This window comes from Myzus persicae, unplaced genomic scaffold, assembly GCF_001856785.1.
Source record: "Myzus persicae strain clone G006 unplaced genomic scaffold, MPER_G0061.0, whole genome shotgun sequence".
NCBI lineage: Eukaryota > Metazoa > Arthropoda > Insecta > Hemiptera > Aphididae > Myzus > Myzus persicae.
This window is the reverse complement of record NW_019100593.1, coordinates 264,353-336,441: the sequence shown is the minus strand read 5'-3', so window position 1 is coordinate 336,441 and position 72,089 is coordinate 264,353. Positions and strand designations below refer to the sequence as shown.

The window sequence follows — 72,089 nt, the reverse complement described above, 5'->3', positions numbered from 1 at the left end:
ACTCATTTAGACGACACGCACAACACCGAGTACCTACCGCAAAGGCGTTATTATTATTATTATTATTATATCGTCACGATTAATCATAATATATATATAATACGGTTAAATCAACTACCCACCCCTATTTTTAACCCCTTAGGTAAACATAATATAATACTATAGCATCAACCGCGTCTGCATGACTGTATCATGTATGTAATACAATATTGCAAGGCATTGGCTATAGCTCTCTCACCATCACATTTAAATGCTTATCAATTAAAAACTATAATAACATAGCTATTATTGTCTAATATTTTTAGCAAAATCCTACGGTATGTATTCTGTTTCAGATTATGAATTTAAAAATACTATTTTGTGATTTAAGAATTACCATCAGTGAGGCGACGTAATATAAGAATTGCATGCATGTAACTACATTTAAAAAAATCATTGAAAAATGTAATAATTTTTGAAATGGTAAGTACCAAATTATGGTTCCGCAGTGTTGGAATAAATAAGCAAAATATTAATTATTATAAAATATACATACATACATATATATATATACCGTGTGAGTATGAACGTTCATACAACAATTAAAATAAAAAAAAATACAATTTATTGTTCGAAATTAAGTTAAAGAGACAAACATTGAAATCGCATCGATTAAAATACAGTAAACTTAAGCTTGTTACTATATTTAAGCCCGTCTAACTTAAGTCGTACACTCTTGTCAGGTGATTAGATCTACACCATATTTTTGTATATCTACCACTGTAGTCCCTTTAGCAACTAAAGAACTACAATTAAAGTCTAATAAATGCAAACCACTTCAAATTTAATTAAAAATATTCATTTTTTCTTAAGCAATTATTTTAATAGGCACTTGATTATAATAAAATAAATAATAGTAAAATAATAAGTAAAAATGATTTGATTTCAAACAAATTGATAAATCGAAAAAAATTTCGTTACTTTATGATGATTATAGCCAGCGAAAGACGTCTCGCTAAGAGTCTATTGAATTTTTTTCCCTGTAGATTTTCTATTCAAAGAAAAGATTTCCACGTAGGTAGGTACACGAGTCTAGCACGAATCGCGTTGGTATGGAACAGAACACGGAACCGACAATGAGATATGTCATAATATGATATGATTGGAATTTGCGATGATATTATGCGATTTTGTGTGGCCTCTCAAAAGAAGACCGACAGCCAGTGGCTCATGCTGAACAAGGATCGCTAACATGTTTGCGCGGTTTGAATCTGCTCACTTTACCGTCCACACAAAAATTCATCGTAAACAATTTAATGTGAGCATGTATGCTCACCCTGAATACGCTTAGGTGTGGACGCACCTTTAAAATATGCATGCATTTATGCCCTAAAGAATCAATAAATATACTATTAAAATATGCATTAAAAAAATTTAATTCTTTTACAAAATCGTCAAGCCGATCATAGGGTTTTGGTTTAGGTCTAGGCTATTATTAATTATTTTATTATTTGTTCACTCGAAAGAAAAAACACGGCAAGAAAACAAAATACGAAGAACGCACAACACCAACTGTCAACTTTTACTATCACGGGACCGTCGGGACCGTCTGGCCTCTATCTACAACTAGTCATGGTCTATAAAATGTTTTTTTGGTAACATTATCGGCTTATCGCCTATCTGGAATCACGCGTGTGGTGTACTGATAAGTAACAATACAATTATAGTGATAGGCAAGTAAAACGCAAACATTAATTTTTAAATATTTATATCCGGCCGAGGAAAAATCTATTAAAAATTAACTTTTTTTTATAAAGCTAAAAAACTTACTCCTTATATAAATAAATGTCAAATATGCACTAATAAAATGAAAAATGGTCAACTATGCACTTATAAATGTAATACGGTCAAATATGCAAAATATGCAACTATACATTTTTAATTTAAACTAGTATTGCTCTGAAACAAATTTCTATGTTACTTAGCTATGTTTTTAATGATGCAAACTCCTAGAAGTCCCGAGCCCAAGTTATATTACCATAATGAACACAAGAGAATGTTCTCTTAATGTTCATGGTTATTACTCATTAGTCATTACCGATAGTCAATAGATAATATTATTGAATTCTGTATTATCTATACTTATTAGTTATGATAGTTATTACTCAATGTAATAGCGATAGGGATAAGATATTGCAGGACAATAGCTAACATCATTATAAATAATATTTTATTAATCACTGTTTGTGATGCGTACTTCGGACTGTCACTATCGCCCGACGTACCGATCGATCAATTAAAAGTGCCGAACTGTTTATCAATTTTCTACTAAAGAATGGTTACATATTATTTTGTACTGTTATTTCTGTCGTTTTAGTACTCTTCGTTGTATACGTCTCCATATGCGTAACTAGACCTTTAAGTTAGGGGGGCTTCAGCCCTAACATATTTAATGTAAATAATAAATGTGGGGGGTTTTGCCCTCACACCCACCCTACTCGTTCCTCAAATAAAATTCATTATACAATTATAATATTATTTTATTATTAAACACTACATAATTATATCGCTTTTTTTCGACATGACTAAGTAGGTTACCACCACCAAACAAGGAAAACAACAAGCGCGTAAAATGTAAATCCGTGATTAACAAAATTAATTATTTAAAATTTTAAACTAAACGATGATTTTGATAAAAAATAATAACGACGTTTATCGAGTGGATAATATAAAATCTGATTCTATCTTTAGCAAAAAGTCTCTGTATTACGCAGCTGGCAGGCACAGCGATTGTCGTCCGGTCGTCGTTACTCGTTAATCGTTATCACTAAATTTTATCAATAATAATTAATGAATAATTGTAGGTCCTAACCTAACGTCTTTAACGACTATTTTTGTGTTTAGTATGTTGACAACTTAGTGAACTTCTAAGTAGTATTTATGTAGTAAAAACTAAACGACATGATACGTATTACGTCTTACACAGGGTCATGAGTCATTACATAATATAGTTTGATAACCAAAGAAAATATTTTTCCAAGATATTAATAAAAAGAAAAAAAACAATATTTAAAATTAAAGTTTAAAAATGTAGGCACTGTTGGTGGGACTAGGAATTATGACAGAGTTGGCAAAATGCCAACATTTAATGTTGGAGGCTTAGCCCCCCCCCCTAAGTCCCTCCTAGTTTCGTCTATGTAAGTCTCTATAATCGTCTCGTCCTGGAGACGTATCATAATATTTTAACAACTAACAATTTTCGACAGTGATATCACACGCCCGATTTCTATCACTGCAAATTGCATTCCCGCGATGTACCCGGCCAGTGGTATACTGGTACGTTACGGCTTGTACAAGCACATTTGGGTACAAACACGACGTTTATAACAATATTATGAGTTGTCAAATAATATGCTATAGAATATTAGCATGACAAGCGGATCACAATAATATGACATTTATGACCCACTCCTCGCTCTAACCATATGCTTTGAAAAAAACTCTCACTATCCAACCAGTATTGCAAGAAATAAACTTATAAACTATAAAATTAGTAGTTATACTCAAGCGAGTTATGTGCTTATGTGTAGGTATAATTCCAGACGTACAAACAGTTTGAAAAGTCGTGAAAATTTGACAATAGGAGAATTCACTCTAGTACTTAACATATTATTACAAAGCTATAAATGGATTATTCAGAACGTACACAATTTGGTATGATATGCGCTTCTAAATAGGAGACAACGCATGCGGATGTAGTTTTGCTGCGAAGGTCAAACATCGGTTAAATAATGCTGTTACTCCAATTCAATTTGCGCCACTGTAGCCGAGAGGACGTTTATTTTTAATAGAAATAATAATATTATTATTATTATTATTATTATTATTATTATTATTATTACTATATTTTAACGCAGAAAATACACGAGACCCTCTGCGCGCAGGATATACCGCCACCGATTGTTCGCATCGCCTTTTGAACACCGCACAACAATGAGCATAGAACGTGATAAATGATAAAATATATACATCTTTCCATTATATTATTATTTTCGTGTGCAGCTCATCGTCTAGACTCGTTTCGGCGTAGACACTAGGCAGTCCAACGTCCGGCTCGCCGCAGACCCGTGTCATCGGAGTGTGGGTATTATTATATTATAATATAAAATAATAAATTATTATTGTCGATACCTGCCCGGCGGATAAGAAGGCGATTGTCGCGCGTGTACCAGATTATATCCGCACAATATCGTTGTACGTCGTACACGTTATGTACAGTTATTTACAACTGTTTTGCCGTTCCAATAATAACAATAATAGTAATATAATAAACGCGTACGACAATAATATCACTTAGATATATATATTATATAACATCATCTTGTCCGACGACTGAAACCGAGAAAAATAAACACAAGTAACGTGTGTCACCCCGCGGCGGCGGCTAAACCCTAGGCGTATTGCCCGGGGTGTCGGCGTATTGTGCGTTGGATATTGTCGTCCGAAATCGGTGTACGTTTTTCAAACATTAATAATTTATTGTCATTGAATTTTATTTCTTGACTTCCCTCGCTCGTCGGCTGCGGTGAATTAGGCTAGTACAAAACGATGATATTATATAGGTCTTTAAAAATAAATAGAATAATGGCATACCGTCTCTTTCGCCCCGAACAAACGCCGCCGCCCATACGACACTGCAGTTTCGAATTCGAGGAAAATATTTTTCATTATATCGGTTTCCGACGGTAAGTACGAATTATTTTTGTCGCAGAGCTGGAGCACACGAGCACAAGTGAGTAGGTACACATTTAATACATGGTCTGCATGGTCAAGCAAATCAGATAACGGGAATAACAAATTATTTTTGCACCGAACAAAAATGTAAAACATTGCGGTGTGTATAGGTATATTATCATTTATTATAAACAGTCATACACATACACACACACCTTTTGTAAGCAAATTGAAAAAAATATTACAGGTATACCTAGTCAAACTATGTACTAATTTTGTCGATATTAAATATTATGCTTATAGCCTATTGTCCATAGCTATAAAAGAAAATTGTGGATGGACTGTAGACAGCATATACTTAACAAACAAATGTCACGTAATTAACTCATGCTTAACGAATGACTAGTACCTACCTAAAATTGAAAGGGTTAAAACTAGTTTTAAGTAAAAATTACAGTTTTTCCCTAGTTTTTAAGAAAAGTTCTAGGAGTTTTTCACTATTGAATCCATCCTCCCCTCCTACAAAGTACCACATTCACTGTATGATATCAGAAAATGAATCGCGGAAAAAACGGGCGGGACCATTTTCCTCCAAAAACGAGATACCGTTTTCCTCCACTGTCCATTTTCCGCCAAAAACAAAAAAGGTTGGTTTCCATTTTCCTCCACATTATTTTTGACTAAAATTATGTCTATTTTCCTCCAATATTTTAGTCAGTGTTTTTATTATAAAAATAGAGTATGGCTAGGATCACATTTTGCGCGTATCTGTTGATTAAATTCTAGTCGCGTTCTTATCGGCTAGGGAAAAACGCTAGTCCAAGTGTCTGACAGCACACGCGGTTTATAACAGTCGATTGTAACTTGAAAAAGTAAATCGACAAATAGTAAATAATGCATGTAAGCGAAAAGCAATTGACGATTTATTCTCACGACCGAAAAAGGTGATACTTAAGGAATTAGGACAAAGTTCTGCCGACTGTTCAAATTTTGATGAAACCGATATTCATAAAATCAGGAAAAATATTTATGCAGCCCGTCAATCTTTGCTGTCGAACCTGCCGAAAAATATTGAAGAGGTACATTTAGCAATCAACAATATGGATATTAAAACTACTTCCGAAGAACAATTTTTACTTGTTAATGATGATAATAAAAATGTGTTAATATTTTCTTGTTACCAAAACTTGAAATTTTTATGTGAATCTGAAAATATTTATTGCGATGGTACATTTACATACAGTGCTAAACATTTTAACCAAATGTTTACAATACATGGCTTTAAAAACGGACATTATATACCAGTTGTGTTTTGTCTTCTAGTTAATAAATCTACTGATACATATGTTAATACATTTAATCATATTTTACTTAAATGTATTGAATTAAAATTGACAATAAATCCAAAATCAATCACTATTGATTTCGAGCAAGCTATTCATGATGCTGTTTCTATAGTATGGCCTGATACACAAATAGTTGGCTGTAGGTTTCGGAAAATCCAAAATCTCGGTTTAGTTCAATACTATAAAGAAAAAAATTCTGAAATTGGGTCTTGGATAAGAAACACGTTTGGACTCACATTTCTTATTCCACAATACGTTTCCAAATGTTTTATTGAAGACTTTATGAGTATTATACCAAACGATCGAAGAGTGAGTCAGTACGCTGATTATTTAACCGATACGTATATTTCGGAAAATTCTATATTTCCACCAGTTATTTGGGCAGAATCGTCTTCTTCGTTATCAAGAACCACTAATGCATGCGAGTCTTTCCACTCTCATTTCAAAGAAAACTTTTATAAAGAAAAGCCTAATATATTTATGTGGCTTAATATCATTAAGCAAACTCAAACTAATATTTATTGTAAAATAAGAAGTATACATGTTCCAAAAAAATCAAAGGATTACCGAGCAAACAAGCGTCGTGGAGCAATCGACGATGCTATTATTAAATTACAAAACGGAGAAATGTCTAGGTATGTACCTAATTACAAAAAGTGAAATAATTATTCATATTATATCTAATTTTTATTTTCTTCCAACAGGTATTCATTTGTTGCCGAGATGTCTTATAATTATAAAAAAATCTAATATTATTTACTGCAGTGATTTTACTATATTTTATATCTTTTATTTTACATAGTATATTATTAACTAATTTATTATTTTATTAATAGATTCATGCATTTTTATCGACGTGCATACTTTTTTATTATTTTCATTATCTTTTTACTATATTTTATATTTTACATATTATCTGGTTGCGTTATCATCAATCCCTTTTTATTGTTTTATTTATTGGAGGAAAATGGAAAGTGGAGGAAAATGGTCAAAAATTATTTTTTTTTTTTTTGGAGGAAAATGGATAGTGGAGGAAAACGGTATCCCGTTTTTGGAGGAAAATGGCTACGGCCGAAAAAACTCCCCCCCCCCCCAAAAAAAATTAAATATAAATGTGAACATAAGTATACCTTACTCCTAATTAGTATTTAGTAATTACCGTGTGGAGTGTACCTATAACAAAATATAATATATTATTATGATGAAAATAATGTCATAAATTATTATCATGTGTAATTTGTATATAAATGTAGTATGTATTTACCTAAGATGTTATACTTAACCCCTTATGTTTTTTTACTTATAACATATAACACTGTATATTATGTATTGATGAGGTCATATTTATATTTAAATATTTTTTACTATCACAAATTGTTCTTTATATAAAATTAATAATGCAGCATGAACCATATTCAGACATAAAATTATTTATATTTATACATTTTCATTGAATAAATAGGCAAAACAAAATGTATTTTATTAATTGATCCGCAAATAAAATTGCCTATATTGGCTATAATAATTTATGAATCATTAATTAGTATTCCTACAATTAGTGATTCATAAATTTTAATAAAAGAAGGAATTTTTAGAAAAATTCCTTCTTTTATTAAAATTTATGAATCATTAATTACTAATTAGGAGTAGAGTATAGGCGCATGTGTTCACATTAATATTTCATTTTTTTTCCGCGGACTTTTTTTCCGCTTACCTAGAAAAGATATTGAAGTTGAAGACTAGAGTCAACTTTTATTGCTCAAAAATAAAGTGAATTATGAATTATGATAATATATACGAGCAATACATCTCATAATTGTACACCCAAACTCAATACACATTAATATGCAATGCTATAAATAATTTCGTATAATCTAAGTTACTGAATGCAGGTGCAATACGTGTTTTATACATCTTAACTGTTAAAAGTCATTGAAATTAACGATTATACAACATGAAAAATAATAGTATATCTTACTTAAATTACGATAAGCAAAATTACCTATTTTAATGTCATTTCTGATGTGTTACGTTATCTTTATGTGTGCCCGTAATATTTGTTCACATATGATAATACAATATGTATAGGTAATTAACATTAATTAATCAAGTTTTGGATTAATAAAAAAATGTATAATGCATGTTATAATAAATAAAATGCAAGTAACAGTAAAAAAAAGGTATTTAAAGAGTGTCAGTCGAAACTATCAAGTTGCCACTATCGAGTTACATTACCTATCAAAGCGTACGACATCAAAAAAATCAGGTATGACGTCCTTACATATATATATATTATTTAAATTCACTTATTATAGTTTTTATTATTATCCATTTACCCACTTTTTTAATCTTGAAATACCAACTAGATTCACATTTATATCAGAAAAGATATTGAAGTTAGAAATTGATGTACATTTTTCTTCTATAAAATGTCTTAACAGTTAACATACAAAAATACGCATCATTTTAAAATCAACATATTCATTGCTGCAATGAAAATCTAAAATAAAAATTGTATCATTAAGTGTATACAAAATAAATATTCTGTTTCTTCATAAACTCATTAATATACCATGGGTTGATGGAAGTTTGACCAATAAAAGTTAGGTGATAAAACTGTTTTCATACAAAGCGATATACATTTTCTATTAACGAAAAATACTATTAAACTTTTTAGGTTAATTTTGGGTAGGAATGAAAAACATTTGAATAAGATGTAAGAAAAATTACGTTGCTGTAACTTATTTTTATTCAAAATAAAAAGTTTTGAACTTGTTACAATATAGTTGAGCAATAACTACTATTTATTTGATTATTTTGATTGTATGTATCAACATTTTTTATAGACCAACATGTCACCGGTGCAAGTATGGGTCTTATTTTCAATGCTAGTTATTTTAAACCAGGCTTTAACATTTGTCCCCAAAATATCTCCAAGGAAAGATGATGATGGGCTGCAAATCGGCGTAAATAATACTAGTCCAAAAGCTAAGAATCAAGAAAGCTTATTCAAAATCAAAAATAGACCGCAAATCGGCGTAGATATTTTTCGTATTCGTGATAGCAACAATTTTAATAATCTATCAGGCAAATACAGAAACAAATACGACTGGACTCGCATAGCCGTAAAAGTAAAAGGACACCAACACCACCAGCTCAATCACACCAACGAAGACAAAAAACTACAAGGACACAAACAAAAAAATAGACCACAAATCGATATACAAATTTTTCGTATTCGTGAACGCAAAAATGTTAATAAACCATCAGGCAAATACGAAAACAAATACGACCAGACTCGCATAGCCGTAAAAGTAAACGTAAAAGGACACAATCACAAGCACACTCACACAAGCACAAGCACACCAACAAAGACAAAAAACTACAAGCACACGAGCACAAGCACACCAATGAAGACAAAAGACTATACGGACACAATCACAAACTCATTCACAGAGACATAAAACCACAGAATCATACATGGATCCAACGGACGGGGCAAAATACAGTTCAAAGTTTAAAGTAATATTCTCTATTCACATTCATTAACTTAATGGCGCTGATCGGAGACTTCTCTTCCCCCTAAGGTGCCCCATTTTTTGGTGGTGTGGAGGAATAACCGAAGAAATGCTTACCACAGTATCAATAATTTTGTACCAATAGACGTTAAATAATTAATATTTTACTTTTTATGTTATGTACTATTAAAACTTTTTAAATTGAAATTGTTTTACGATAATAATACATTGTGCTAGGTGAATTCAGTTGTACTGCTCAATACTTTGATTTTAAACTCGTTTACATACATACGAAAAATATTCTCAAGGTTTAAAAAAAGAAAAATTAAAGTTTCATTTTTTATCGATATTTGAAACGAAATTTGTGTTTGGAAATCAATGTTTTGAGACTTTCAGGGCGAAAAACGTGTAAAACGGCACTGATATACACAAACGAGTAAAAGGTGTTCTTAGATGATCGAAGTATCCATTGTAAAAACATAGATACAAACAATTTCCGAATTAATTTCAAATATAATGCATTAAGTTAAAATCATGTTATCGGTTATCACAATATAACCGTCATTAAAAATATTCAACTCGTGTGCAGTAACAACAAACTATTTATAGTAAGAACTGTAAGATACATTTTCAACAATATGTTTAGTTATTATTTAAACAATTTGAAAGTTGGACGGTTACTATGTATGACCCTCCATTCTTCGACCCGCAGTTAGGTGGTAAGTAATCATAAAATAAATTAATCTACTTATTTTCAACCGAGTTAAGTTAATATTTTTCTCATTATAACTGTCTTTTAAACTATATTAGCTTATTATAAGCCAATGCACTTGGCCAACTCAAGTAAATTGTTTTATAAAATTTCTTAACCTTCATAAATGCGTATAAGTCTTGTACCTGGCTATATACCGCTATAGCGCGTGCGCTGATAAGTCCGTTACAGAAAATTTATCGTCGAATCATTTAATCATTTTTGTGGTTATGGCCCCGCGGTTGATATCGATTTTTATTTTTTTCTTCCTTGCCATTTTATCGGTCTCGTGTAACTACTGTATTATATACGTATAAAAAATAGATATAGGTACCTAACCTACATGCACTTATTTATATATATATATATATATATCAACGTAATATTTTCATATGTTATTCGAGTTTTATTACCGGAAAGAATCTCTTCCGTGAAACATTAATCTGGTATCTCTTTCGGGATATGCGCCCTACATAAATATAGATGGAAAAATATAAAATACTAATAGGAGACGGAGCGGAGATAGAAAAGGAAAAAAACAAATAATAATAATAATACCGCAGCGGCGTTTTTATTGCCGTCCGTCGGCAATATTTTCCCCATATAAATATATATTATATCCCTCGGTGTGTACTTTATTTCAAGACCGTTTTCTATTAAATAATAATAATAATAATAATAATAATAATAGTGTTATTGTATATACACAGGATTATTCAAAATGAATTATCCGATGCTTTGCCCCTGGCTTCCAAGTTCACAATATCTAAAGCCACGTGATGACTACTTTTTTTGCGAATATGCTTCCGATACCGCAGTACGGATATCTATTTTCATTAGCATAGAATTAATTTGAGTTTCGACCAGATGTCGTCCGTTTGACGAAGGGAATAGGCACCATTAATTATAAATTTGAAATATTATTATTTTATTTTATCTATCGTAATATTACTCCAACCTTAAGAACTAAAATTGATATGCCTAGGTTTAAGCATTTTAAATCGGATGAATCATTTTCAATAATCCTATATTAAGCATAGGTACACTCAAAGTATTTGTCCTATATGACGGAAGTGTTATTTGAGGGGCGGTGGTCGGGAGTAGAACTGAAGTGGTTGGTGGGCACTTTGGCGAGATATATTATGGTACGCTGTAGTGGAAATATTATAATATAGGTTAGCTAACAATTTTCTTTTTACTTACGCATTTTCATTGATCCATCGGGGTATATTATAATATAATAATGAAGCAAGAGATGAGAATAACTGCGGCAGTTTGGCTCGCCCGCGAACGTCTCGCGAATCGTTTGCCCGCCCACAGCTGCACCCCCTTACACGCTGCAGCCGCCTACACTGCGGCTATACGCTGTATATATATATATATATGTATAACACGTTATAATTAATAATATTACGCGAAACTAAAGTTATTCCGTTCAAAAGTCGCCCCGTAAAATAGCGCCGGCACCGAACGCCGGGCGATTAATTTAACTCGACTGCCTATATATATATATATATATATATATGTATATACATAGAGCACGAGTGTATATATATTATTATAATATATATACATCCTCCCTCCCGGCCGGGGCGGTTGCAGTCGTGGAGGGGCGGAAAAGGGGTCTTAAAACGCCGAAACTTTACTCTAAACGACCGCCGCCGCCGCCACCACCGGCCATTATATTATATAACCCTCTCCTCTTTCGTCTTCTCGACCCGCCCCCCAACCTACCCATTTAATATTATTCGTGCTCGGCGACGGCAGCGTGTGCGTTCTTATGCAATGACGTTTGTTGTATATATATATATATATATATATATGTATATATATAATTCGCAGCGGAGCAGCGGATGCCGTGCTCCGGTCGAAGAGCGTAGCTGTCGGTGGGCGGGAGGGTGGCACGCGGGACGAATAATTACCCAGTAATTCATTCGGGTAATTAAAATAACCAGCATCAATACGGTATGGCTGCTGCCGCTGCCGCTGCGGAGAGAGATGAGGTGTTTTCGAGTATCATAATTTATATATATATATACATAGGAATAATACATTATTATGCAGTGGGTAGTATAATATAGTGTGCGGGTAACGACCGTAATTTATTCACTCGATCGAGTTATTTATAAACGGTTTTTCGTATTATCGGCGGTGGTTCGCGTTAAATAATATATATATATATATATACACACATTATAATATATACTCTCCTCTCCGCTCCGCACATTTATAACACACATTTATATACAGCAGCCTTATAGGATACTCGGATACCGGAGGAGTTATAAAATTTCTACGCGTTTTTCTCCGCCTCGCCCATCGTGATTACCGCGCGGTATATTATTTAACCACGCGGTACCGGCGAACATGTAATGCGTATAATATGTACCTGCCTATATTTTACCATTATGCCTACCTCGCATATCATCTAGTTCGAACTTTTAAACATTGTTATCGTGGTGTTGTTCGACCAGTGCACCCAAGTCCGATATCGTTCGAAAAAAAGACACTACCTATAAGACAGTAGTCAATTCGGTCAGAAATTGGTTTTTTTATAATTAGTCGACAATATTGTAAGTACTAAGATTGATTTGTACATCATACATTGCTCAGGTTCTATTACTGTAGATACTGATCGGTGCTTTTTAACAAAGAGATGCAAAAAGTGGTTAAAAATAACACAATTTTTAAGAGACATGTGTTTTATTACGAGGGATGAATTCTTGGTGTATGTTAAGAGGGCGATACACCCGCAAGAATTGTCTCCGTCTTACAAACGAATGACATAGGTAGCAAATGTACACGGTCTGAATAATCCATTTAACTCTATGTTTAATATCAGAGTGAATTGCCATATCATACGATTTTCAAGCAAGAATATAATATTATCTAGTAAAACTAATTTATTTTTATTTATTATATTTTGATTTTAAATTTATTCTCATTTTTGAAAATGCACCAGTAATTTAACATTTTTAAATGGTCTTCCCGCTTTAAAATTAAAATCCAAAAAAAACCTATGAGATTCACTAGACATATGTTCAGTGTTAAATATTACTTGAAAATTTGATAATATGACAATTTACTAAAATATATTACACATAACAGAGTTAAATGTATTACTCAGAACGTACATTTTGCTATAAATAAAATAAAATATAATACTGATATAAAATTCGATGAAATATTAATTATACATTTCAAACCAGAATGACCTATTAGACTCCACTGGCGGACTCTTCATTCGATAGTGTATTGGCTTACGTCAAGTCTTACCTACTGAGACGGCGACTGAATCGCAAATGATGACGACTTCAACTCAAAGGGGAAACGCCGTTATATTTTCACGGGGTTTTGTTATTGATGAGTGTATGTGCCCTACTGCCCTGCAGACCTCTACGAGAAGTTCGATGCGATTGGCAGTATTCGGACTAATTAGGCGCCCCATGCAATATTGAAGAAACGCGTTCCCCTCTTGCACCTTGTCTGGTCTGCGCGGCACGACGTCGAAGGTCGAAGGTGCGATGTGTTGCTCTAAGCACCCGGGAAAAAAAAGAAATTGGAAAAAAATTCACCCCCGATACGACATGGCCGAACATCGATTTCCTCCCGACGACTGTTCGATACTGTGTACATAGCTTTCCGTTGAATAAATTGTCGCGGTGTACCTACCAATAATCGACTAAAAAAAACAACATATATATACGAGAAACCGGACGGGACACCCAGTAGACCGGTTGTCTCGCGCTTCAATCACCTCGGATAGTGCCGTATGTGCATTAGAATATTATGAAGTATCAGTGTCGTGTGTGGGATATTTAATGAGGGGGGGGGGGCGTGAAAATAAATAAGTGCACAGTTGTATGCACTAGAAACGGATTTGAAAGATTTAATTGGTCGCTTTACTAGTAATATAAAACTATATACCACTATTAAACATCAATAAATATAATAATTAATATATATTGGCATCAAATACAATAATTGTTTTTTTTTTCATTTCGTCTATTCTATAAACTGCGAATACATTTGGTTTGGAATGTTTTTTCATTCTTTTTCTCTTTAATTTGCAATTTGAAAACTAATTTGACATTATTCCTGACATTATTAAATGGTACCAATGCGGTATAGTGTACAAACTATATCAGTGAAAACGATGGCAAAAGCATCGTATCCCAACGTGTTTAGGAGACCATAAAAAGAAAATAGCAAAGATTATGTGGATTTCCATTATCCATATAGGTTCTTACGGCAATGGAGGAAACGAAACGTCACCGTGTTACTGCCGTGACAACAAAACGCGAAAATCTTTCGAGATCGTGGTGGCTAGTAGCTAGAGTTGGATATATATATATATGTGTATAAGAGTAATAATCTTATCAACATTGTAAGTCGTTGGTAACAATTGTTAAAACTAACATAAAACTGACAACTGTTAACTAAAGATATGTATGTATTCATATACTCTTTTTTTACACGTTGCTTAATAAGACAATATAAAATAATATCACAAATAATTTTAAACAATACACTAAGGTTGGCAGTGGTTTCAAACCATGATCATTTAGCACCGTACATACGCCACGGCGAAGTATTATAATTTATAAATGTATAAATGCAATATAAAAACATTACCGAATTCCGAAAAAAAATGACACCGTCGAGTATTGAACTGTCGGTTAACGTTGACCTGTAGAAATTAGAAATATTAAACCATAACCGCCGTACATGACAAATGTACGTTTGGCAATAAAAATTTTGGGTTGTTACTTATTAACTATGTAATATAGGTACTATAAATATACGCATATTATATCAAACCTAATGGCAAGAACACTAATACAATTAACGATCTGTGTTTTCACTTTAGTTTTTTACGATGTTTCAAAACTATTGTTGAGTACCTATGTTCAATATTATGACATAAAAATACTCATAAAGTCATAACTCAATTAACAAAATAAAATACTAACGTACACTTGTACATTGTTACCTCTATAATGTGGTTATGGACGTTCAACATATTTTATTGAATATACGGATAATCTTATTGTATATTAAAGCGTCAAGTTACCTGACGGCTAAAGTTACTAATTAAATTAGAGGAAGGCTCGAAAAAATAGCGTTCAACATAAAGTTTAAAAAAATCGAATTATTCAAACTTTAACGCCTATCGTAGAAAAAGTTTTAAAATTATGAACAAAATGATTAGGCAACATAATGGCATTAACCGTTCAGTCGTTAAAAAAAAAAACATTATAAATTCCATCAAACGATAAAACAGGATGAAAAATAAAACATAAAATGTCGAAAATTCTTATGCATAAAAAAATGCATTTGCCTACAGCGAAGTAGCGATGGATCGAATTTTTTAAAAATAATTTCGCGTCTACTTTAATATCTATACATATATAATATTTAATCGATGGAATGACATCGTCTGGAATTATTAAAATATTAAAAATCTTTCGAAAAACCGAAAATCGATCGCGTTGAAAACGGCCTGGTTTAGTTTCGACGACGTCGTTGCGAATTTCGATGTATAGTTTTCGCGTGTGTACTCTCGCGATTCGTTCTTACCGTCCGTTCTGCACCCTTCCCCCCCCCCAACTCTTGTTTATAGAACATATATGTGTGTGTGTGTCTGCTGCAGCCCGTCGATGTTGTACGTGTACGTGTCGATCATTGCGAGCTATAGCCGATGGGGGGGGGGAGGAGGGTTGAGAGGAGAAACGTCGACTGGCAATCATCGTGATGTAGCTCTGTCCCCCCACCCCACCTGTAAATCGCCGACCTGTACGTCTCGCGTAGGCTGCACAGCGTAGGGGAGGTTTTCGCAGCATCGCGAGGTCAGCTGCCACCGGGGCAAAACGTAACGGGGCGTCCCACCCTGCACCCTGTATAATAATATATATAGGTCTATATATATATATATATAATACACACACACACACACACACACACACACACACACATATATATATATTGCAGTACAGACGTACACTGCACAACGCCCCGTGCGAACGATGATGATAATAATAATACGCACTCCGGTTATTAGTCCCGAGTTACACATTAACCGAGGGCACCGGCCGCGGCGATTCTCTCGTCCGTCGTCAAAAATAAAGACCACCGCTCCGGTAATCGCGGTCGTTGGCGTATATACCGCGTATAACTACGTTCGCGGGCGGCTGCGAGAGCGTGTTTATATATATATATGTGTGTATACACGCACACGGATTGTACAGCGTTTGTCGATTACAGACTATTTCCCTCGTCGCGGAGAGAGACGCAGTTTTACAAGAATCATTCCCATTATATTTATACACGTACATACATATATATATATATATATTGATAGTGAGAGCGAGAGAGAGATTTGCAGTTGGGGCGCAGCTCTGTAGTGGAAGTAGAGTCTCGGCCGGCACTTTCGGGTCCCCAATAATACACTAATAATAATAATACACATAATAGCACATTACGCGAGAAAATCGAATCGATTACGTGTCCTGCGATACGTTCGTTGTCACCGTCGTTTCGCGTATATTTCGCTGCTGCTGCTACAGATGCGCATTTTGCTCCGGTCCGATCCAATCAATGTTTTTCTAATATAATATTATATGATCGACCGGACTGGGCTACCATATTGACAATGCGTTTTCGTTCACATATGACCGTCGTAACATACACCTCCTATCAATTTCTGATAACTCACAATTATAATTTGAAAAAAAAAAGAAAACCTCAACAACCACTACACACATGCATATTATATAACGTGTTTGTTCGATAGAAATCGTTTTTAGTAACGACCCTACGGAAAATAAAATTAAACCATTTCAACGATCAAAAATGACTTGACTAGAAACATTATCAAATTTCTTAGAATAATATGGGATTTTGGTAATTTTTTTTTTTATTTGATAGAAACTTTATTCAGGTTGTACTGGACTCCGATTTTTGAATTAACATTATATACATCATCGCAGTAGTCATGAAAATATATTTCAAAATATTGAAAAATGTGTGTTATACAGACATTTAGTAGAACTTCTGACAATATACCTACTTCTCTAAATCAGGGTCTTTTCCCCAGATGTGCATAAAGTCTTCAAAATTACATCGTTTTTAAAATAATAATTAAACATTGAAATCTGACTATTCCAAGAGACACTAGAGTTTTTCCTGCAGTGGGACAAGTTTTAGCAATAAAAGCTCGTCGACTTAATAGGGTCCCACTAATTGGTAATGCAAATGTTATTTTTTTCCACAGACTATCGAAGGTGTACACGGAATTAGGGTGTACTCTGAAATTTAAGTGTATTATAATTCATGTTTGTTTCCATTATTGTTTTTTTCGAAAATAATTTATACGGACTATCGTGCGGGTGTATTCGTGTATGGGTATACAGTCTTGCATATTATATATGTATAAAACGGACCGAATTCGACTCGCCACAATTCCGCTCGGGACGGAAATAACGTCGCGAAATTACGTTTTCCATCAAACAAAATCACTTTCTATGTATATGCGCATAGGTATATCGGTGTACATACGTCGAGGCGGTCGTATATATAATAATAATATACACGTCAGTCGGCCGGCATACACTTTATAATATGTCTATATACGCACACTCTGAGTTTTGGGTAGGTACATGACACGTGTGTGTATATAATATATACTCGTGTGAGTGCGTGTACAGAAACGGTCACGCGTGTATGGCGACGGAAAGCTTTTTGTGAAATATTTACAAGTACCTGCGGTAGAGGGTTTTTCTCTTTAGTTTTCTTCCTTTCTTTCTTCCGTTTTTTTCGAGCGCCTTCTCCCCCCCCCCCCACGCCGATATCATTCAATTCGACCGCTGTATAAATGTACCGCCGCGTACAAGCGCCGTATCGCTTGAACCCTGCACAACTACCTCCCTCCCCTAGCCGACGATCGCCCGCGACGGGACGGCTCGACCGACCGACCGACCGACCGACGGATACAAACGGAATGGTTAAAAAGTCGTTGGACCGTGTTACCCCACACTGAAGCAGACAACCGCGATCGTTGCAACATACATATATATATATATGAAAGGAAATCCACTGTGAGGATATACATAATATTGGTATATTACATACACATACGCACGACCGACTTGCTAGTGCCTTTAGCATGCGTGTGTATATACACATTATATACATATATGGGGCCAAAGCGAACGGGTGTTTAGGTGGTCGTGACGACCGTTATAGTTCATGCGAAAATGCAACAAATTTTTACTCATCCCGACGATGATCTATACTTTCAAAAAACCAATAATTGGACAGTAAGTAATAAGGATAACTAAATAATGTGTATATATACATGCATTATACATATATAGTTGCAGGAAGCTTCTTCCCAATAAAGTAATAAGTGTTCAATATTGTATTTCAAAAATACTCACAATACCCTGTAGTAAAATGGTACGGTGTATTCCTGAATTCGTTTTCAATCTAAGTTAGTAATAGGTAGTAACAAATTTTTTTTGATTTTTTTCTCGTTAATTACAAATTATGTTTTCGAGTAGTTTTAGTTGTTTTTTAGGGAGGGGCTGCTAATAATTTTTAAATGGCTGGTACAATTGAAGTTACAATATTTTTTAATTCTATGACACTTGAGTACATGACCATTAATAAAGAACAACATATATATACCTAACAAAATGACGAGAAAAAAATGTTTTACAATTTAATTTTTAAAAGATTTGATTAATATGGGGTGGGGGTTAGCGTGAAGTACACTGAGCTTTTGACCTTGCTATAATTTTTATACTTTCTATCGTTGCTTGACTATTGTTTGCTTTGTTATGATATTGTATAACGTTTGTTTCTATAAATATAATATAATATGTATGATAATTACATATAATATACGTATATACAGTACGCGCGTCACTCCGCGCATTGCACAATATATATATATATATGTATAGTATATATATATTTATGAACAGGAAACACCACCCGGACTCGTGAACTCTTCAATGCATTCCTGTGACACATTGACCTGCATTTCTATAACTGCATCCGCCGAGAGCAGTCCGTCAGAAGCAGTGATCGACTGCGTATTCATACTCGGGGGCGATATTTTATTATATCCCACCCTAAAAAGCTTTTGACGCGGATCTATATTTTCGTCAACTTTTCCTACCCAATTTACTGTAGAGTGCACGTTATTAGTTACGTCCGTCCGACCAAACTCAATCCGAAACGCAGCCGGCCTTCTGTTTGGATCCGGTATGGGTTCGAAATAAATTAAATATAGATAATTGGCATGGGAAAGGCTGAGCCGTATAGTTCGGCCAGCATAATTCTTAATATGCCACGGAGGCAGTACCTATACAATTTTAAAGTTAAATTGTTCTCTACTGTAGGTTAAGGCGTTAAGTTGTAGTCCGACTTAGCTTGCGGTATATATTATATAATATTATTCAAGACTATGATAATATACTCTATACACGACTTGGTGATTACCTTAAGAGATATGTACTTAAAAAAAATCTTAATCTTAATCTTAATAAAGATATGTACCTTTATATATTATGTACTTAAATAAACACTTATATTTCTTAAAAAGTATTTAAGTTATTAAATATAAAAAAGGTTTACATAATTTGAAATCATTTCGAAATAACATATTTGAAATTAATATTCTGACTTAAAATGATGCAAAAAAAATATTTTCAAAAACGTTAATGCTTTTAGAGAAAACGTGAGATACAATAACCACCTCCATTATTTTGATGAATGTTCTATTGTACATGCACTATTGGACTGCAGGAGGAGAATAATGAGTATAAACACAACTTTGCACAACAACGGTGTATGAAGTTAATAGATATGTTAGGAGTCTTTTAATGCATTAATTATTATTTTTTTTTGATATTTGATAAAAGTGACGACGGATTTAAAAAAAATAAACATTTAAATTAGATAGAAACCTCATTCTCCACGATGGATCTTGTGTTCCTTTCAATCGAGTCAAAAGTAAGGATAAAATTGAGTTTATTATATAACTGTTTAAAATAAACGAGTGAGAGTAATTTCTTAAATTGCATCTTCCCTTGACTGCTAGGTACTCAACATTTTTGGTAATTATCACTTTAAAAAGTTGGAAAATCTATAGGACACCAACCTGAGGCCTATAAAACAAACTCAGCCATAACAGCCTTGTTAAATCCGACGCTGTTCTATACCGATATGGTACTCAAACTGCACTAAAACATAATATATAATAGTACTCATTCACTCAACATTCAGTCATTATATACGGTATATATACCAACAGGAAACGAGGAAGATCTGTCGGAGGGCTGCTCGCCGCCGCTGTGTGCTGGTCTCGATAAGATGAATGGAAGAAATCCGATTAGCCGACCGTTTTCGGTCGTCGATCTGTGTCCACACACACACACACACACACACACACACACACACACACACAAGACCGTATAAAAACGTGCGGACAAAACAGACGACTCGTGCGCCGTTTCGCCACGGACATTATACGGTCAAAAGCGACGCCGTCGATTATATATTATATTATAATCGTGTAAAACATACCGACGATTTTGTCAAGTCTGGTTTTTTTCCTTCCCGCACACACACACACACACACACACACACACACACACACACACAATTTTTTAACGTTTATAATTCGACCTGCAATGCGTCAACACACGCAAAGTGCGTATTAATCGGACGACACTCGTCGGAGGCAAATCGCGACCGAATCGCGATTATACACGGAACCGTCTCCGCGTGTATACCCTAACTATATATACAAACAACGTATACCCCGTGTTTATGTATATTGGTATTTGTGTGTGCGTGTTCGTGCTCGTCTGTGTGTATGCATGTGTATGCCCAGAGTACCTGTGTTGGATTACACACGTTTACGCTTCTAAACGCGGTAGATACCGCCGCCGCCGCCGCCGACCCTGTCCCCCGTGGAGTCAGCGGTATATTATGTATTCTTGTTTACCGGAACGAATCCCCAGGTGCCCACCCGCCACCGCCCGCTCACCCGTGTGGTGTACACACGCATACACACACACACAAGCGCCGCTGCGTGACTTTATACTTCGTAGGTATATAAGGTACCTACCTAACCTACCACTGTTTTTGAATACATATATTTTTTATAATAATATGTCCGTTGTGTGTGTGTGTGTGTGTGTGTGTGTACTTCTTATGGAGCCGCGATATGCGGATTACATGTCGCCGTCCGTCGGTGAAATAGTTATTTTTTTTTATTTGAATTTGTCACGCTGACCAAAACAACGCTGTTCGAACATATATATATATATATAATATAAAATATGTGTTTAACTATAAAAAAGACTGATTTATATACTAGTGCACACACACACACACACACATATATGTTTGTTGTTATATTATAGTTCGAGCGCCGCGACGGCTTCGCAAATACGTGTTGGGACATATTGTACTGTGAGTAATTCATTAGATTTATTATGTTAGTGTGGCGTGTGATACGAGCCACATATTTATATTGTAGTCTCCACTGCGATAGTTATTAATCCGCGGGATGTAATGTTAAACACGCAATAGGTACCTACCCAATAATGTTTTTGATTTATAGTTTATATGCACTTCACTTTATTCGGGAGACTGACTGCTAGACTGCAGTAGATAGTTAAAGTTGTAACGCTACCCAGGTAGATATAAAAGAAGGGGGAGTTAACTTCTAGGTATAGTAGTCATATACTTGTATAGCAGATAGCTAACCACACCTTGGTCAGTGGCTCATTGAGGGTTAACGAGAATGTATGAGTGTGGGATGGGGTGGGCAAGACTTATTTTCCACTCCATAGAACCAAAGGTGTGTTGCCATATATAAGTGCTATACAAATTCACCGCTGCAGTTTAGGTGACGGTTAACGTTTTAATAACTACCGACTACAAGACTGGCTACGCTCGAAATTTAACATTTTGCATAGAAATGTTGTAGAATGATATTGTGTTAGGAATTATTAAGAAATATTTTCGTCTGTATGATAAAATACAATGAATGAATAAAACATTAAATTTCAAACATTATTTTAAATAAACCCTAATGTTTAATCATAATGTCTTTACTCTGAACACTACACAATAAAAACTTATACCAAATGAAAAGTATGAATGGTATAATAGGAAGAAGGTAAAGTATAATTTGTACCAAAAATTCAATATGCTAATATAATGATAATATGAGCCTATAATACACATTACACATACATCATATTGTATAATATACTTAATATTTTCGTTCATTTTTTCCCAATAAAAGTTACAGCACATATGAATTATTGAACTACATACCAATACCTATAAGAGTAATATTAAAATATGCTATGCTGCTACAAGCCTATATCATATTATGATTCCACCCCGACCATCCCATCTTTTAATAACCATTTGTAGTTCTGTATTTTTGAATAATAATATTAGATTGTTAATACATTTTTTATTCATTTTTGGTGGTTTCTATTTTTTTAACCAATAAGATAATGTCGAAACGGCATTTATATTTGATGTATGGAAATTCAACAAAAAAAGTCAATACATTTTTGGGTTTACGAGTGCTATAATTAGCCGCTAAATGAATAGACTTGCTGCAGTAAATAAGATTTTTTTAGTGTTTGTTTTTTCAACCGCAGTCATCGCAGACCAGCCCACCGTGTGCCACTACGTATAAAATATCACCACTCGCTATATAAGTATGGTATGTGTGTACACGGCGAGAACACGGGCAATTATTTGTGTATATACAAGAGCAGCGAGTGAAAAAGGATATTTTGTTTCGTCCCACTGTTATAATAATATAATATACTATTTTGTACACTCGGAGAATATATTATGCTCTGCACATAATATATAAAATCGATGTGTTTTATGTATAGAGTCGCGTCGCGTGCAATTCGATTAATTTTATTATATAAACTTCTCTTGTTGACTTAGTCGAGTACGGTTATATTGCCGTATAATATATACGTGTACACGCTGAAAGCAAAAAGTTATACGCAGAACAGCGGAACACCACGATAATTCCATGTGTAAGTCGAAGAAAAATAAATCCCCGCAAACTCGGTTAAATTTATAATACATATATACATATGTGTGTGTAATATAATATATGTATGTACGACGGTTTTCGACGATTTCTTCAGTCCTCCTCGACCAGACCCGCGAGTTATAGCTGTGTGTATATAAGTGATGCGATACACGAGTTGGGCAAGCCACCGCTGCTCAAAGGGCCGGGCGATGTCGATATACATTCAAATAATAGCTAGGACGACGCGATAAACCAATCTAAGCATAGGTCGAGAACTCCGTTCTCCGAAAAAAGGTCGAGATGTTAAAAAAACTATTACATAATGCATTATACTTGACGGACGGACATTGCATATGTGATGACATCTTAAAAAATGTTATATGCATTTTAAATATACAAAACTGGCACTCTGCATCGGTGCAATTAGAAATTACCGAATTGTAAATAAATTGTCCGCAAAACGATTTTTCAATAATTTATTGAATAATATGCATACGAATTGAAAACTATATGTAAATATTATTTTTATTGATGTTTGACATAAAAAAATTTAATGTTTGTGGAATTTAGGGGGGGGGCATCTAACGCTAACATACCCACCTTTTAAACCACATCCTGGATGGCCAAATTGAATTTATTTTATAGTTATTACTTTAATGGAAATGATCTAACTGTAATTTGATTAAAAACAGGTAAACAGTTTAACTACCAGTCGGGTCTTAAAATGTAGATAGGTTCCTTCTAGCCGATAAACTTTAATTTTTAATGTAAGCATTAGTTTTTTTAATTATAAATCTCACACTTTTAATATGTTATTTTGAAGCCTTTTACTAAATATAGAAAAATATATATATATGTTATTAATATTTATTTATATTACTAAATTATTATTATAATTAGTAGTTTACTAGGTACACAATTTTGATATCTTAGTTTTTAAAAGTTTCCAATTAAAATCTTAATTCTAAAAACCCGTCACTGATATTTTGCAACCTAAGTCATTGTCAGAACTCAGTTTTAAGTTACAAATTGGAATGAAAATGAATAAAATATAAACTCGCGAATCACGGGATTTAGCTATTAGTAAAGTATAAATATGCATATTTGTGAATCTAAAATCATTTTAAATAATAATCTTAATTAGTGGCGGACTTAAGGAGGGGACCAGGGGGGCTTATGTCCCATAAGATTTGTATAGTAAGAAGTAATAGATTTGTTTCCAAAACAACTTTCGAGACGTTTACAATTTCGTTTATAAGACATTACTTTTAATTATATTTTTTTTTGTATACAAATATTTTTATATTTATTCGCTACTTGCTACTTCCCTTCACAAATATTAAAGTGTCATATTTCAAACTAAATTGGTTATAATATTATTATAAGTTATTTTAATTTAAGTATACTACACAAATGCACTTATCGTGAAAAAATTAATACTACATTTTGTTTTCTGCGAGGTTTTCTGTTATATAAATATTCTATCACATCTCTACACTGAAAATAATTAAAAACTATTCTTTGTAAATATCCGCTATGTTTGATAGTCATAAAAATCAACGGGGGCACAAAATACGTCATTGATAAAATGTATAAATGGTTAAATCTGAAGTATGGAAGTTGAAAATGTCAGTTAATGATTCCAGCCGATATAAACTTAGAGAATTATAGCGATTTTCTATACATGATTCACAATTTTTCTGTTACCTATTTGTTTTCGGCTGACATTACTACGTGACATTATTTTTTTTTAAATATAACTTTACCAGTATAATCTAACCCCGACGAGTTTGAGTGGATGAACCACTTTCGTGAATCTTATGAGGTGTCGAAAAATACTTAAGATCAGCTCGTTGTTCTTTATTTAAACTCCCAATACAATCCATTTCGGTTCTTTTAGAGAAAACGATAATACGGTTTCGATATTTATATCGTTCGTCAAATCTTTGCCACCGCGCCGACATCGTTGTAGCGACTCATCACACTTTCAGTGATCCGCCGAAAATTGGCATGGCGGCGGTATAGTGAGGGGGTCACCCCAAAGAGGGGGGTGGGGTTCGGCGAACGTATAGTGTCGTATAAGGAGAACGCGAATATTCGACGAGAGACTTAACGATTTTTACACACGCGACCCGGACGCACGCACCACTGGGTCCGCAGCGGCGGCTGGCTGCAAGATTACCACCGCCGCCGGCGTCGACCGTGCATAATCCTTAATCAAAATAGTTTTGCAAATTCCCAAAAGTCCGCGCGCCCGCAGCCCACGACGACGACGACGACGAAGACGAAGACGATTTCTCTTCGCGATCGCGAATTGGTTAGCGGGGTGTGGTGGAGGGAGAGGGTGAGTGCGTCCCGTTACGGTGAAAAACTCGATTATACTCGGATATGCACACGCACACGCACACGCACACGCACACACACACACACACACACACACACACACACACACACACCTCTCCACGCTTCCGACGGACTTTGTCAAGAGCGTGTGGGTATATACCAGCTATTATAATATACATATACATAGTGCGGCACACACGCGGAGAGGAACGAGTGAGACGATAGGGCCGAGGGACGTGAAATACCTTTACGTTAATTATACATACACCATATAAATATATTTATACACCTATACGGAAAGCAGGGACGCGCGTTCGCGTTATCGTCATTTTAATGTACAGGTTAGGTGTATACCCACTGATTTCGTCGTTTATTAAAATATATACAGGGCGATTCTAGTACCGTAAACCGCGTGATATTCTTGACTTGATGTCTGAACCAACCCTTATCACTCCCCAACCTGAAACGGCCATAAAATCAGAGCGACTAATATGCTCCCTCTAACTGCCAGGGTTGACACTCGGACGCGTTTCATGTGATTCATTTGATGATGTTATTTAAACCCACGCGGTGGAAGAAGGCGCAATGTGTGTGTTTTTTATAATTACCTGTTCATTTTAATGCTGTTTATATTCAAAAAAAATCAAATTACTTTACATCATTTAAAATTGTTTAGAATAAAAACAAAAGAATTTCTTAGAAATAAAATATGTATCGTCGTTTAGGTGTAATAAGAAAATAACTTTTAGGACGAAACAAGAGCTTCCCTCGTTCCATGCGCTGCTTTCTTGGAGATGTGTATACCAACTGCTATGACTTTTTTTGGATAATTCAAAGTCTATACGCTATTATTTTTTCTGCTTCTACCGAAAGGTGGATCAATTAACATGGACAGTAAAACCAGCAAAGGCTCTAGTGATAGGGTTATAGGTACTGCCCTCTGGTCAGGTCTGCAGCGGTCAAGGCGGAGGATCGAGTATTAATATATTCCAGGTCTCACGATAAAAAGTATCATACAGCGTATACGCGGTGCATTTACGACGCATACCTATGGTTAGATCGCTCGAGTGGTGGTGCGTATAGTATCTCTCGTGTATAATAATAATGATAACATGTAGACCGCGAAAACTTAAAAAATAGGAAGACTCGAACGAAAATCCGCCGGAAAGGACTTTGTAAAGTATTTGGCTCGGTCGCGAGATTTTCCATTCAAATAGCACACCGCTGCACACACTTATTTTGGTATACGGTCTAAAACTTTTCGGGTACGTCCGAACAACCACGGCCGGCCGATTCGATGACGTATACAAAATGTGTGTGTGTACATCACTCGCCGTCACCCAAAATACCTGACGTTCACTTGCCGTACACGATCGGAAGATCGCCGTCGTAATGCGTAAAACGCGGTCCACGACGTGAATAATTAACATTTTTTTTTCGTCCCGAAAACTAACTGCACTCGTGCTTAATTAGTTTGGCAATACTAATTATAACAATAATTAAACATTCGAATACCCTTTGACAATTTACCCGTACATGGCCGCTGATGCTCCTACGGATCACCTGCAGGGAAACACAGTAAAAAACAATATTGTCGATTTTGTCCTCATATAATAAGATATTATTTGTTCAAGACATTATAATACTGTAGTCTGTAACTGTTTCAAACATTTTTTTTTTTTCAAGAAAACTAAGATATTGCATTATTTTATAAAACGTTATATTTTATAATAATAAAAAGTAAATATACTTTTATTATTACCTACTTAATATATAGTTTTACGACTCAGTAGAATATATTATTTTATAATATAAAAATGTTTATGAGCTATTACTTTATTAAAATGAGTATTTCTTATTAAATACCATATTGCGACCCCCCCCCCCCCTAAAAAAATGATTCTAACTAGATCCAATTGGCTTAAAGTACCTATAATCACCCCCGAAATAATTGAAGACTGAAGCTCCAAAAGTTGATGACAGACAAACAAAAATGTACACATCATCGCGAAACCAATACGATCGTTGCTAATCTCAGAATTGAAAACAAGAAAAATGTCGACATGAATGATTATTCATATTATTTTATATTAAACAAATGAGGAATTATCTGTAAAACTATTTTTCCATCTACTATTTAATACTATTTAATTATTAACTTATCCCCACGAGTTTTATTTACCAAATTATCGGTTACCAATATAGTCATATAAAACTAAAATTATAGACACATACACACCTATATAGTACCGGATTTTCATTTTTCAAATTATTATCACTGATTTCATAAATCTGAGATTGGCAAACAACTTTCAATGTAAATCTGAAGAAAATTAAAACTGATACGAGTATAATAATTACATATCTACCTCGATGCAAGGGAACACAATCATCTTCCGGAAGACATATTTGAAAGCCTCGGACCTAACCTACCAGTCTCCAATATAATAGCCTTCCTTCAACAGTCTGGTTTGCTCAAACTTATCTAATAACCATACACATTAAATAATTATTTTTTATTCTTTTGTCTTTTTTTTTGTTCTTTTGTTTTGTTTTCTAACACATAACATGTAGTAAAATTATTATAATATATTATATATCCCAATGGCCTTGCTGCCGTTGGTTTTTTTTTGTTTAATAAAAAAAAATAATAATTACATATTAATATGATATGTAATTTATTCTCATTATTTTCATTTTCACCACAATGATTATCTAGAAGGAATTAGAGGGCATTACTGAATATTATAGAAAGTTTTAATATGACAAACGACATATTTGTACAGTTTCTTAAAGCTATTATCGGGACGTTTGAGTGAAAAACAAGACGAACCTGTACAATATGCCTACTATGAAGAATAACTTCTGACTGCGTCTGAGTCAGACCCTATAGACCTAGCCTACGGTTATATAAGCCAACTGATCGGACAGAATATAAACTCACACATATACACACACACATACACACACACATACACACACACATATACAATATCTTTGGTTTGTAAGCATGTATAGCCACACGAGAGAGGCGTAATCGCGGATTACGACTCGGTCTAATCTTCGGGCCGCCGGTTTTGATTGTTTCCCCGTTTTTATCGGAACGGACAACAGCGAATGTTCGGTGGACGGATGAACGGAAACAATTCCAATTTCGTCGAGATTTTTCTCACCGCAGGAAAACCCGCGAAAGATAACGAACATTCGGACGGATTAATATCGCCCCTCTCGTCCAGGCGCCTTTGTTGCGCACCCGGCAGGCCTTAAATTAGTTTTCGTTTTTAATTTTTCCGCCAAACAGTGAGTGCACGCGTCCTCGTTGCTATATACAGCATACCTAACAACCTAACAATATTAACGTATAACCTAACAATATTATACCTGAAGAAATTACATTTTATTGTGTAGTGAGCCGATCCTCACGTCATCACATAATATTATGCCAAATATTAAGCGAGAATGTTAAATATGATTTGTATATCGACCGTAAAATCACACTCACGCAAATCCATTACACGACGTATATATTATGGACGCGTCAAACGAACTTTCTCATTTTTCCAACACATCTACCCATCACGCAAAATACAGGCTATACATTTGTTTCATTTGAAATTGGAAATATTGTAAAATGTATTAACATGTTTGTATAGTTATATCTGCAGACCGGACTTAAAATCAGAATATTAATTTTATTTTTTAAGAGTGCTACACTTATATATACGTCGATCTCAGACAATAAGTAATAACCGCTGTACCTATCTCACACAAACATGTAGTTGAATCAAGCTGACAATTATTCTTTTAAGTACCTATAAAAGACCTTCTTTTTTATGAACACGATGTATAGTATCTATTATAATAATTGAAAACATTAAACAAAAACACTCAACTCAAAATAAAAAGGCAAAATTGATTTTATTTAAATGACATTTAAATTTAATGAAAATATTTTTTTATTAAATCATTATTTAAGCAGATACTTAAATAATACAAATTACCAATTGTAATAACTAAAATAACATACATTTTTGTCAATATTTCTGGTATAAGTTAAAGAAAGTTACACTAAATATATAGATACTGCATGTAGGTTCAGAATTCGTCACTCACTCACATAAGGGTTTCACATGGTTACCGATAGGAAAGACTGAACCCCAATCATGCCCAACATGAAATGTCGAATGTATAAATCACAATCAAGTACGTCCAGATTTTACGAAATTCAGAGATGAATTTCACATCATAGACAATCTTTATGATAAATTAGACCATGTTAAGATGGCAATGAAATAATCACTTATTTAAATAAAATTAATTTAACTAATTAACTAATATAATGTAAACGAATAAGCTAACATAAAGCTAACAAAAAAATAAATATTCAATTAATAATAATAATAATATTAATAATAATAAATAATTTCTTAAAAGTATGAAAAATTACTTAAATCATAATATCCGGAACAGTTGAATTTTCTATTTTTACGGTTAAAATAACAGTACTTGCAGTAATTATACCGGAACTACTTCTTTTGTGTCTATAGGAACGTCTCGTCTAGCTTGTTTAAAGATTTTTCATTCATAGAATAACTCTTGTAGGAGTTTATATAGGTTATGCGCTATACATACAAATAACATAGATTAAATATACATATTTATTTCTCAATGTTTTTGAACTATATGCAAAGAAATACAATAATATTGCGTTTAAACTTTAAATCGTTCCACAGATAGAATGAGAGTTTAAGTCGTACAGGCGTATACTCAACCACACTGTTTCAAACAAACAAATTACAATAAAAATAATTTAAATTGTATTAGATAACTGATATAGTATAATATTGAGTGACGTTAATTACTTCAACATTTTTGTTATAATAGATGAACTTTTTGAATTATAAAAAAAATCGAAATTTTCGATAATTTGTTGCAATAGTTACATATAATTATGTAGTATAGGCAAGAACTTCAAACAAGTAATATTTATGACAATATTTTTTTTAACGCTTGTGATAACATAGGTATTATAATTCAGTAAAAGTTTAATTACCTATGTTTCACCAGGTAAAAAACTGTTTGAGTAAAAAATAACTTTAGATAATATGTCTCTCATCTATTGCTAGGCAGACCGTGGACTTTTGAAGAGGTCCTAACTTAATGTAAATCAGCTTTTAATTTGTAACGGTTTCTAGTTTTTATTGGTAGAATAAAATATTATTACTATAAAGCGTGATGTTACACGAGCCCTGATTTTTAAGAACAGGAGGACGTATATTGACAATATTAACTATTAACTATATATTGTGAAAGATGTCCGAAAAGGCTGACGTTGTAAATTAAATTTATTATTTTCATCCCTATACGACACAATTTTACAACTTTACAAGGGATGATAATAATGGATGATTTGCCCTGCACTTCGCCAAAACCTGATTTGCTGACATCTCGATTTGGCGATAGATGAATAGGCAATATTTAATTTAAAAAATATTGCTAATTTTTGTCGAAAGTACGTGAATGACCTTGACAGTGATAGCTTTATAAGTTCAATGTTCAAAATGATTTTCCTTGTAATAGTGGTGATTTTCTACACATTCATAGGTAATTAGTAGGGCCATTCATGTTCAGAAGAATTTTAGAGCATTAAGTGTAGAGTTTAAACCATATACGATATACATATTTTATTTGTAAATGCATATAACAATTTATTATTGGGTCTATCAACTGTTGAGCTATTTTCAATAAATTTAATATTTTTTTAATAAGTAATAACAATAATCAATTTTTAAATTAGAATGATTGCTCCTGTTTAGAAAATTATTTGGTAATTGATACATGTTTATTTTAATTTTCATGCAATCAGTTTAATATTCAAAGAATATCTCTGTTCGAAAACGTTAATGATAATTTATTCCGTTTTTTCCACGTTAATAATATTATGAAGTAATAATACAATGTACCTACTACCTATTTTGAGCACTTATGTTGTTAATTTGTTATACTGCAGTCAAACGTAGATAATCTGAAAAACGTTATTTTGTACCTACAAAAATTAAATTAACAGATAAAAATAATTGTACTGGGAAAAAAAGTAGTGGAATGTGTACCGGCAAATCAACCAAATTACTTTATACTTTTCTCATTTGGCAATTTGTATTTTTCAATTTAAAGTAGTTTTAAATCGATTTGTTATAATTTATAACAGAATAGTTAATTTCGCATACTAATGACTGCAAAATATGTCACCTTAGCACAAAATAAACATTTTTAAATGCTCGCAGTGGGAGCTACATTGTATTATCGTAATTTGTAACATTATATTATATTAATATTAATATTGTTTCTATATTAAACGTTTTCGAATTTGGATACAATAAAAACGTAAGTACCCAATTATTATGAATGGATAACATTTTTTGTCGGATGATGATGATCGGATCATAATGACCACTTAGTATATAATATATTTTAGAAATACAACAACAGACATTTTTGGCCATTTGGCGGTTTCCTGTACTAATGACAAAACCGAAAAATGTGTTGGTATAATAAAAACGTATTATAATAGTCATTATTGAAGACTATTTAGAAACTAACTGGATAAATTATTATTGATTGAACGGAACGACGACCGAGTACGTAGGTACTCTAATGAGTTTTGAAAACTGAAAAATGTGCAAAATTAAACGATATTAATATACAGCTGGCTGTGGAACTACTCACGACACTAATTTTGCGCCTAGCGATCATCGCTGCACTATAGGGTCAATAAAGATGCGTAGTCGATATAATACACGAATACGATCCAAACGATCGATTTATGGTCGTTGCCACTTACCGCAAGTGCCGAAACTATTTTATACCTCTACATGCTGTAGAGTTGGTCCAATCCCGTAGGGGGGGGGGAGTTGATATTCTACGATTTAAGTGGTCTTGACCTCGAGTTTAAATGGGTTATGAAAACAGCAAATTTAAATATAATATATTTTATTGTTCTACGATCAGGTCGAGTGGTGTACCTATACTGGATATTTTATGCGACACGTTCCGGAACGCTAACGAGAAAGGAAATTTCAATAATTTCGTCGGTTGGTCGTTTACGACGCTATCGTTCGACTATAATAAATTCGTGGTTTTCAATGAGTGGACCTATACTAGTTTTTGGACCAATTGGGCTTCAGAATTGTGTCAAAAATCTCGAAATTTGTACTTAAATCTTTATTTGTTACCTCAAGAAAAAAAATGTATTTGATTCCGCCAAACTAGAAAAGGTTTGATTTTTATTTCCATGACACTCGCTCACCTGCCGTTTTTGTTAGCATTTTTTTTTTTTTTTAATAAGATTATTTTACAATACCCAAAAGTCCCCATCACTCACTGACTAATAGTAATTTTATTTTAATATTTTTGAATCTACCTATCGTCGATTTGAATAATTTATATTTTTTTATTATGGTATATGAGACCATTTTTTAAATAATTCAATTTCCATGTGATTTTTTGACACAATTTTTATAAGTTCACATAAAATTGATAGATTCGTTTATATACCGTTTAACCACTTGAGTGATTTCTCATATTCTACTTGTACTCGTGTGTGACGGAAACAATGAATGCATGCCACCCTTTATTGTGACCTTAGAGAGTGACAATATTTTTTAACCCTCAAGCATTAGCATAATTCTTGGCCTAATCTCGAGGTATGGTATACCCCCTCCCCCCCCCAAAGATCTTATACCTGGTAGCAGTGCCAACAGTGCCATCGAACACTAGAGTGCAAAATATGTACCGGTCAATGTGTTGAATAAACGAGTGCGGTTAGGTTTAGTTAAACGCGGGCGATAAATCGATTAGGACCAGCGATCTGCGACGGAAACATAATACGCGTATCGCATAATATATTATTATTATTTATTATAATAACGTTACGACGATCATGGCCCGCTGCAGTGCACTCGGAGGCCTTTCCACCATCCCTAAAGCCGACACCGCGGGCACACGTAACGTCGACGATATAATAATAATAATAATAATAATAATAACGATAATAATATATAGAACAGCCGGGCGGCGGCGGCGGCGGCGACGGCACGAGCGGACGATGAGACGGCCGGCCAGACCTGGCGAATGGACGACCGCCGCAGAGGAGACGACGACGACGGGTATATAAAATATATTATACATATAGGTAGGAGGTATGATATACATACATATATATATATATATATATAAAATATAATATACGGATGAAAAACGCGTTTCGTCCGGCCGAGGCGATTCATACGTCAATCACTGTTGTTTCGCGCGTAATTGCCCGCACGGACAGGCGGCGGCGGCGGCGGACCAAGAACAATGCGCGTATACTTATATTTATATATTATGTGTACGTACGTAAGTAAGGGGAGGGGGGACCCGCGGGAGAGTGAGATAAAACGAGATTGATTGGTATGTGTGTGCTCGCGAGAACCGCGCGTGCGTGCGCGTGTACTTTTGCCTTACCGCGAGTACCATGTCGATATATATAATAATATAACGAAAATAATTGTCCGTTTTTGTAATACAAGCAGTGTTGTAGTACGACGCGCATGATATATTATTATTACTATTATCATTATCATTATTATTATTATTATTATTATCATTATTATACGCGCATATAATATGTGTGCTCGCGCGATAATATTACAACGCACAATGCGCCCCGCGTTCTCGAATTACTAGTCCTCGGCCGGCCGGCTCAACATAACAATAATAATTACAATACGTCGGCGGCGCCTTTGCAGCGCCGAAACGGTCGCCTCGCTCGCACACAACCCGAAACGTCCCATTATCCCGATTTCGTTCCCTTTTTATCCCTTACATCCCTATGGGGGGGGGGGGCATGTTATGCACATACGAGTATTGTGTGTGTGTGTGGCAGCGACGACTACGACGACAGGGTCCTTTGAAATCTCACCCTCAACCCTCTCGTCGCACAATGCCAATGGACACGATGACGAGCGCCTCGCACGCGTTGTATACATTATTATTCCGCGCGATCGACCTGTTGCGACTTTCGCCATTCGATTCCAATGTACCGTTGTGGGAGGGGTGGGGGTATGTATGAAAAACGAGCCGGTCCGTCGCGATTAATTTTTACCGTCCATTGTACACAAGTATTTATAAACATATAATAATATACTACGCAGTCGACACGAATGCAAAGAAAAAAAAACATTATATTATGTACATGAAAGGAAGAGTGGAATCGTGTCCGAGTCGAAAAATATGTGAGATTCTCCGCTGATGAGAAACTGAAATCGCCTTGCGATAACAATAATAAACCCTCGTCAAAAAAAAAACAACCAAAACACTGCCGAGAAAAGGGAATCGAGAAACATAATATTATATTGTGAGGAATGTGAAAAAAAACTGGAATTAATAGGGAAACTATTCACTTGTTAATATACGCGTATATCATTCAGTAAGGTGGGTCAGCTGATAATCCATAATTAATTATACGTTAATTTAAGTGCCTAAAATTAATTAGTCTTATAATATTGTCTATTGCTTTCATGAATACACTATAGACTATTACAATTACTATATTTGTTAAAAACAGTTCCTGGTCGGGATTATAATAATAATATAATATAAAGGTCTTCTTCCATGCATAAGATATACTGCGTGTGATGAACTCGCACAATGATGGGTATTCGATGATGAGTGTTAATTTCACACAGTTTTTACCTGTGTCGTTCATCGAAACGTTCGGCGGACGAGCAGACGACAATTGTATAAAAAAAAATATATTATATACAGAAAAAAATTGGAACGGAAACACGAGAACCCTTGTATACAATAGATATATGGATTAATGTGCATATATGCGCCTGTGCTCCGTCGAGTAATAATAGAGAACTATGCAGCGTATATCACAGGTAGCCGTGTCGACGTCTCCAAATTTACGATCGTCAAGCCAGCAGCATTGTGCAAAAAACCGCACATTATTATTGTTATTACTATTGTCACTGCCATTATAACGTGTATATTATTATTATTATATAATATGATTGAGATATTTTTTATTGAAACGGTTTTTTCTTTTCCCTGAAAGAAACTCGCAGTGCATTAACGGATCACGACCGTCGACGATACTATCTGTACTGCTGAAACAACAATGAGCGGGACGTGCTATAACGATCATAATACCGTCTACCCTCTCAGTAGGTATATTAAATGTATAATAATAAATATATATCTTTTCCGTGATTTGAAGTGAGGTACACGGAAAAAAAAAAGAAAAATAGGTATAAAACCGAAGAAAATGTCGCTTCGAAAAGTACTACAAATAGTCCGGTCCCGGACGTTGTAGGTACCTACCGCTGCGATGACCTCGCAGGAGTTTTGTTAACGGTATAAAAGAATTTCGAGTCTCAAAATATAACAATATATTATAATATATATAAATGTATACATTATTCTATACAGTGGTCTCCGTTAATGTCGTCTGGCAAAAATACGAATCTTACAAACGGTTCCGTTTAGTCAATGATATGACCGTTTCACTGTGATCGAAAAGTAAACGGAAATAATAATATTATTATTATTATTATTGTAAAACGTTCGTAGCAGTTCAAAATTGAATTTTTTTTTTTCGCTCGCCGAGTACCATTTACTAATATAACATATTAACATCGCAGTGACTTGTACGTTTTTTTTTAGGAGAGAGAGGGAGGTAATATTATACTTACTAAAATAATGTAATCTATTTTTATTATATACATTTTATTTCTCATACTCATTATCATATAGGTTATTTTTTCAGTGTTTTTTTTTTCGTTTACCTTTTGTATTACATAGTTCATAGTTTACAGCGTTTCTTAAAACTGTGGGTCGCGACTCAGTGGATGGGCCGTGAGTCAATTCTTGGCGGTCTTTTGAATTATATAGATTCAAAAAAATTTATGAATTTTGAACCGGTTAAAACATAAATTATAAAAAGTATTAAGTAGGTATGAGAAATCTATAGAAGCCTTATACTATTTTATGAATCTTTATGGTAACAGTATACAGTATAGTATTTATTAATTGAGTCCATAACATATATACGTTATCACGAGTAGAAAAACGGACTTTTATTATCTACGACGGTCTTTTTTAGGCATTGATTAGTTCTGTTGCTTACAAATTACAATGTTATCCACTGCCGTCTGCGAGGTTTTATCAGTATATTTATGATTTTATGAGTGCTTACAATATTTTTCTCGCTGCTTTCACGAAATTGTGTAGATTAGATTATCACGTTTTTATTCACATACATTTTAATTTTTAGAGAGGGATTGCCCCCTCCCCCCAGTTTGTGCAACATACACACAATCGTCATGAAATATTACGACTTTGCCATTTATATAGCGTGTATAACAGTAATCGTCCGTACTCCATTCTACAGTAATCTAACATAGTGACACTGATCCCGCTTATTAAAAATATGATCGCACCAAACCCTTCCAGGTTTATTTTGGTACAAACTGTTGAACCGCTCAGAGTTGGTTATAATACATTAATTATTATGTCTACTCAGACGATATTACATCAAACGGTTAAAACAAGAATCTTAGACAAGGACCAGGATTTTCTGGATACTTTTTAAATATTTATGATATTTTTTAGATTTTCAAAATTATTATTCAAGTCAAGAATTAGGTAAATATTTATGTATTTATATAAATAAACTAAGAGAAAACCACTAAAATAATTTAAAATCCACTTGGCTAATATTATGCTGCCCAATAAATGATATCAGTACACATCTCATGGCTTCTGTAATCTTGCTTAATTTTAAGTTTAATATATAATTAACACGTTCTAATATTACCAAAAAAAAATATTTTTATGTGAAATATATTATATTTATTTGTATCATTAATATTATTATAGTATTATTATATGGCTATTGATCTGAAACACTATGAGCAATGGGCGTAGGTAGGAAATATTTTTTTGTCTAAATCCTAAATAATATGCGAGTTAATAATATTCTGGAACAAATTCACAAAAAGCTCAAGATTGTTTTATTTAATTTCGGGGGGTGTTTGAACACCCAAAACCCTCTCCCCCCTTACCTACGTCCATGCTATGAGCAGTCGAAACTTAAAACTGTATAGATTAAATTATACCGAGCGGAGTTACCCCCCTCCTTCTTGCGGACCTCATTGGTCTCGGAATACTACACTATATTATAATATAATACTATAGACTTACGATTTTTGAGGACAGATTCATACAGTACAGTTACGTATAGTGCCTCATATATGGAGGGCCAGGCGCGGATCTAAAACATATTTACGGGGGGGGCCATCTTAAATACAATTTCGGCCTAAGTATTATAAAAACATTGTACATACCATGTAAGCTAATAGATAAATATTATTATTTAAATACCAGTTTATCAGTACAATAAAATATATAAAATTATTAGATAATTAATAATAAATGATCACTGAACAAAATCCTTTCGTCTTTTAAATAATTAGATAAGTAATATAAATTGTTTAATTAATAATGACACGTAATATATAATAAATAATAATTAATAATAAAATATAATAAATATTAAAAAATGATCACAGAACAAAATCCATTCGTCTTTTAGATTTGGCAAATTCGTCAATTACTTCTTCACAGTCAATACTAATATTTCTATAACAGTTAAGTAATGCAAGTCCATTTAAGCGTTCTTCGGATATTCTTGATCGCATCCAAGTTTTTAGTCGGCGAAGAGAAGAAAAATTTCGTTCCGCAGTTGCTGAAGTGGCTGGTAATGTCAGCAGTATGAGAAAACAATTATAAATAATTGGAAAGGTTTCGGAATCACATCTTTCAAAAGCTATCTAATGATGTTTTTGGAATTTCTTTTTCATTTGTCCATATTTCCAATTATCGAAATAAGAGTATTTTGAGTCGTTTTACTTATATAAGTAGCTGTTGCTTCAGCATTTTTTAAATGATTTTCCAATGCGATATCTCCAGATAATATCTTAAACTTTAAAAGCTCTCTAAAATTTCCTTCGTTCTCTAATGGGTTATCAGATAGATCATTAACGCTTCCATCATCGCGATGACCACGTAAAGCAATATTTTGCCGCCCGAGAAAAATCAAACTTTCAACTATAGGTTTTAGTCTAGATCTATTTTCATTAACTTGTTTTAGGCGCTGTGAATTTATTTGGTTTACTACTTCTAGCTCTGGATTATTATACGATTTTAAAAATTGTTTTCCGTTCAGTACAGAATTTTTATGGTACAAATTATTATCATGCGTTTCAAGGTAACCATCCTTTCCTAATAACTTAGCGAATTTCTTTAAAGGCTCAACTACTAATGACTTTAATTGAGTATGGTTATTAAATCCATGACCAGTTTTATTATGAAAAATAGAACAATAAATACAAAATAATCCACTTTCTGAAGGCGAAAAAACAAGCCAAAAATATTTATTTATATGTTCTTGTTTCAAAAATCGTTTACGAAGAATTCCATTTTTTGTGTGACTTGAATAAGGAAAATTGTAACCTATTGGTGGTTTCCAATGATTTTCAAGTAACTGTTTTTTAGTAAAATCATCAATTGTTGATTTTGAACTTAATGCAATACCAATATCTATAATTATATTTTCTACAGTACCTTTGTTTTGATTTGATGTTGGATCAATGTCTACATTTTTCATAGGTTGATTTGACGAAATGGGAGCTGGGTCGTCTACCATTTCATTGTCTTTAATGACACATTTTTTTTTTTTAAGAAAATTTTGCATAAAATCGGCACTACGCTTTGACATTTTAATAAAATAATAATACAACTATTATACACGTGACACGTTTGATGTTGATTATCGACAGTTACAGCGGCTGTGTGCGTATTGTATCGTAACTATATGTCAACTAACAAATTATCATTAGTCATTACACAATAAATATCGTCAATAATAAAATAGATAGGTACTACATACAGCCAGACATTTTATTGCATCAAACAAGTTTAAATATTCGATTAGATTAGATTAGCTTTTTGACGGCGAACGATGAAAACGGAAACGGCCGAAACGCTATCGGCAAAACAATACATTTTATCGGCTGCCGAAAATAGATATAATAGAAAATCCACCAGTCTACGGGGGGGGGCCATAGCCCCTTGGCCCCCCCCTTGGATCCGCGCCTGTGGAGGGCTACATTTGTTTGAAATAAAAGCCATACACGCCAACTACAAAAAAATTTAAAAATCACGTACCTTGATCTGCAGCTAGTGATTATATTAGGTATGTCCTGTCACTGCAGCAGTTTATTGGACAACTGTGCTCCTCGCAATATCGTCACCGCCGTATTATATTTTGTTTAATTATTTGGAAGTCATCAGTCAACACCGCTTTTTCCCTTGATGTCGATCTGAAGCCGATTCATCTATGGTCGTTCGAGATTTAAGATCACACACGAAAAACTACGTTTACACGACGATGTCGTCTACCGTCATTTCAGTCGACTGAAACAGTGAAGCCGGTTAATTGGTGGTCTTCGAATAAACGAAAGTGTTTACGTGTTTACGTATAGTGATACGACACGGCTTTTCTCGGAATCAATTTTCTGTTTACAGACGGGACTTCCCCATAAACGGGTTTCAACGGATCGCATCGGTATGGAACAGAACACGGGACTGGTCGAGCGATAATGAGATATCACGTCATAGGTAATACTAAAATACGATTAGTATTCAGTTGATCAGTTCGAATTTGATGCTTTTCGCAGTTTGGTGGGCCTTTTGAAACATGGGTGACAGGTGACTATTTACGCTCGCCTAGGCAATGACCTATATTAATATAGTGTAATATAATAATTTATAATATTATATGAATTAATTTTAGTATGAATCAATTCTAACTTAAGTCTAAATTGTAAAGACGAGTGGAGATCATAATAAATAATAATTAATAATCACGATGTAGTGATGTACACAATACAAATAAAGAATACTGTGTTATATTTATATAGATTGTTTCAAAACTTATTATATTATAGAATATTAATTTTTGATGAAATAAGTGTACCTATTCTGTGATAGGTACAAAAATTTAATTATTTAGAAAATTAAATTTAGATTGAATCGATATTAGACGAAAATAAAAGGTTGATAATGAATTTTTCTTAATTACAGAAAATAACGTACTACACGCTAACACTACACTAACATGTACTCACAAAGTATGTAGTAATAATACACTCAATTTTAAGACTAGAAATGTCCATATAACAGTTGTTCATTTAGCTGCAAACAGTTCATATTTTCCCTCTCAAATCTTAATGTTCGTTTAAAAGAAAAATTAGATTATTATTGTTCAAATAAAATGTAGTATAATATAAATAAACTAACGGTAAACAATAAATACTGTTCAACGTTGAACGGAAATCTCTTTAAAAAAAATAGCAGGCAACATATTATTACAGCAACGTTTTTACGTAAACCATAGATAATAACGACCATTGGATAACGTAAACATCACTCGTTCTCAACAGTACCTAAAGTACTTGTAATGTAAATTTTAAAGTAAATTCCAATATTGTCATAGGCTATCGTAAAATATTATGTGGATTTATAATGCTGAGGTCAAAACTTTTAAATTTAACTTAACATTTTACAATGCTCGCTCCACCCTCGTTACATTTATACGTCACTGCATCTAAGTACTCGCTTATTAGGCGGCATAATTTGAGTGAGAACTCAGATGGTGTGGCGTAGGTATCTAGTAAGGGTGCAGGCGGACATTGTGAAATTGTACTACCTACTATTGTAGTTCATGTATAATATTTGACGTGGTAAGTTGAATTTTTGAGAAAAAAACGTACTATGCTACTTGCATAGTTACTAAACATCCCTTGTGTTTCACAGCTTTCGATTTATCAGTCGCTGATCGGAGGACAACAAGTCGAATCACCATGATATTGCGTAGCTAATTGAAATGTTTCGGAATAAATTACTACTTCGATAATCGTAATTTTTTCTTTTGTCTGCAAGCGTAATCCACAAGTGTGAAAAATGTGTTTTTGGTAATACTATTTATTTTTGTGATATTTTTATTTTGCATTGTTTTTCATTTATTAACAAAAATAACTTTTTAACACATTTTTACAGTTAATTTTTTTAGCAAACTTAAATAAAATTATTGTTCAAAATGAATTGTTGTAAATTGCAATAAAAATCAGTAAATTGTGAGTAGAGGGACATCAAATAATATTATAGAGTCAGATAGCATCAAAGTGTGTACAGATATGCAAAGATCTCCATTTTGAGACCACCGTTTTCCTATTGTACCTATCGACAAATAATAATTAGAGGCGTTATATGCGTCTTCTATTTTAATCACTCGTTCGATTTCTTGTTGTTTCATTCACCGTGTCTCGTTTGTGAATATTATTTTTGTGTCACGTGTGTTCAGTTCAAAGTGCCAAATGAAAAATCGCTAACATCAAATAAATTAACAAAATATTATTATATAGGTATACGCCTTGCAGGTAATTGGTATAGCGATCATCGCTCGGCCCCGTGTGAAATGCTGCTTCGCTTGCTCGTGTATGTCGGGGCCGATTGTCCCCAATTTATTATCGTTGATATTTATAAAAACTAAATAGTTTTCAAATTTCTGGGGAATTCATAGCATGATAAGTATAGAATCAGGTATATATATATATCATTATGGTCAAGTGCACGCCGCGCAGTGTTGGTGTGTTCTTCTTACAGTAAGTCTTCTAAATTCTGTGTACACCGTTATCGGTTGCTATATTAATATGAAAATAAAATCGTTTATGATTATGATAATATTATTAAAGGCAGACGTTTTTTTTTTCAGCGAAATCGATTTCAAGATAAACGCGAGGCTCTATAACATAACGGACCGAAATAACTAAAAGTACTCGTATTAAACATCGGTTTGAATTTTTTTTTCGGTGCCTCTGCCCGTTGAAAATTCCTGTAAACGTCGCACCGGCCCCCGTTTTGTGGTCTCGCGATGTCACGGCGGGGAGGGAGAGGGGAACCGACGGATGTACAAACATTATAATATAATAGGTATATATACACGAGCGTATCATTATAATTGGCTTGACCCGCGACCTCACCGGCCCCACACAACACATACACACACACACGCACACTGCCGTATTTATGGATGCGTTTTCGCGTATAATATAATAATATATATATTATATATATATATATATATATATCGTGTACATTATACACATAATATACGCTTTTTGCGACCGCGGAACGCGGCGAATCCGAGTTTAAAATTTATACACATCGCCCCTTCCAAGCACCCCTTCGCCAATAAACGCCCACGCACTTGTATATTATATAGTCGTCGTCGTCGTTTACACACACACACACACTCGATTTTGAGAGAGTATTATTTTATTATGGTGAGCGCGTTTATACATATATACGCAATATAATATGTATATATACATATATATATATGTACGCATAATATAATATTGTTAATTGCGATAAATCAAGTCGCGGCCGCCGCCGCGGTGGTGTGCATATACATGGCGCATTATGTATACATTATATTATATTATACACGGGAAGAGGAGGAGCACCGCAATTATATTATACGGAGAGAAAATTATATACCACGCCTTGTATGCATATGTATATACATTTATCATCATAACGAACGATAATATTGCATGAATATTCATAGCGTCCATATTATAATGTTTATGTGTGTGTGTGTGTGTGTGTGTGTGTGTGTGTAAGCTCGAGGGCCGATAGTGAGTTTACATCTGCGGCGGTCGTCTCTCTTAGCTTTGGGCCCTCGGCTTGTTTCCCGTAGTCCTGCAGCATAACACTGTATTAGAGTTCGATTTTTGGATATCCGCAGTCCCTCCTAGACGATCTAAACGGATCTCTGTAACCGGACACAACAGTTTTGAACTGCAGAAGGCTGACTGGAGGGATAATATTCCCATGTATGAACGTACACTTTTTAAAACCATTAGACGTAGAAAAGAAAATAATTTTGAGTGAGATTATTCAATTTTATTTCAGAACATCAATACACGTACTAGACCACACTAAATACGTCATTAGTTCGATCGGTGCTTGAGTACGATACTATAATTTAGTCTCCACATAAAATATCTTGTACGAACCGATTTAGTAAAGTGCAAAATAAGTTTTTTCAAATGAGCTCATATCATTGTGGTGAAAATCCATATAATTTTCAATTTTTAACTGAAAGACGAGTTGAGTTTACCTTAATTATAAATTAATAAACGACGATACTGATGCTCCAGATTTACTTTCTAAATGATCATTAGCTGTTCCTTTTTTTTATTCAAGAAATCCTCAAACTTTTAAGACGAAATTTAATTTTACCAACTATTAACTATGGATGTACGCAGCCCCACTTGATTGCACTTGCCACGCTATTAATAATTTGTCAAATATTGATATTTTTACGATTATTGGCCATCTATATAATTCAAAATTTTATTAGTTAATAATTATTTTAACTTTTTCTTGTTAGTTTTTCTATTTTTTTCTTTGAATTTTAGCTCATTATCTGAATCTGTACTGTACCTTATGCAGTTATGGCCTGAGGTGTTGATAATTACTTAAAATATAAAATAAAAAATAAAATAAAATATAGTAAACTAGCATAGCGGACCTATTAAATGTATCAAAAGAATAATTTTAGTGTGGTTTTTGCAGTGTATTATAATAGTTTTCGAGGATTTAAGTCACTGAAAACCTGTTGTATTATCTTGTCTCAGTAGCACAACCGGCATGACTTTTTCAGTAGGAGTCTGGCATGGTAAAAAATGTATTAAACAATAACTTGCAAAATACATCTTAAAATTAATATACATTATATATGGAATCATATTTTGACTTTTAGTTATCGCCAGCGAAACGATACCACTTGCAATATTATTATACATTTTATATCGGATTATAGTAGCTCTCATAACACTCTTTATACATCTTTAACGCCGAAATCGGTAGCACCATTTCAATTCATCATCACATTTAAAGGGAGGTACTTCGGATTTTGCACCAGATAAGTCGGTAATAGAATGGTCTCTATAGAAAGGTCTTGACCACCTCTTTCTTTTTTTAAATTTTAAATTTTATATTCATGAACCACTATACTAGGGATCCCAGATTTATTTTTATTAAATACGGGACATTTTATATCATACCTATTTAGTAGGTATATTATAACGAAGATTAAAAACAAATAATTAGGTGACTTTCCTATGATATATTTATAACAAAAATATTCAACAATTGAATAACAATTTAAACAAAATTTAAATAATGTAGGAACATTTATACATTTTAGTAATTTTAGTTTTACTTATTATTATGCATTATTTATTATCTGCATATATTAATTAAACATTATAATAGGGTGACTTTCCCATGATACATTTATAATAAATTATAAACAAAAAATATAACTTTTCTATAACAAATTTATAACAAAAAAATTAAAAATTTAATAACTATATAAACAAAAATTTAAGAAATGTAGGAACATTTAGGTAGTTTTTTGTTTTACTTATTAATATACATTATTTTTCATATTTTTGACTAGAATGAATTTCTTTTTGTAGTTTCTCATTTCCTGAGAGTATATGATGAAACTCAGCACAGTTTTCATGGAAAAATAGTTTAACTGTTATCATAGCTTTTACTGTTTTTGTATTTAGTCTATTTTTCTCATCAGTCCACAAACAGTTCATATGTGAAAATACCCGTTCAACGCTTGCATTTGTTCCTGGGATGCACATAAAGAATTCCACAATTTTTTTTAAGTTTGGAAAGACTACATTTTCACCAACTGATTCTATTTTGAAAATATCCACCCACATGGATTCTAATTTCTTATTTGTTGGTGGAGTGTAGTACATTAAATTGTTCTTCAATAAAGTCATCTCATCAAACAATTTTGCTTCATCTAAATTGAGGTCAGGACGGTCAGGTACAATAGACTTTATTAAGGTAATACTTTTTATCATATTATCCCAATTAAAGTGTTCTTGAATATTTTTCAATGTTATCCAAGATATACCGTCAAACTGGTTTAAAGTAGGTCTCACCCATTGATCAATATATTCTAAACATGTCGAATAAAATATATTTTTGTAGTTCCTAAATTGTATTTCAGTAATTAATCCTTCATCTCTTAAGTTATTAAGCAGAGTTTTTTCTTTTGATGTGATAAAATTACCTTCTTGTCTTCCAATTAAACATTCTTTTAAGTAGTCTACTTGTATTTTAANGGCCCTCGGCTTGTTTCCCGTAGTCCTGCAGCATAACACTGTATTAGAGTTCGATTTTTGGATATCCGCAGTCCCTCCTAGACGATCTAAACGGATCTCTGTAACCGGACACAACAGTTTTGAACTGCAGAAGGCTGACTGGAGGGATAATATTCCCATGTATGAACGTACACTTTGTAAAACCATTAGACGTAGAAAAGAAAATAATTTTGAGTGAGATTATTCAATTTTATTTCAGAACATCAATACACGTACTAGACCACACTAAATACGTCATCAGTTCGATCGGTGCTTGAGTACGATACTATAATTTAGTCTCCACATAAAATATCTTGTACGAACCGATTTAGTAAAGTGCAAAATAAGTTTTTTCAAATGAGCTCATATCATTGTGGTGAAAATCCATATAATTTTCAATTTTTAACTGAAAGACGAGTTGAGTTTACCTTAATTATAAATTAATAAACGACGATACTGATGCTCCAGATTTACTTTCTAAATGATCATTAGCTGTTCCTTTTTTTTATTCAAGAAATCCTCAAACTTTTAAGACGAAATTTAATTTTACCAACTATTAACTATGGATGTACGCAGCCCCACTTGATTGCACTTGCCACGCTATTAATAATTTGTCAAATATTGATATTTTTACGATTATTGGCCATCTATATAATTCAAAATTTTATTAGTTAATAATTATTTTAACTTTTTCTTGTTAGTTTTTCTATTTTTTTCTTTGAATTTTAGCTCATTATCTGAATCTGTACTGTACCTTATGCAGTTATGGCCTGAGGTGTTGATAATTACTTAAAATATAAAATAAAAAATAAAATAAAATATAGTAAACTAGCATAGCGGACCTATTAAATGTATCAAAAGAATAATTTTAGTGTGGTTTTTGCAGTGTATTATAATAGTTTTCGAGGATTTAAGTCACTGAAAACCTGTTGTATTATCTTGTCTCAGTAGCACAACCGGCATGACTTTTTCAGTAGGAGTCTGGCATGGTAAAAAATGTATTAAACAATAACTTGCAAAATACATCTTAAAATTAATATACATTATATATGGAATCATATTTTGACTTTTAGTTATCGCCAGCGAAACGATACCACTTGCAATATTATTATACATTTTATATCGGATTATAGTAGCTCTCATAACACTCTTTATACATCTTTAACGCCGAAATCGGGAGCACCATTTCAATTCATCATCACATTTAAAGGGAGGTACTTCGGATTTTGCACCAGATAAGTCGGTAATAGAATGGTCTCTATAGAAAGGTCTTGACCACCTCTTTCTTTTTTTAAATTTTAAATTTTATATTCATGAACCACTATACCTACTTGGGACTCATAACTAGGGCTGTGAATTTTTAGCGAAATTTATTGTTTTTGCTTATTTATTATATGACACATAGTTCTCTTACAGCATACAGACTACAACAAAATTTGAATTATGTAACAATGAATTAAATTTTGGAACATTTTTGTATATTCTGATTTTAGGAAGTTTTTCAATTGTTTGGTGATTTTCATAAAATCGGTAAATTATTTTTTTTTGTGTACCTAATTTATAGTTTGTAAGCACTTGCCTAAATAAATTGAATTATTTTAATTTTATTTTTGTAAACTGAATATAAACATAAAAATATGGTTGTTTAAAATTTGATGCAAATAAAACTTAATAAATTTTTTCATACCTACTTATAAAATGTCAGTTTTTAAAAATGCTTAAATGCATATTTTTTTGCAATTCGTTAAGTGCATTACAGTTGTAAATGGGTATTATATTGCATTTTTTGGGAATTTAAATGTATTTTTTATATGCTTGATAATGCATATATAGTTCACAGCCCGTGAGCTCTGTTGTGAGTGGAGGGGGGGGTTGATAATAACTATAGAAGATTAACCTCGGGCCTTCACGTACTTATAATATTACCTATGACATTATTTATTATATGTAATTAATAATATTATACCCTGCGTAATTTCTGGCGTCTTTAGTTGGTGCAATATTCTTGTCAGCCAGTCGCCGCCCAGAGCGTGCAAACTGCAAGCTATATAAGACGACGACAACGACATTACAATATTATTATGATAACAATAATAACACTATCAGCGGTTTATTTATGGTGGGTGACTTATTTATTTTATGCATAAAACAGTTATCACTTATCACACGATTCGGCGTGACCGATAAACGAAAAACAAAAAACGGTTTCTCCGTTCGTATGGTAATAAAATATTATATTTTTAAACCATACGTTTCTCGTTGGTTAATTCGCAAGGTTATAATATGTATACCTATTATATTATTATACCGGGATCGGTCGTATTGTGTGTCGAGCCACGGTGAGCGTCCTCGAGGACGGGTAATTTATACGAGAAGCGCGCGTTTGATTTTTTAAAAAAAAAACCTAATAAAAAACAATCGAATGCGCGTCGTCGTCATAATAATATAATACGCGTAGCATTTGCGGTCTGTACCTCTGCAATAAATATACTCACACACGTATTATTGTGAGTTGTACCGATGACGATATTACGACGAGTTCGATAGTAATAATAATAATAATAATATCGACCAAGGCTCTCGGGACTTTGTCCTCGTTTATTTAACAAATACGGAGAGGATATATGCCTTAATAATTTAATATGTCATATACATAAATATATAATGCAAAACATGTTAACATGTAAACGTGCAGTTTAAAAATTAAAATAATATAATCCGAAAACAATTGAAATTGTTTTATATATATATTAATGCATCATACATGTGCCTTTCCGACTACTAATGTCTATACTTTTCAATTTATTGAAATGTTGTAAAAAGTTTAATTCCGGCATTACCCATACAAATTGGACTTACGTTTAAGCCATCACCCCCTCCTATTAATGTAAAATCCACGAAAACTCTTGCTATCAGTATATGCAAGGAATTCGCAAAAATAAACATGATCCATACTGAAATGTACATTCGATATTACCCTAAAAAATAAAAAATACACGGGGCCAGATACCTACTCTTCTTGAAGGCTCTGCAGATTTTAAACTTAAATGCCTTTTTTTACAAATATTTAGTACTCAGTTAGCACGTTGTGCAATACATTTTTGCTAACCATAAATTTAGCCTTCCAAATTCCAAGTTTTTTTTTAAACTCTTTCACAATTATTTGTAAGTATTCGTAAGCACTATTTTTTCATATATTCAGAAAATTTCACGCTAAATTAACTAAAAAAAAAAAAATGTGAAAAATGTTAATACTCGTATATGAGGGAGGACGGTAGGCCTTATAATTTTTATTTTACAGGGGAAGGAGTTGCGTACGAATTTAAAAAATAGTCTGGCAAAAACATGCGAATTTCTAGCTAATTTATGGCATAATTTTTTGAAGAAGTTTGATTTGGAGGGGTCCGCACTCACAATTTTGTGTGTTATAGAACTTCTCTATTCCTAAACTTAGTATCTTAAAAGTATTTCGATTTGGACGTTTATATACTCATGTTTGTCAATTATATATTTATATCTGCGCAGTGTAGTTTACAGGAATTTGAACTTTGAAATAATACAAAATGTATAAAATACTTCTAGACTTTCTCAATATCTCGGTAGGATGGAAGGAAAAATTATGTATACTATTAGCTATATTTTGGCGTCCAAAAGGACACGTCCAGTCCAATTGTCCTCTTTGTCTGGTAGGTATACGTATAAACATGTCACATGGTGAGTCACCAAGCGTGCTCAGTGCCCGCCCCCTAGTAGTTTTGAAAGTGTAAAATGGAAATGGAAAAAATATGTATCTAATATTGGATCTTGAATGCTTATTATATAGGTACTTTGACCATTTTCAAAATCATAAATGTTGATAGATAAGTATAAATCACTAAAATTGTCAAATCACCATATTCCCCATAATCACCTAAACATATTAACATAGAACTATTATCTTTAGTAAACAAAGTTAAGTAACTTAAACACTGATAGGTCGCATTTTGGTTCTGACACGTCAACATTTTCAGAAAAATTTAAGCCAAATAATTTACAGTCGAAATCTAGAATTCTCATTTCAAAACCAGAAGTTCATATCTGCATTGCAGGACACATCACCTGAAGTAGTACCTACGATAAATATTAAGAATTTCAAAATATGGTCACTAAGTAAATACCTTCTTATAGTTGAAAATACAAAAATCAGATTTTGAATAACTGCATTTATGATGAAAATAATGCTTGTTGAATCATTCTGTACACTGTACCTATATATAGTATATCTAAATGGCTTAAAACATTTCTGTCCATGTTTAGATGCGCTGGTTTTCGTTAAAAAAAAAACTACGAAGAGTCGACGCACCATTGGTGAAATATACATAATAAGAGTGGCGATTGACCACGGGTGTCCTGTTGTAGTTGGCAAATATGATTATATGCTACTATCGCACAATCGGTTGTGCATGTATAGAAATCGACTCCATTATATTATTTTCGGGTGGTTTACGTACATGAAAAGATGTGATTTCCTGTGCGCGGCCATGTTATGTTTTGTTTTCTTGGAAATACATTATACGTGCTATTGGAAATTAAAATGTCTATTTATCATCGCATTAAAGCCATTTTAAGTTTCACAATCAGACCTACCTATATATTATAACGACGTAAAATATATGTTATATTCGAGCCTTGAGTGGGAAAAACGAAAAAAGAAAACCACTATTCATACGGATTATAAATATATAACAAGTATCTGCTAAATAATATAATATAATATAAATTAAATGGTCCGTCACGGTAGGCTATTAATCATATATGTAATTATATTTTTACAATTCAGACACACGGGTGGCATATGCCGGAAGTAGCTTTCGCCGTACATCTTATTCGACCATCTCAATAATGTGTAGATATATATTAAATACCATTGTCATCGCAGAGTTCGGCACGTACATCGAATATTTCTGTCCTTTTGAGTCGTATAATGAACCTTCGTTCTATAATACATCTAAGCGCGTTATACATTTTATAAAATGTGCCAGACTAAAAGAGGAAATAATAATCGATTTTTGTTCAGCAAATTATATTGTATACTGACGGACGTGACGCAGAGGGGAACCCATTGTATCAAAATTTGTATTAAAAAATGTGAAATCCTCGCCCTAGCCACCTTGCAGTAAGTCGTGCATCATATTTACTTGAAATGATATGGGTGGGCGGTGTTAAATCACTTTAATATTAGTACACCTTGTTCTCGACACGTATGAAATATAATTGTGTAATATTCTATTATTTCAATATACTATCTATGTTCAATGTATATTTTAAGCTTTAAGTGCACGAATTACAAACGGAATTATAAATAGGAATTCAATTATGTGAATTTCATAATCTTATATACTTATCGGTTATGTGAAACAGTAGATGCACCTCCTCCACATATCACCTGAAAACTGAAACCATTCTATAGTTTATAATCATGTATTTGTGTCTGCTGTTAATTTTCGCGCTGCAATTAATTTGTGCACATTTCTGATGCAAACCTTTTTTCGAGCACGAAATATAACGCGATAAAAAAACTAATTATATTTCAGACAAACTAACTTGATATAGTCAATGGCGCTTTTATTATCAAGGCTATGAATTTAATTTACTAAAAATTACCGGCGAGTGCGCTAGGCGTTAAAAATTTGCATAATTTGCATAATTAGGTTTATTTATAAATACAATTATAGAAAACTAGAAAATAAAAAAATATTTTAAATAAACCTTTGTCGAGGATTACGTTATTTTTATTATTTGAATAATTTTACTACTTAAAGTATTGTTCTTAAGGGCAACAATCTAAAGTATAATAATAGTACGTAATATATTTTTTTTATCGGGATTTGTATTCAACAACAAGCGTTTCATTTAAAACAAAAATTAGATTTATACCACAGCTGAACAGTTTGGTTCTAATATATTAAAGGTATTAAAAAATGACAATCGATACTTAAACGAATATATAAGAATTGAGTAATTTCTGAGGTGTTACTTTGGAACTTGAGATAGGTATCCAAGTTTTCACCATGACTTGATGTATTTTCAATGAAATGGCCTGTTATCCCTTATTATCTATACCTATATACGACACGAAATAATTTATTGAGATCAAAACCTAATGGTGAATAGAAAAAAACAATACATACATAATTTTAAAGTATTATATTTTCTCTTTGACTATAACTTGGTGCAACAGAGGTGAGTTATCTTGGCCCCACCACTTACTCTAAATATATAATTATTAATGTCAAATTATGTAATACCATTTGTAATCATTTGTAACCACTAAAAAAACATTTGTAACCTAACGAAAACCGCTCAAAACCAAGTATCTGTGTGGTGGGGCCGTGGTGACGTCACTACAGCCCCACCACTACAGAAGTTCGACTTTCCGGTAACTTAGACCTAGTGGAAATTATGTAATATCATTTGTTATCATTTATAACCACCTTCACCACGGTCCCAACAAGGGGACAACACGGCTGTGCAACAGCCATGATGTGTAGGTTGTGTATGTATAGAAAATTGTCATGACACATTAAATTTCAAAGATCTTCATTTTATTGAGAACACAATAATTCGCGTTTATACACATGACATTGTTGCACCACTATTAAATATTTTGAAATAGTCCATGCAAAACTTTCCTTTTCGACCAAAATATATTCATAACTATAGTTAGAATAAATTCTTTCGATTTATAAGAGCATTTTTATCAATTGTAATATAGTAGTAGTTGTAATTTATCGTCAATAAAAATACTAATAAACAATATTATTTAAACCTATGCAATAGAATGACGAGTGAGTATGTCAACAAATTATAAAAAAACATAAAATAAAATTTGCGAGCAAGATCAGTATGCATAATAATCTATAGCATTTATTACGTGTGTATAAATTATATTATATTTATCCTAAAGTCCATAACCCGGGGAAAACAAGCGTGTATGGTCTCGCCCGCATTTTCCAGGAAAGAGAAGAAAAAAAGCAAACAGACGACATTGTATATTATCAGCCCTGGGTTATATACTTATTGGTAGTTATTGGTAGTTACTGTTTTTGATGATCAAACCACCCTCATACTGCGCATTTTTTAAAGCTTACTAACTATTATTATTATTTTTAAAAGAATCATTTTTCAATAACTTTTAAGTAAAATATTAAGTTAGTGATTAGGACATAGGGCACACGGGGAACCTGGATACCATTTTAGAGGAGGACTTTAATAATCTAACAGAGAATAATACTAACCACTATTATCTACCACACAATATGCAATTAGTTATTTTAGTTTACCATAAGCCATTGCAATTTGTTTCAATAACACCAATAATTAATAACTAATAAGTACAGGGAATATAGTTGTAATAACATAAGGTTATTAATATGTAACAAAGGTTTTGGGACACAATGAGTTCAACCTATAGCGAATTAAAACAATTCTATAAATATAAAAATACTTATTATAGTCCTAACTAAATTAGAAATAGATGCTGATCACCCGCCGGCTTAGCTCAGAATCATTTGTGGTATACTCACAGTAATCTGCTCAATGAGGAAGTGCATCATAGGAATGTGTCGGGGTTTCTGGTTGGGTGACCCATTTTATCATATTGATGATACAACGTCTCAATACAACATATATTATAATTTATAACTTTCAAACTAATTGTTATTGTCCATACTTATTAAAATCAATACGAATAGGTAATAATAATATTATATTATAGTTTCATATTCATACTATATTAAATGGATAAAGAGGATTTACTATGTACCTAATATGTTAACCAAAATGTTTTTTGTGTTTTATCATTAAAGCAAGTTATAATTACAATATCTATGTATTTATTGATTATGCTAAAGATTGCCGATCATTATCTTTCTACAATGCATATTTTTAATAATGCGAAGTTTACGTATATTAAATTTCTATTGACATTGTGTTCGGAATTTTGAACAGTTAGTAACTGAATAAAGGAGATTTCAAATTAAATTATTAGTCCACTGATCCCTTCACCGAAGAGCAGTTAGGGACTATGGCCCAGATTTGACCAGCATTTTCAAATTTAGATGGATCGGTCAGAATCAGCCACATCACACCTGTGTACCTTGCACACTTTTATGTCGCAGATATAAATAACATTTCATACATTACGCCATATGCGTAGAATTCACCTATATGTTGTCAATTGTCTTTGCTATTTAATTTTCAATGTGAACATACCTATTAAAACAGTCAATATTTGAATACACCTATTTATATAACCATGATAATGTGTAGGTGTATACCATATCCGTGGTTATTGATTTAAGTACCGGTTGGTTAGAGAAAAAAAATAAAGAGGGTGCAGAGGCCTCGGTCGTGTCCTAATTTTTCGTGATTAAACCTTAAAAAATCGAAATCGTAATACGCCTGCTGACGGTCGGAGTTTTCCGGTAAAAATAAAAACATCACCCCTGCACAGATGTGGGTGATGTATTTTATTATGGGTTATACCGGTGCTGCACCGATCCTATAATACCCGCCGCATCAACGTGAACGTCCCAGACGCTTTCCCCCAGAACCCACTCCGCCACGAGCGCAGGAGATCGCGCGTGCCATGTCCGGTGTGATGTAAATTTGCAGCGTATAAAAATAATACGGAAACGCGTTTGGCGACCGTCGTCATCGGGCGCCGGTCAGCGTGTCGAGGGCGTTCGGGTCCTCATCTGACGACTCTGAGGGGCCCGGTATAGTAATACACGCGTACGCGTAACGTCTTAATAATGTATGTGCCGGTAATGTAAAAAACGTATACCGGGAACAAAAAAAGGGGAGTAAAAAAACAAAAAGGGGACAGTGATTCCGGTGCAGTCGAGCGCTATCCTACAGCGCATATAACATCGCCGCTCGGACGGGATTATTCCCACGGGAATTATGTTGTATATTATACGTCTATACGCTTGTACGGCGGTGGCGGTGGGTTAGAAACCAAAAGGTCCCGTGGACTCGGCACAACCTTTTATAAAGTATATATGTCGCACAGTATATAAATAGCAAATGCGATGTTTTCCTATACAATATAATGTATAACTGTACATTTTCCGTATATATATTACGCACGGCTAGACGCAGCATACACCGTCAAACGATTGAAAGCGTCGATTTTTCCACTCGTGAGCGTTTTCACTGCCTACCTAAGTACTTGCAAGGACTGGTCAAGGGCTCCCTTTGAACTCGAGGTGTATAACGAGCTGGGCAGGATTTTTTCCATGTGTGAATACTTGCAAGCTTTATTTGAAAGTTTTAAAAAATACCTCGAGACTTGAGGGTTTTATTACCACCTACGCTTTATTTGCAATTTAAAATTAATACTATTACTTTTGCCATAAACTAATATTTAACTTTAAATAAATTAGGATGGTTGTAGGACACACGGCGGTGCCCACACCCTCATTCACTGGTTCATACCACGACTACCGTTAGATTTATTTTAGAAATATTATGTCAACTGTATCAAATTATTAAACCATTAGTAACACATCCTTGCCACACATACAATTATGTGTTTCAAATCAACCGTTTCCCCCAACAAACAGTTAACGGCCATAGTTGCCGAGCTTTAGATCAATACAAAACAAAAAATTGTAAATAATTGACAAAAGTCACTTTTCAATGATTCACTAATTTTAACAAATTACACTTTACAGAATGTAAAATTCAATCAATTTAGATACACAAAAATACTACCGGAAAGTTTTATATTTTAAGTAAATTAATAGTATTTTCGTACAGCATTATTAAAGTGGAAAAATATACTTTTAATAACATTCTTTAGAGCATTTTTTTTATTCAATAATAGAGCATATTATTAAAAGCATAATATTTTACATTTTTTGAGTATATTTTATATTTTTGGTGCTCTAAGTTTCAAATTCTAGTTATCATATTTATCACTAGGACTTTGACGTTGTAGGAGTTGCATATTTTTTATAAAATCTTAATTTATAGTAGACCAAGCTAAATTCGAATGCCATACAATGATTACTTTGACTACTTTATCCGCCAACTAAAGTTTAATAACAAAAAGTTAATGTACCTACATATTTGTAAAATTGTTTACACTACCTATATAACAAAATTGTTTGATATAAGTATATAAATCCTAGTTTTTGTTAGTTACTGACGGTATTAAACCTTTGAAACTTAGATTTTTTACTACACTGTTCTGTGACGAATAACTTAAAAAAGTATTTTTTACATATTTAATATTTTTTTTTTCCATATTTAACATTTTTGTTTGCATATTTTAGATTTGTGGTACGTGAAAATTTGATCAGTTTTCATGTATTTAACTTCTGAACCTTTATACTGTTTTATTAAGTAAATCGAAACTGGATTGGAATAAGTTTTTTAGCCAAATAATGTTGGTCGGATTCATAATTAATGAAAATGGTAGATGGCTATGTTTGAAATCGTGTGCCCAGTTTCGCATGAACCTATATATACGCTTTTCGATTGCGTATTTCTAACCATTGGGATACATTTATGATAACCCAGTACCTAGGCATTGATTAATTTCCGAATATTACAAATATCGATAAGACCTACGTTCTACTATTATTTCGATTACCTACTGACTACCTCTACTTACTTAATATTTCTGTTCGGACTTTTACACTCAAATACTGCAAATTGGTAAATTAATTATGATTAACTCTAATGTTAAAATATTAACTATAATTACATGGCTTTGAGCCTGCGTTGTTGATTCACCGTTTGATACTAATCAATCAAAACACGATTTCTGTAATGAAATATTAAACAAAAAGCAGGGGGATAGGAGAGTGGATTTTGATATTTATAATAAACAATCGGTATTTTATTTTTTTTAAAACCTAAGTAATAGACGGTGGTGCATATTAAACACTATTATCATAAATAATTGGTCTTCAATTATTTATTAGTTACACATAAATCAAATATAAAATAAAAACACCACAATGTTAAAAATCGTATATACAATATTCTACACATATATATTATCTAAGCCACTGTCCTATATGTACTCTGCCTTATCGCGTCTTGTGCAAGACTCGCAGGCCGTAAGTTGTATCGGATTATTTTTCTTTCGATTTCCTAATAAAATAAAACGAGAATCTATTGCAAGCACCAGTTACTATATTTGTATTACATATTAACAGTAAATAATCTTTACATGTATAGGCGTATTTTTATAATTTTTTATATAGCTACTCCGACTGTCCTTGAAAATGTTGACATATATATTATGATAAAAAGAAACTACCTATATACAGTTATCGTAAAACGCACTACAAACTTTTTAAACTTACAAACTCAAAAAGCTCGTAAAATTAAATCAAACGGCTGCGTTTGAGATATTCTTAGTGTAAGTTGTAGCTGTATGATGTCTCGAGTAGATACTTTGGTAAACTGTTCAGCTTTCGTACCACGCGAACATATAATATTATAAATAATATAACGTTTTATTCCGGCACGAAAAACGACAAAGTACTACAAAAATAACTCCGCGTTAGACTTCGGGAAAAACTAAAAAGAATTCTCGGAAAATTCAATCGCACTGAATTCTCAGTTAGGATTTTACTTGGAAATTTCGCGCATCTAGTTGGCCGACGGCACATATATAAATAGCTCTTATTTTTGTGCGCAGTACGAAAATGAAAATGCTTACTGCACTAATTTAAAAACTGTTCAAATGCTTTCAAATTTCCCAGAAATTGATTTTATAACTTTCACGTAAGTTGTGATAATATAACTGTTTATACAGAGTGATTTACCGCAAGCATATTTGTTCCTAATTTTCTTTAAATAATGCATATTTCATTAAAATGTTTATCTGATTTTTGGAATTTTTTAATAAAGATATTCAGACCAAATTTTTATATTCTTGTATTTTTTTTATTACTCCAGTAGTGACTAAAAACTTCTGTTTCTCAAATGAAAACTCATATTTTGTACTTAAAATTATTAAGGGAATCATATTTTTGAAAATTTTGATGCATCTAAATAAAAATTTAAGTTTGTAGTTTTCAATATAGTACAAAAACATAAAATATAATATGTTATATTTTATATTTGTTATGTTTGGGCTAATTTACAAATTATAAATATTGTTATACATATTAATTTTACTATAATTTTCAAATCGTTCATAGTCCTCATATTTTCCTAACCTATTATCATTGAATTATTATCCTTAGTTTAGGTACTCGAAAGTAAAATAACTTAAAAATTATTAGTTTGTTTTTTGACTTTGATACTTCAAAATGTTCAGATAAAATTATTATCTAAATAATTTACAGTTGAAATGAAGAGTTCCCATTTGAAAAACAGAAATTTGTATTTCCACAGAACACTCCTTTAGTAATACAAAAAACTGCAGTATTAATGCATAAATAGGGGGTGAACACTGAGCATTCTTGGTGAATCACGCTGTTTACACAAAACATGGTCGAAAACCAAATAATATTTTACTCAATTTATATTCTTGTAAACTCATATTTGACGTTTGTAAATAAATTATGAAATTAGTAATTTTATTATGCGTGTATAAAAAATTTAATTTTTAGGTACGAGTACTAGGAATTATTGTATTGAATATGCATATAATAGAATCAAGTAAAATTACGTGCATGATGCAAGGACTGTTGGTTTTAATCCGAAAAGAATTTTTTAAGCAAATGTCAGTTTACTCTAATTCTATTCAAAGGTCTTCTTTTTGTTTCATCAGATTATTGTCTATACACGCGAATGTAAAGAGCCGCTACCAGACATATACATATTAAATATATATATATATATTGTTATATTGTGAATGTAAAATAAAATTGTTATTTTTCTCACGTATCGTGTGAATACAAAATCGTGTACGAATTTTCTAAATCATCAATTGTTTCCAGGTATTGATGCATTTGCATATAATTGTTATCGAATGGTCAAAAATTAGAAAATCGAAATTATAGACTATGCACAGCTGTAATTTATAATTTATTTTCACCAAACATTTTGTACGTTTTCATTTTTATCGTGTCTTACTAAATTATGTTTGCGCCGTTTGCAGTATATATTATTAGTGAAATGTTTTCAAAAAACGTTACGTTAGCATAATTTTTCATCGGTCATGTTATGCATTTTTTTTTTTTATCAAACATTATAGTTAACCGTTTGTAATAATAAAGTAGGTACATACTTTTGTACCTAATGCCGCAATATTGCGAGAACGGATCATTTCACTTATATGGTACTTTTTATTTGTGGTGTTAAAAAAAAAATTCCCTCTCCCGCGCCTTTGCCGTTACGGACCGCGGGCCAAAGAACACTTTTATTCACATAATACTATTATTATTTATTGTTATAATTTTATACTATACATACAGGCTAAGGCTATAATATCGTTATCGTTACAGTTAAAAACACTGAAAACACGGTGGTCTATACCACACGTATTCGTACACACTCCAGCATAGTATCGATGTCGATTTTCGCGATTCCAACTGGTACACCTATACAGTATATATATATATACAATATACCTATAATATTATAATATATATATATACATATTTATGGGCTTAAATGTACATGCTTATATACCTTTTATTGTGCTTGTATATAGAGTTTATCGTGTAAAGTGTAAACGATATCGCGGAGTCGTCTCGGTGCCGACTATACGAAGACGATGACGGTGGTGGCGGGGGCGACTTACGAACACGTCGGCCATGAGAGTGGCGTACATAATAATATATAATACCCTATACGCATAATATTATTATAAATTATAATATAATATAATATATCGTTATAAGCTTATGACTTACAACGTTATTGTGTGTAACGCGCAGAGTACTTACCTATATATTATGTGCTATGATAATCATGTATATATGTATATATGTATATAGGTAGATATGCCTGTAATGTATAATGCATTATATGTATATAGTTTATTGTAGAACAGCTGCACAACTATAGTGAGGGCACTAGGGGGCTTAGACCACCCGCCTAAATGTTCTCCCCCCTGCCCTGTTCGTTGAGGACTGTAGCCCCCCCTCTTATTTTTTTACTTTTAAGTTGTAGACAATTTTAGCGGTATAGAGTATGGTGGTGGTAGATGATTAAAATGTCCGCCTCATATATAGTAGCTAGACGACGTGGTATCCCGCAGAAGAGAGACAAAAACAATTATTTCGACTTTAAAAATTGTACGATTATATTGATTCTTATTCCCTAATATCCAGTTAAGCCTTAAGTGTGTGCTCATCCCGGTTCACAACATTTCGAATTTGCTTTCGGTCACGAATTCACACTGGATCAGCTCAAACAATATGACTTCAGTTCGGGCGCCGAATTTTTGGTAGAGCGTAACCATACAATGATGACCAACTGTTTGTCTTATCCGGAAGCAGGCGTCACTAAAATTGCAGCTTACCGCGGGATTTGTAGAGTCTCTTTAATATATAGGCTCCATGAATGCAAAGTTTTTGATTCTTTGAAATAAACGGAAAGGAGCGCCGATTTTTCAACAAGTAGCATTTAAGCAATATCATACGTTATTTTATCGTATTGATTATTATTTCTTACATAGGTTGGTAAAAAAAAAAAAATACTATTTCAATTTATTTACTAACAAAAAAGTACTTATTATATAATAATACTCTGTTTAAGTTTTAAAGGTCACAACAAAATACCATATTTTTTATAGTGTTACATAACACAGGTTTGACGTTGAGACATTACTTCTTAATTAAAAATAAAAACACAAGTATTTTAAAATTTTAAATGAAGTATTTCTTCGATATTAAATGTTCAAAATAGAACTCATATCCAAATTTAACTTTATTTTGCTTATGATTTTATATGATAAGACTTGCAATATTCATATTTTTCGTCGAAATCTCATAATAAATTTAAAAATGCGTATGAAGTGAGGAAATAGTATCAGAGATAAATAGTGACGAGGTCCAAATACCAGGTTATGTTAATATTAGTCTATCAGGACTATTAATTATTAAAGCAAATTTCCAAAATTCGAAAGTGGGGGTGCCAGGGAATGTACATTACTTATTACTTATTAGGTACAATGCTTTATACTATAAAGTATGCTGCATATTTTGTTACACACCAAAATGTATGAAAAAAAGCGTCGGAGGGAGCCAGGACCAGAAGTCCTCCTCGGCGCTCCACTGACGTCCTACGCTCGCACTTTACAGGACGTCCGGGGAAAAAGAATATCATAATATTATGAGATAACCGGATGGATCATCTTTACCGAAGATTCAAACAGCCCCTTTAAAGAGCCCCGTCGGATCCGTCGTAATAACAACAACGTACATGCGCGTTCGTGTGTGATGTGTATTGTGAATATTATTATTATTATTATTATTATAATGCAAAACCGCCGGCGACGGGCGAACGAAGAATTTCACGTCGTCGGCGGTGGAGGAGGAGGGGTGCGGGGCCGAGTGAAGAAACGAGCACCGCCGGCCGATAGAATAATATCGTTTCACGATTTGATCGGCGGCGGCGGCGGCGTTCGGTATTTTCGAATAACGAGGCGAATAATATGTATATATATATATATATATAACGTTGCCGAGCGTATTACACATTACATATTACATATTATATATTTTATATATATATATATATATATATATGTATGTACGCGGGCGGGAGGAGAATACGATTTTTTTTTTGTCGTCGTCGTCGTCGTCGAAAGCGTGTGCAATAATATTATAATAATCGTACACAACAAAGAAACTCTCCCGACCGAGTAGTCTCCGAGTCGTCGTCGTCGTCGCAGTCGTCCCAGTCGTCGTACGTCGTACAACAATTTCGCATTTGCATAGCTCGTCGATTTATGAATACCCGTCGCCGCCGCCGCCGTCTCTTTGGACAGAAATACGTAAAAAAACAAAAAACAAAACAAAACAAAAACAAAATACACGCGCGCGCACGCACGCACCCACACACGCACACTCACTCGCTCACTCGAAACGAGTACACGCCGCCGCAGCGCATAAAATAATATATACCTAAACGCGTATTATTTTTTTTATTTAATATATATAATAAACGTACCTACCTATATAGTATACGTGTACGTACCTCTCTGGCGGGGCGAGTGACGGACTCGAAACCGTCTCCGGTCTGACAGCGACGGCGGCGGCGGCGGCGGCGGTGGAGGCGGTGGAGGCGGACCGGACCGAGGATGAGAGTAGATCCGACGCGACTTTTTCCGCCGCGCGGCCCTCTGGTTTAGAGTCTAAACGACTGTAAATACAATATAAACAATAATATTATTACCGTCGTAAACTTACGGTTGCTTACGATTATACGAAACGAAATTGGTCCGGAGTCGTTGTAGGTCCGATCATTTTTTTAACGTCTATTGCGCACGTCGTAATATATCAATATTCATAATATGCGACTGCACCCGAACCCGATTTGACGCCCTCAACTGCAGCTCAGGTCACGAATAACTATACAAACGTAATTAATGCGTTTGTTATTGATACCTATTAATTGCGTTTAATATATATGGGAAAATCGATTATATTATGTCACAAAAATAATCTCTTTTATTTGAAACTGTTTGCAAAAAAAAAATTGAAATTTGTGTGATGATACGTAGAAAAAATTAGAAATACAAAGTAGAAATTATTAGTTATTATCAATATTGTCGATCGACATTAATACGATACAATTTATTATACTGCGATGGTATACATAATATGATTGATTTTATGATAGTCCCTATACGTTTTGGTTATGATTAAACAATCGTGAACGACAGTCGTACAAAATAGATGATCATAAATTATCATAAATTACCAATCGGCTTATCAATTTATAGGTTTGAAATTTGAGTCATGTGCGAGGCTGTTGTTTCAATTGGTAAGTACCGTACAATTTCTAGATAATTATTTTACTATTGAGCAATTTCTTGTGGAACATTTTTATTTTTTAAGGCTGAATGGCTTCTAAATTATTATTATTTTCTGATTTTTGGTGTCGTTTTATTGGCGGTTCTAACTTGTTATGATGCACAGCATCGAAAAATCTTCGACGATCATTATTCGTCTAAAGTCTTATGATCACTATAATATGTCCGATATCTGAACCTGGTGAAGACCTTTGACATTCCAATGAAAGTCGAGTTGGTCATTTCATAATTGGACCTGATGACGTCCGCCGCATTATACATTTAGTGTCCATTCATCAGTAAAATATAAATATCGTACCGAATCGCAGTCGATGTGTAACATCTTTGTTAATGTCGTTAATTTTGTATTAGATATAATTAATACGATACAGATCACACAGATGTTGCGTATACAAACATTAATTAATCTATTTTTAATAACAACTTGATCATGCTATTATAAACACGTTGTATATTTATATAGCCTTATGTCTATCTATTATTATTATAACTTTGATATTTAAATGTCTTAAAATTTCATTAAAATTGCCTATTTAAAACTCCTTAAATGCAAGTATATTTTGTGGTTCACTTGATGATTTAAATGCTGATGACTTGTAACATTATTTGCACTATTACACAGTTTCAAACATGACGTTTCTCATAGTTATTGGTTTCGTGGAATTTTTCACTCAATTTAGCTCTAGTCAAACAATTGTATAAAACATTAAAAGCAATACTCTATTGTACAAAATACAAACGTCAATTCTCTAAAATCGTTAATTTCAATGCGAAACCGATTTTCGATAGTATAATGGCTTTTCTAAAGTAATTGTCCACTGTCTGTTGCAGTCGGACGCGACCAAGTGGCTTGCGAATAGGGTAGTATTGTGGCACGGGCCCACGATAGTAAAGTGATGGTCATTACTCATCACAGATTGTTGAACATTTATGTTCTTATCATTTATAAAATTGCCAAAATAAAAAGATTTTATTTAAATAAAGTTACTTGTTTGGCTTTAAAATTAGAAAAAGTTTGGACACAGTTAAATTTTTATCTGCTATAATTCTTATTTATATTATGTTTTGTATATTTTTAGCGAGGTTGTTATACTTAAAAACCTTTTTTTTACACTAGTAACATGTAAATCTTAGTTACTCCAGGCGAACACTTTTTTTCGTGGATTTTTTATCGTAACCCTATTATTATTATAAGAGTACGGCAGGTAGTAAAATAGATCAGTTTAATAATTAAAGGTACCACGCCGTCTGTAGTAAGGAGGTTCATTGCCTGTTTTGACTCTCAGCATAATAGGTTATGTTCTAAAAAAATTGAGACATCCTATACTAAAAGCCCAATGGCCTATTGTTGACCAATAGTATACTATGGGGCCTATAATATTAATAAAGTGCATATTTTGCATATTTATATTTTTTGTTTATTGGAAATAGTGATACCAAAGAATAGTGACAAATTTAAAATAGATTGAATATATTTTAGTGAATTAGAACATTACAATATTGTACAAAACACAAATTATATTATATTATCTTTCGTAAAAAAATGTTTTCTGAAAATTGAGAAAAATATGTATTGTTGATGTATACCTATTTTAAATAATTTGTCACCCTACTTCCAAGCTCACGGCACCCTAGTCTACAAACTATTACTATAATAAAGGTATAATGCACTTAATCAGAGAGGTGGACACTGGACAGAGACTTTTTTCTACCGATTGCCTATTGTTATCATGACAATAATAATGGGTTTTACGATATTGTGTCGGGTGATTAATGTGTTTATATTTAATTTATACTATATTTATCTACATTTTTATAATTTATTATATTTACTAAAAAGTATTTTGTCTAATTTACACACGTTTGTGTACCAATACATTTTGATTAAATTCACATTTCTAAATTATTCTTTTTTTTTGGCTATGTGTCTTAATATATTAGTTCAGACAAAACTGCTTCGGTCCCGAACTCACTTCTATTCAGCTTTTGGGTGTCTGAGGTGTAAAATTTTTTAACAAAAGCTATTTGAATGCTCCTTATTGTAATTGTTACGGAAATGTGGATTAATACTAGTAATGAGTATTAATTCGTTCAGGGAAAGCCTAAAAACTATGCAGGGAGGTACCTAATTTTCCTGTTTAGACTTAAAAGTATATTATTCCAACTCATAAAATATTACCGATAAGCACTACTGAACGAAGGGATGAAACGAAGCATCATACATAAATGTTTAAATGTGATGATAAAGAGAAATGACAAACATTTAATGATTAATACCTAATCGTTGTAAAATTATTCTTGTCTATATAATTATTTTTATATAATTTAATAATTATAAATAACAATCAAATTTACTAAAAAAATCTGTATCCTATTATTTCATCATATCTCACGAAAAAATTGTAAAATAAATATTTTTTTCGTTTCGGGTGTTGGATTTCTTAAGATTTTTAAGTAATACTACGGGTTCCAGTTGATTCAGATACAAGTCCAAAGAAAAAACGTGGGATGCCCTCCAAGGCTGTAACCACTGTTGCAGACCATAATATTTTTCCAATTATATTATTTACTGCCGCAGGCTATTCAGGGTGCAACATTAAGGGGTTCGGTATAGGCAATTTTGAAGAGCCTTGTCAACTGAATAATTTCAAAACAGTGGATGTGTAAACCTGTGCTGACCAGGTTTAAACCTTCCCCTATCACACCTAAATGTTAAACACAATTAAGGTAAAATAATATACGAACATTATAAAATCGTTATTAGTCTTAATATTACGCTATAGTTAAATATACTCTACGATATATTGTGACACTGAACGATGGACTTATATTTGATATTATTATGAATATGAGTATATTATATTTAAATACCTATATTTGTTAAAATAAAGAAAATTATTTAAATGAATAATATTTATATCATGGTCAGTATTTGTGTAGATCACACTGGTACCTGACCGTGTAAGACTTAGACCTTCTTCCTGCCGAACGCGTACCTAGTACCTTTAATAATAATAAATTATAATAAATTAATAACTATTGAAATAATTTAAAAAAAATAGTTTTAGTATATTATACTGAATTAAAATGTATTTATTAAAAGTTAGCATGGATTAGCATTAGGGTCCATGACACAAACGCAAAAGTTATATAAAACCAATTATGTTTCACCCAAATATTAATTTATTATAATATTATAAATAGTCAGTACAAATATTATAAAAGCGATATCAATAAATATTGATATTTTGACATGTCAATGTTTTTTTATAATTTGTTACCAAGTTAATAATCAATATTAATATTGTAAGCTTATAGCTTATTAGGATTCTACGTTTGACATTTTTAACTTAACTGAGTTACTCAAATTCGTTTATATCCTAAAGTTTACTTAAATATAGCTTAGTTAGAATTGTATATTTTTAATTTCATTTTACATAAGTCACAAAAATTAGTTAACTTGCCCAGCTTCGCTAATATAGACTTGCTGTGGGTGTCCAATGGCCTCGATCTCTTTACTGCTTTGCCTCAAGAGAACAGTGTGTGTGTGTGTGTGTGTGTGTGTGTGTGAGGAGATCACCCCGAACACCCCCACTAATTTTCTGTTCTCTCCCACCCCGCAATAAATATTTCTAAGTATGCATTGTCACTGGTCTTGACGACTAATCAACGTAATGTGCATTTATTAAGTGTTAGTATATCGTCGAGTTTATTGCTCAGGCTGGCTTGGGAAAAGGAAGGCCTAAGGTAGCGGACGCTGGTCTACTCTGTAATGGTAACCAGTTAAAAAAATAAAACAAATATGTAACACCTTGTACTGGGAGCTCTGAAATCTGCATTTACACATTAGCTAGGCACAATCAACAGTCAATTATGTGTGCTATTATTATTACTGTATGTTCCTATATTACTAGACTATAAGAAATATCTAATATCATACATTCATACAATATACATGTAAACGATGATATTGCTAATTCAGCGTAGGTACCTTCAGGAATTATAATAATTATTAGTATAGACTAAATTTATATACCACTCACGAGTACCTATCTATACAAGCGTAGCTAACCATGATTCACACAATTAGTGACATTTCGATGAACATGTGGATAACTATGCACAGTATGTGTACAATTTATAATCATACAAATAAGTTAGAATGTTAGATCGAACGAATTTCATTTAAAAAATATTTTAACAGAGGTGACCCAAAACAAAATATTATGTTCTGTATAAAAATGTACTAAACACTAAACAGAACCTATATCCATTCCGTTTGTCTTAATATGGGATCAAAACCATTTTGTCACAGGAAATTATTTTATAGTTTGGTATCAAAAGGCACGGGTCTGCAAAACTTTTGATTATTCGGAACAAATTATGAGCGTTTTTATGTTGTAACCAAAGTTAATTACATTTGATCGTAAAAGTAATTATGGCCAATTTAACCGAATGGAACTTTTCAGTGTTTATACTGTTGTGACTCGTGTTTAGTAGGTATAGTATTATTGTAAAATAAACAGTAAACGGCACCATTTATTGAATAGCCAAAACAAAAAAATCCTATACATAGGCATTTTAATTGCAAGCATTCCAATTTAATCGTAACTTTTATATATTATTTCGTTCTCATACGACTTTTGAATATCGCAACAAAAACATTTCGCATTGACATATAAGTAATTGCTACATTATAGAACCCAATGTAGTACCTACGTTACTTATTTACATTATTTTTTCTAATTTTTATTTGAGTTTAAATTTTGTACAGATTTGAAAAAGTTGTAGAAAACGTTCTAAATTAGTTACGATCTAGAAAGTCAATTAATTCGTGCTGTAGTATAGATGGTACTTTTCTTAAACCGGCCAGCTTTATACGTCACCTTGGAATTAATAGTCTCATCGATTAAGATATCATTTGTTTTAGTTATATTTTGACAGTCGATTAAACAATTAATTCATAATTTTGGCAATCAAACAGTTATAGTCAAACGTCTAGGAGATCAGTATCTAATTTTCTTAATAATTTCGGAAAACTAATGAAAAATAGAGAGGAATCAGAAATATTTACAAAACACCAGTGTGGATGAGAAAAGGATAGATTCATAGAAAATTGACATTTTCATCAAATATAAATATTATCATTTATAGACATGCATGTCCAACTCATAGGATATAATTTTTTGGGGGCGGGAGGCAAAGTTAATCACAATTTACTGACCTATTTAAAATGATAAGTTAGCCCACTAAAAGCCGCCTTATTTACAAAACTCTCTAAACTCTTTTTTTTATATTGTATGTATATTGTTTGTAGACATTTAAAATGTTTTAATTATTATTTTGATTTGTATTGATAAAATGTTCTCGGCCAAAACAATTAAAAATGTAATAAAAAGTTTCTATAAGCTTTTCTTAAAATTACAATTAAAAAATATCGAAAATACATTGGCACAACTTATTTTTATTAGCGTTTAGCGTTCAAAGTTATTCGAAATTCACAAAAGTCACGAACATTTGCATTTCATATTGTAGTAAAAAAGTATAACATTTTGAATTTCAATACCTATAAGGGTTGAATACATTTTTATCCAGCTATCGTTAAATTGTGTTATTTATTATTTACCATATATAGTATATAATATTATTAAATCGCTTACAATTTCTCAAAAAAAATGGTTTTAACTTATTCTTATGTGGATGACGAAAAAATTACAGTTCGACCGAGCCAGACATTTTAGGTTTTAATACACCCAATAATTTTGGTAGGTGGTCGGTGATTTATAATTTCAGGACTGCATCATACTCAATATAAAAATATTACACCTATTATGTTATTTCGTTCGAACGCGCACGAACGCTACGAGTCACCCGCGCAGTTATTATTATTCAACGATGCCGCCGACCAAGATTCCCCGACAACAATATATAATAATATATAATATTATAAACGTGTAAATTTTTCACCGTGTTACAATATAAAGCAGCCGTACAGGCGTTCCTACCCCACCCATCGGCTATGTACGGGGTGATCAGTTTAACGTAAGACACTCATTATTTCAGAAAAAACTAAGGCTTTTGATATGATAATTACTTTTATATAATTTTAAGCCGTTGCAAAACAACATTTTTTTATTTTTAAACATTTTTTTACTCTTTTGAATAACTGTACATTTTTAGTTTCATACTCCGAAGCAAAATGTTATTTCAAGTATTTCGGACCAGTAGTTTATTAGTAAAGTATATTTTAAGCGAATACAGTAGTGGACCAACATTTTGCGGGATAGACCAGTACTGGTCTTGAAAAAAACTAAAAAACTTAAACTGAGTTCTACTCAGCTCATATTTTGAAATACATATACAACTCATTAATTAGTCATCCAAAATTCGATTTTTATATATTAAAGTACTCCAAAATGTATTCTGCTTTGGAATAAGGAGTTCAAATTTAAAATGCATGATATAATTAAACAATGATAACAGTAAAAAAATAGTAAAACATTAAATTGCTTAGGAAAATATCTTGTCTCAACTGCTTAAAAGTATACAGAATTATATTTTCAAAAACATTAATAATTTTTGAAATAAAGGGTGCTTACGTTAAATGGAACACCCGGTATGCATAATATGGGTATGGGATATACTCATGTAATATGCATATAATATTTCTTCCAACTAACCGCAGTTCGACATCATATCCCTATCATAATATTGTAATATAGAAAAACCAACGAACGACAATAGTGTATGAGCACCATTCAAGTCATATAAATATTATAATAGGTATTATGCTCGTGTATCGTATTTCATCGTAGGCCAAAAATCAAGATCCCACTGTCTATAATTAATACGTGGATTTTCGACGGCACCCTTTTCACACGAAGGTGAGCAACAAATTTAATTTGAAAGATGTTTTTTAACTCAGAATTTTTCGATTGATTTAAAAAATAATACGTTAAATTAAAATTATGTCTATACAATATACATACAAATATAATATGATATAAAATAGAACTATAACAGCACATAATATACTACATACAGTTACGAATAATTAATAAATAATATTTTGTTTAATGTCTCTGTGTACATTAAACAAATGTGCAATTGTTTTAACAAATTAGGTAAAGTTTCGTAGGTTAGGTAAGCTTTAGGTAACCACAATCGCTAGTGTGCAATGTGAAAGGAATAGTTTACTTTTACGAAAGTATTTAGTTACTATTTAAACAATTTGGAAGTTGCACATAGTGACCGCCAACCTAGGTGGTAATTAAAATAAAAACTAACTTCTTTTTAACTTACGGAAGTATCAGCATAGACTTTAAGCTTTTATAGAGTAAGATAAATCGCATGTGATCTATTAAGTGGTAGTAACTTATAGGTTAGCTAAACATTTTCAATGTCGAATCTATTTAACTATACCTAAAGTTTATTTATTCACTCACGTCTATTTTTAAGGATATCATTTTTTTCTCTGGTTAGTGGTGACATATTTTTCAATGCTATGTACTTAAAATATACCACTATTATACCAGAATACCACGAAGACCTAGTCATAACCAAAGTGGTAATTTTTGGGATACAAAATAAATTGATTGTATGTATTCAAAACAAATATAACTGTGTGCTACATAATGATATTATAATATTATAATGTTTGTAAAAAAATTTGGCAGAACTTAAGGTATTTATTTGCGAAAATAACTATTTAAATTTATTAATTGTTAATTCTGAAAACCAGTTCGCGATTTTTGGCAAAGTTTGCACAGATATTGGCCCAAAATAATTTTTATTTATAGTAGGTAGTTTTGAAATTCGATGGCAAATCTTAAATAATTCGAAAACAAGTTTTTAATTAATATTTTAAAAACTTATCGTTCAAACTTATTTGACAAAAAAAAGATATTTTATTGCGTTCTGGTTTCATTGATTTATGAAAGTATTGTTTTTTTCTTTAAAAATTATCTACATCTTGTACTTTACTATTCATAATATCATGATATCAGGAGTTAAAGTTGCACACAATGACAAGTCGTACTGATTTTATTTTGAACGTTCTGTATAATGTATTCCCGTAAAATGTTTCTGAATTATTTGTGAGCCAACGAATTTTTTCTCAAAATATTAATTGCTTTTGTACATAGGTAAAATATAAAAAAAATAAAAATAAAATAAATAATATAAAAATATTCATATTATATCGAATAATAATAACTATAACATAATTAAATAGGTAGAAATATAGTTAGGCACATAAATTATATTTTTATTTCTTCTTAGGACTTTATTTCTCATAATAGTTTTTTAACACTTGTTTATCATAAATAAACAAAATTAAATATGATAAAACAATATCGTATCAGATAAAAAAGGACGTACATAATATTATGTTTCTCTTATGAATTGCAGAGAAATAGTTTTTTTCAATGCTTACATAATATAAATAAAATAAAATAAAAGAAACATAAATTATTTTACCTTTTTGACTTAGGTACATTGCATAAAATATTAAATGTATAGTAATTAAAATTCTCATTAGGTCAATAATTTTCATCAATATATTTTTTTTAATCTCTTTTTACTCATTTATTTATTTTATTTTCATGCTATAAAGAATTTAACATGTACAATACAATACATTTCACTTGATTAACAATCATAAAATGCAAGATACAAATAACAGGTCAAGAACTTATATAAATACTAACAAATATAAAATGATGAATTTTCCAAAATAAATATTCAATTTTTTTAACGGAGGAGAAGTTATTTTGATTAAGTTTTAATGTATCAGCGTACCGGCGTCCCGTTAGGATAATTAGTTAAAGAGGACGGGCTGAGCCCGCCTGAGCCCCCATCTTTAACCCTTCCATGCATCCCCTTTGATAAATCTATGTATTATATGCATAACTTATGATATGCAATTGATTTATTTTCTTATTGAAGTCATAAAAACACAATGACCTCAACATTTTGAAAGCTCA

At 32.6% G+C, this 72,089-nt stretch overlaps 1 protein-coding gene across 1 annotated transcript; it reads right to left on the bottom strand.

The window, feature by feature from the left end:
• Positions 1-38,074: 38,074 nt before the first annotated feature.
• On the bottom strand, positions 38,075-39,920 carry LOC111035622. The gene is made up of 2 exons (XM_022317319.1): positions 39,758-39,920; positions 38,075-39,689 (listed from the first exon to the last, which is right to left on the bottom strand). The coding sequence occupies exon 2, from the start codon at positions 39,584-39,586 to the stop codon at positions 38,666-38,668; it is 921 nt and encodes a 306-aa protein (XP_022173011.1). The 5' UTR covers positions 39,587-39,689; positions 39,758-39,920; the 3' UTR covers positions 38,075-38,665.
• Between the last annotated feature and the right edge of the window lie 32,169 nt (positions 39,921-72,089).

What these genes read in the sequence shown, in the direction of transcription:
- LOC111035622 (XM_022317319.1), bottom strand. Translation starts at nt 39,586, where the DNA reads ATGTCAAAGCGTAGTGCCGATTTTATGCAAAATTTTCTTAAAAAAAAA.